The following is a 71,855-nucleotide window of genomic DNA, read 5'->3' as shown; positions in this document are numbered from 1 at the left end:
CTGCATATCCACTGAAAGAGGAAGCCTGAAGCCTTTAGAAATCTATCTAAACACTGGGACCTGTGATTATTACTTTTGTTTGTAGCAAAACTAATAATTTTTCCTTTATTTGTTTCCTTTATTAGCAAACTTATTGATTTGGCACTATATAATACTTTGACTGCTTTGTAGCTATAATCCTGGGTAGTAACTATATCCACAAGACTCTTGTCATTCTGCTCCATTCCTAAATGGAAGAGAATCACAACTATAAGCACTTCCTGTCTACAGGACATAGAGAATATGTTTATATACATTAAACTTGAAAGTTCTGTAACAAACACCTGATGCATTCCAGCAGTTTTACAGCTTTTAAATAGCTGCGTATATATTAAATATATGCAGCAGACCAATTCTTAAATCTTTCATCTGTTTATAGACCAAGTGACATTACTGTTCATTCCAGCCAAGTTTCTATTCCTGCCAAGATTCTACTAAAAAGTAGCAATAAGCAAAATTCAAGTTCATGATTGCTTATAAAATTATAACATTCCAGTATCTAAACAGCCAGAAAGCTAAAAGGATGCAGAATAATTTTTCATTTGTTTTCTAGTGTAAAAAAAAAAAAAAAAAAAAACCAACACCCACAAAAAAAACCAAATCACCACCAAAAAAAAAAAAAAAAAAAAAAAAAATCACACACACAAAACACTACATCTTGAACTTTATAATATGGGTCTATACTAAATACAAGTCCTCCTATTGCTTTGAACAAACCTACTCTAATACAGCAAGAGAGCAGGATCCAAATTCACAAGAGAAAACGTCACTTTCCCAAGACATAACAGTTTTCTCCTAATTTTCCACGACAGGCTATATTTTCTGCGGTTTATTATAAATTCCCCAAAGATATCTGGGGCTCATCAACCTCCTACAAACCATTAAAATAGGTCCTCCATTCCAAAAGAAACAGGAAAAGCAGTAGGAGACAGTACCAGTGATAGTCTGTTCATGACAAAGCTGTTCTTTTCATTCCTCCTATAGCATGACCAGACAGTCTAAAGCTGTCAGGGAGCTGGAGTGAAAACATAACAGTTGATGTGAAAATGAAAAATAAGTGTTGATGTCTCATGAGCTAAGAATTTGGATCAAAGAGAATCCAAAAGTATCAGCAAAGTTGTCTGTATATCATCAAGATTCCTATGAGCAGATCCTCGGCTGGAGATCTGCCCCTACACTTCATCCTGTGTATCAAGCAGATTTGTACAATGATTCTGTCTTTCCCTAAACCACAGTCTTCCCTACAGTCATATGGGGGTGTGGGGGGGAAAGGGGGGAAGGAGGGCAAACTCCAATCTAGGCAAAAAAAAACCTTCTGTCAAATCAAATGCCTTGCTATGTAAATGCCAGTCGAAACAGGACTGGTGTAACCAGGCATCCCAGTCCTAGTAACACAAAAGCAAGGAATTTAACAGTTTTTGGAGAACAGGAATACTTAAAGGCAGCTGAACAACTTGAACCACTTAGTTTGAAACAGGACAAGTCAGGAAAGTATTGGCATGTGGTATTAGTATGAGAGAACCTATTCTGTATGCACTAAGTGCCAAAGAGTGCTACATTCAAAAGGACTGCAAACAGTCATTTTTGAGACAAAAAATATCCAGAGGAATTAAAAAAATAGCAGTGGAATGTAATACTTCAAAACACAGTTTAAGTTTTGCCAGTTCAGTAATCATTTCCAGACTGAATCCTCTCACCTTCCCTCATTTCTCTAATGCCAGATACCCTTTAACAGGCATTTTACAAGGTTTCTGTCTTTGAGATCAACAGGACATTACTTCAGCTTTTCTTTTTTGAGCATACTTTTATAGTCAGAAAAGTGTGAGCTACATATTTTAAATATTTGTATTTTAGGAGAAAGTAATTATAAAATAAAATCACTCATAGCATCTCAGAAGAGCTATGGGAGATGATCATAATATACTTAAAACCGTCAATAATACTTCTCTTTCAGAGAGAAGCTTTTATCCAAAGTGATAAAAGGTGACGATTTTCAGTTATGCTGTGGTTGTAAAGTAAGCTAATTTTAACAAGAACAAAAGAAAAAAAAGTTTAATGCTAGCAAATGTGTTCACAAACTGCAACATAATAAAACCCTTTTATATTTTAGGTTTCTTAAACAGCTGAGAGAAAACCATGACAAAAAATCCTAAATTATTTTTTTAAGTACTTCTAGTTTAATTCAAAAGTTTTTTAAAGTACAGAAATATACAGGAAAACAGATATGAATAACCCTTCAGTCAACATATGCCCCCAGTAGGAAGGTTGTTAGGCAAACCCAAGGAAGCTACTGTGAACACTGAAAAGAACAAGAAACTCACAACCCTGTAAAATGAATTTGTTTATGGGGTATGTTATGAGGCTGACAAAAGATGTTTGTAAGGAACAGAACCACAGTTATTATTAAGCTACTGTTTATTCCACTGTGAGCCAAACACTAGGGAAAATAAAATCAGCAGGAAGTTAGCGGTGCAGTACAGAGATGATCCTCAAGTATGACAATGATGCCAGACATTGCCAGTATGCACCACGAGCAACATCCAAGTGAAAAATTGCTTGGTCGAAATAAGCATTTGCTACTATATCTGAATATTAAACCTCCACAGGTGGTTTAATAGTGAAAAATTCTGAAAGTGCAAAATTCTGAAAGTAAATATAGTAGCATTTTTTCCATTGCCTTTCCTTTCTTTTGGCATAATAGCTTTTTTGTAGGATCTAGCTCTGCCATTATATACAGGAAAAATATGCACAATATATTATTGTTCCAACAACTGTGTTAATATATATCTCTTGCTTCAGTTTCTAGCCTAGTCCACCAAAAAACATGGTGTTTTTTGTATGGTTTTTTGTATTGAAGCAATACCTTCATACTAAATTACATGCTTCATTTGAAAGTGTTTCCCAGGGGTTCTACGCACACATTAAGAAAGAAACACAAAAATACAAACCAACAATACCAAAAAAACTCTATCAACAGAAAAACTTTGGTCATGACAAGAGAACCACTTGCCCCAGTCAGGGGTTCTCAGAGACATGCTATGCCCAGTTACTCGGATCAATTCTTTCCCCATGTTGAGCACAGTAGAGTGAAGCGAACCAGGGATCAGCTCAGGTCTCTCTCCAAAGCAAAATTTAGAAGCAAAAAGATCTGAGAAAGATTCTGAAAGACTCTAAAGGACAAGAAGCGGAGCATACATATGTACACCACTTTGAAGGATTCCTGTAACTACTAAGATCCACTTTTATCTTTAAGCAGTTGTACACATGGACTACGACTGGCATCCAAGAAATAACATCCATGTCAGAATTATTTTAGGTAAGTCCTCAACATGAACAGAAGCTGCTGAACCACTTTTCCAAATACAAAACTATTTCCGTATATCTCTGCCATTACGATGAAAATGTGCATGACCTCCAGCAGGCTCTTCAGATGCAAAAAAACACACACAGATTTTCTTTGGTATTGTCAGTGACACAGCTTTATTTACTTGATTGCATTCTGATCACACAGCATCTTATGGTCTTATGAGAGATTTTGAGTCAATCATTAAATGAAAAAGACTGAGACCATCAGTGTTGAGGGTGCCTGACTGTCTGAACAGTCCTGCAGCAGGGCTCTCTCATACTGATTCTTGATGTTTCGTGTGAAATATAATGTCCAAATGAATTGAATTCAATAACTTCACAAAGTATCTTAGTTCTCCAAGGAGAGAATAATGTTTTCCTAATGTCTAGTAATGCTTCTAGTTCATTGTAAAGCTAAAAGCTCTCTAAAGTATCAAGTTAAAACCAAAGATGACAAACAGAATCCTGAAAATCAGCTTTATTCCCTCTCTGTGAAGCCAAAAATCATAATCTTGCACTTTAATTGTGCAAATTGAGGCACTATTTACATAAGCCCGCAATCAGCCATCTTCTTGGCATCACACAAGATGCCTGCTGAGGGACCAAAGAGCTAGCAGTGTAAAACATCAGCAACTCTGCTTTGGTTTTGCCTTCTTGAATCAAACAGACACCTTCACCAGTAAGTCAATAGAAACACACTGCCAAGCATAAACTGGTTCAAACCCCAGCAGGACAACTTAGAAAATGCTCCTGTAAGAATCTCTGGTCGTTTTAACAGCCAAGCACCAGCTCAGCTTTCAAACATATAGACATGGTAACCCAACTTATTCCTCACAAGAGGAGAAAGACTGAACAGGAAGGATCATAATCCTGGGATAGATACCAAATTGCTGATGAGAAACAAAAGTAATCCACATATGATCATCAGCAACTTGATATCCATATCATATAGGTGCCCATTTCCAATAATATTGTGTATAGATAGAAAAAAATTTGCTCACACTAGAAGACGTGTACACCTTCAAATAGCATCCTCCCATCAGCAATGACTGGACACCATTCAGAAGGAGAAATACAAAGAAATCGACAATGTTGTTCTCTCACTGAGAACACTCTTACCAGACAGAAAGTCCCTCCAATGAATGAGCACAGAGTCATCTCAAACTGCTGAGCACCAAATCCACAATGGTCACTCTTAAAGTAGGCTTTTGTGTCCTAAAGTAGGCTTTTTGTGTTGGATAAAAGAGTCAAGAGCCAATATAAACTGAACCTTTTGTCTTCAAAGAAAAGGTGATCTCTTCAAGAGCTGAAGTGAACTACTGCAGATCTAAGGTTTGGGTAGAAGTTAAGGTCTTACCTGCTCAATAGTAACTGCTAATTGGGTCTGTGCAATGACTCTCTTGCTTATCTTCAGAAAGTTCCAGGGCCCTACATTTTATCATCTTTGCTGGGTATGAAGGCCACTGTTACATGGTCATTTTCCATTATAAAACACTTGCCTCTCTCCCAGTTTTCCAACAGTTAACTTTTGCAGGACAATAATAAAAATGACAGTATTTCTTAAAAGACATGAAATCAAATTATGAAGTTCTGTCTACATAGCAACCATATTAAATATTAGAATAAAGACCAAAAAAACCTAAAAATACATTTTAACTGTCTTCACAACTGGAACATACCTCGTTCTAGAGATGACCTGAGTATCTTACAGATTACAGACTGATTGAAGACCCGTCAGCTTCTTAACACCATATTTCTGTGTTTGGAAGGAAAAATCAGGAAAGCCCCAGCCAAGGAGAATCACCCTGGCATCAGGCATATATCCTCATCATAAGAATGTGAAAAGAGAACTTCAAATGAATGGGATCACTCAGACATTTATAGCATTTTTTTGAGTTTACATGCCTAAAATGTGACAGGAAAAGCAGCTATATTTTCAAAAAAATTGAACAATGGAATAATATGAACTGGACAGTAGAAATGAAATGAGGTAGGACCAATATCTTCATGCACTGAATGAGAAGAAGAGTTATAGAGGAAAGAAACTGTGTCTTGAATGTGTGGGCAGGTATAGTTACAGTATGAATGCATAGGGGCAGATATTCAAATATATTCACATATAGAACTGCTTTTGAAGATTGAGAACTACCCACATCATTTACTATAAAAGGACAGTTGATCTAAGCTCTGTATTATTCAGTTTTCAAACTATTTAATAACAGAATCTGTTGCTAATGAAAAAGTGAATATGTTGCCATTTTGGTCAAATCTGTTAGTAATGTCTACGTAACACTCATAGAAAGAAAATAGAAGAATAGAAACTGTCTATAATGTTCTTCCCAGTAAGGATCCCATTTATTCAAACTTCACTTGTATGATGCAAAGGACAATTGTAATCATGACAGCATAAAAAATTCGAGTGACTGGAGTGCTTTTCATTACCACTCTGTGTGTGACTTACATATGTCAATAATAACAGCAGCATGATTTTAATATGGTGTGCTGTGCAAAGACATTTTAAGAGAAGATTTGAATGAGAACTGCTAGCATCTGTTCATAAGCAAAATTTTCATCTCGCTTATCTGGTTATAACTGACTGCACTGATGGATGCCTTGTCTGGTGCACGTGGTGTACGAGTGGTGAAAGATTAAGGGCAAGACATCAGAGAGGACAGGGAAAAAAGATGCTGAGCATCAAGCAGTCCATCTGCTTTGGCCATACAACATACTATCATGTAACTAGGAGGCCAAATTTTAGTCTGCTTCAGCAACTGGGTCATCTAAAAAGTGGCTTCAAATTCTACTCACCAATACACATTTAAGACTTCTGTGGCTATCTTTGGATATATTGTTTCACTTCAAACACAGCAAGACAAAAGCAGGGGTTCCAGTTTTTGTTTATGCACAGGCTTCTTAAGCATCGCATAAGATGGGGTGTGTTATTTTATTTTTGTATCTGACTTAAAGAATAAATGCTTTGCTGACTACGAATTTAATACTGTGTAATGTGTAGGGCTGTAATCCCATGAGTTTTAATTTCGTCTATTTAAAAATGTATATATAAATACACAAGCATGACAGCTAATATTAGTGCCTTTGTTTACTTTTATATCTTTCAGAGAGCACAAATACTCATTATTACACACAAGTCATCAGGAATCAAGGACAGCTGAAAAAGGACCCATGGCATATCCTTCAAGAAGCTTGCTGAGCAGCTTCTAAAAGTTCCTCCTTTAGAGCACACTGAAATACCTGAGTTTAAGTACTTCTACTGCATGGATTTCTACATATGATGAGATGTCATAATCAAGAAGATGCGCAATGGCTCATAAATGAGAAGCTACAAACTGCTTGGGATAAAGTTTTTTCTTTACATAGCACTCCATAAGATAGAAACTCTTGACATTAGCAGCAGCTATCTTGTTTTCAGGTGAAACACAGTTTCATCCTGTAAAAGTTACATATTTCTAGAAGAATTCCTATGCATTTTCACCTAGCTTGGTTTAAATACACAGGAACTTAACCAGATTATCAAGTTTTAACAAAAGAAAAAGTATTCTATATAGATTCCAGAAATCTCAGACCTTTAGTTTTGATTTAGTTTAAGGATTTTCAATATAATAATCAGGAAAAAAGTAAGTTAGCTGCAATTCACAATTCCAGTTAGCTTTGTGTAAAACTCCATGTAATCTTTTATTCAGAAAAATGTGTTATTCTGATATAATATCAATCAATATCCACTTACCAACTTCCTCAGACATCGTGAAAAAAATCTGTAGCAGAACAGGGAACTGAACCAGGCCCTACAACTTCCAGGTTACAGTACCAACCATTGGACAGTGCCACCCTCCCTGTGAAATTCCCTACAAAGATACACCTATAAAATGCTCTGTTAGCTTAGGACCACCCCGTAAGCAGCGAGGTAAGAATTCACACCTCCCCAGTCGCAACCTAATTTCTTTGTGTTTACCACTACGTTACATTTGCTAAGCTGGGCACTGTATCACACACGTGTGTTTGCAATTCACTTTTGTAGGAATTCATTAATCACCTACTAAAATCATACTAAAGGACCATTAAACTTGGAAAGCCAAGCACTAACAGTTTATATTGCTGTATATACCAAAGAAAGTCAGGATGCTTTACCTTTTAGAAGAGAATAAGGTAGGGCAATACAAACAGCCCAGAAAAATACAGCAGCATCACAGGACCACACCAGCACATAATGATACTGAGTGTTGCCTAACCACTCCGTTCAAGAGTGGTGCTATCATACAGAAACTAAAAGATGTTGAATTGTAATCATATCAGGATAGTTCCCAGCACAATTTTGTTCTAAACTTGTTCAAAAATTGGAGAAACCACCACATGGCATTTCAAATGTATAACTTGACAGTATAAAATGCAAATAAACAGCTATTAGGTAAGAATCTCATAGTTAAGTCATCAACTGCAATATTGTTTTCTTCCTTGCCACCAATGAACACTTCAGATTGTCAGTTGTTCACCTAATTATCATTTTTAAGGCAAAACTTCAATATTAAACATGGAGATAAGCAAGCACCAGCATCAGCAAAACACTTCAGGAATATATAGCACTTCACTTTCATTGAGGAAAGTCTTGCCACAAAATCCCATCCTTTGAGATTAAGAGAGTTCATTCTGAATGTAAACCTAAGGCATCAAGTATTCTGTAAAGTTATTAGCATTTCTCAGATCATTAAAGAGAATCTGATTTAACACACAAACAACTCCAAGCTATTGTTCAAAGTATGTAAGCCTGCCACCAGCACCAGTCTCAGAACTGCTGCTCCAGATTCCACCAATTCCATGTACAAGCAGTTAAAGTTATTAAATTATGAAGTTTGCAGTCCTTCATCCAGTTTCCAACTAAATAAATTATAATTACCTAAGTCAACAGTACATACTTTCTTCAATGTTTATAATATTCTGAATCATTACCCCAGTTTACAAAAAATTTGGAACACACCTAAAGTTTTCGATGAAAAATATACCTATTTGCATTTTTTTTTTTTTTTCAAAAAAAAAAAAGAGTTTATTGCTATCACTTAAAAACATCTTGACACTTCTCAGAAGCATTTTTCCACAGATCAAGCAGCTCAGTTACAGGTTAAAGGGCTGAATCCTGTAACTATTCAGTCCATAAGCCTATTTTCTGAATAAATGTATTGCTCCGTGTAAGTTTGAAGAACCTTGTCTGACATTCCTAGGTTTGAACTCTCTGGCGACAGTAAGCTCTTACCACTTCTAGCACACATATTGTCAATACTTATTTTGTATAAACAGTGTTCTCAGCCCAACATCCAATAGCCATTACATTTTTATGTCTTTCTTGAAGTTGGTACCCATAATTTATTTTTGGGAAACCATTTGCTAATACAAGCTTTTTCCCCCATCCAAGGTGATCTGTTAGTGTCAAATTTTCTACATTACTATTACACATTAACAAACCAGAAAGCAACCTGGCTTTTCAAATCGGATGTCTTCCTTTAAATAAACCATACAAAGAAAATTAATTTATTGCTTTTTCATTTAAATGTCTCCATAATCAATGGCTGATATTCCCCATGAACAATGTATGTGATGTCAGAAAGTATGTCTTTGACATAATTTAAAAATAGTGTTTGTTCACAGTTATTAGAATGGTAACATTTTACTAGTGACATTAAGCAAAGCCTTGAACTGGAAATTTGACAACAGGAGATCAGCAACACTGCAGGATTTCCTTCAGAATCTAGCCTTGTGGCTGTCAGCTCAGAAGAACGTTCTTTGGTCATGTTTGTCATTTGTAGTTGTTTAGTGACACTTAGAGAGCATCTCCATAGATACCAACGACATAACCAACTTGAGTATTTCAACGTGTACATTTTTCCTGCCTCCTGCATGAAAAACAGTGCTGCTGCTTCCACTTACCCATAGCACCCCACCGTTTACATTGAAAGGTTCCAAGAGAAGTCTACATTAGACTGAATTCAAGTACTTAAGTTGTACACTGAAACAATCATATTAGACACACAAAGCTCTATGATGGTGAGCCACATAATGCGAGATAAATACATTAATGACTATGTAGCACTCTGATAGCACAGCAACTGCTGTTATAAGAGAGAGGAAGCTTATTCTAGTTTCCTGTCAAGTACATTGCATTAATGTGTGCTGAGCCAACATAGTGCTTATGTAGTAGGCACTGAGAATAGAGCTCTGTTTAGGTACCTATAGTAGCTGAATTTCTATAATGAACAATAAACTCTTTAATTAAGTTGAGGCTCTGGAGACAAAAATGTTTCTCACGAAACTCCTGTGCACCTACACTGCCTGTAAGGATACAAACACAGCAGAGAACTGTTTCTGGGTTTAATTCATTGCACCCTATTGAGCCCTATACTGCCACAGCCAACCTGCTACTTGCACATACTTGGTCCAAGATTAAAACTAGTTTGAGTTTGTTTACGCTACACCTTTAATATTTCAAACATTTTTTAAAGATTGGAACAAGTGAGTTATCTGTTCACATAAAGTTCAGGAAGCTCCATTACAATCACAAAATGCAGACACGGCCAATTGGTGTTTCCTGACCCACATGAAGCAGTTCAAGTGAAGGTCTATAAATGGGGCTAAATCACTCAACTAGCACACAGCTGCCCTGAGCTACTGAATAATCCAAACCTACAGCTCTTAGCTATCATCCATAGATTAACTACACTATCCATCTCTCACCAGCTGATTAAAAGAAAATCAGCAAAGTTTTGATATCCCTGAATAATAGAATGCACGTTCAAAGTATTTTCATAATGTTACTTCATAACATTATTGAAAGAAAATATTTATTCTCTTCCATGACACTTTCTTTTCAAAGTATTCTTTCTATACATTTATAGAATTTCAGTGGGCTGTTTGAGGGCAGGGACCACTCCTAACCTCTTGTCCTGCCTCCATCTCCACACACTGCCTGACTACCAAACACTGCATTTTTCACTTCTGCAATTCTCCTAGCAGAAAATGCAGTTTCTCCTCTATGTCACTCACATTTTCTCCTACTTCTCAAATCTTTCCAGTGTCAACTTGGCAAAAATACCACAGCATACTGGAAAGAATCAGTCATCTTTAAACTACCTTTGAATACCTATATATCCAGAACACAAATATTTATCCGTTTGTTTCAGTCTGCTGTGTTAACTGACAGATATAAAACACAGACCAAAATTTGTCCAGAATGAAAAATACAATCAAAATACATTTAAGAAAAAATGGGAGCTATATCACCTGTAAAACTGGAACAAAGAAATAAGGAACAAAAAACTGGAACAAACAAATAAGCATTTCTTCAGAACATACATCGGTGTGGCAGCTAAAATATTTTAAGTCATAAGTTCAACTTTATGGGTATTTCATAATTGTTCCTCAATATTTCAACAATATCTATGGCTGTAGCTAAGAAAGAAACCACCGCAATTCTAACTTAGAGTTTCATTTTAAAAATTAGTATTGGAATACTCTGTATTACCTACATCTTAGCAGCAGCACCAGGGTTTTGCATAAGGAAATGCACACGCTTGAAAAAAGGATACTTATGCTCTTTAACTGAGATTAACTCTCATTTCAAACTGCTGTAATTACAACAAAGGCTTCCTGCTTTTCCCAGCAGATGTCACTGCAAGGCAGGTGCAGGGCACGTATGTTGAAAGAACCGTCAAGTGTAGCACAAGCCGCACAGGTTCACTTGCCCACACAAAAAGGCACTTTGTGGATCATTTGAATTCTGTTTAACTTTTTCAAAGATAACTTTAGCTTGACTGCCACAACAGCTACAAATTCTGATTTGTAAGAAAGGGTGAGACACCCCAAAATAAAACTTCTTTCCATATCCTTTTACAATGTACCTTTGATTTATCTTACTATTCTATTACACATTGTCCTCCCTACTGTAATTATATTTTTAAAATAAAGTTCTTTCAAGATTAAGCCACAAAAATAATAAAGAAAAAAACTCACTAAGTTATTCCACAGATCCTTTTTCAGTGCATATTAAGACAAACAAGTTGATCCCAAATTTGTTCTTTCCCAATTCTTGTAAAAGTATCTGTTACAATGTACAAAAGCATCATCCAAGCTGTCACTGTGAACAGGAAATGAGACGCAGAAACCCTGAACACGCTGCACTCTCCTGGTGAGGCACCAGCACGTCTCCAAGGTTAACACCCTGGAATCTATGCACTCTTGGTTCAGAAGGCTTGAACATGTCTAGCTCTGAGCTGCTAAATCATGCTATTTGGTCAAGCATTTTCACAAGGATGACTCTCCATCATTTCTAGAAGTCAACTATAGTTGGCATTTTTTAATACTGCTCTCTAATCTCTATTGTATGTTATTTTTATAGAAAACAACATGAGTAAAGATCTGGTTTACATTAGCCTCACTTAATGCAATGCATAATACAAAGCAGCATCAAAAATTGTTTCAATTACTCAAATATGTTCAATTTTAGAGGTGTATTTTTTTCAATCAATCATTAACAGTTATAAGGGAATTTAGAGCTGGGAGACTTACTCTATACCAAACCTGTGATGTAGTAAAACATAGACATGTACTCTTAACAGGCACTCTTGCAAATAGGTTGGTACCAGCCAGCTCTGTATTCCTCCCTCTCCCCTATTCAATGTCATTCTAGTAGGTGGATACTCTCACTTGGAGCACTGTGTGCAGTTCTGGTGTCCTCAGCATAAGAAGGACATGGAGTTGTTGGAGCAAGTCCAGAGGAGGGCCACAAGTTTGATCAGGGGGCTGGAGCACCTCCTGTACAAAGACAGGCAGAAAAAATTGGGGCTGTTCAGCCTGGAGAAGAGATGCTGCATGGAGACCTCATAGCAGCCTTCCAGTATCTGAAGGGGGCTTACAGGGATGCTGGAGAGAGACTCTTCATCGGGGACTGTAGCGATAGGACAAGAGGTAACAGGTTTAAACTTAAACAGGGGAAGCTCGGGTTACATAGAAGGAAGAAATTCTTCACTGTGGGGGTGCTGAGGCACTGGAACAGGCTGCCCCAAGAAGTGGTAAATGCTCCATCCCTGGCAGTGTTCAAGGCCAGGCTGGACAGAGCCCTGGGTGACAGGGTCTAGTGTGAGGTGTCCCTGCCCACGGCAGAGGGGGTTGGAACTAGATGATCTTAAGGGCCTTTCCAACCCTGACTATTCTATGATACCCTATGACTAATGGAGCAGGTCCTCAGCTCTTCTTTAAAACACAAGTATATGAAAATACTTTAATAACTTTAATCTCCCTGTTTCCACTTTTTTCAAGGTTATTTTCTTCTTTTGTAAACACAAAAGCAATATTTCAGATTAAAAAATTAAACCAACCAATAGAGGACAAAACATTTAAAGGAATTCTAAAGTAAAATCATGACTACTACTGACTTCACAAGATGGAAGTATTCTAGCTTTCCAATCTCATTCTAGAACAGAGCCTTTAGCAGGGCAAAAAGTTAAAAATGTATTCTTACAGTAGAAAATAATTTGATCAGAAAGCATGAGAGAAATACATGCATATAGGAATTTTTCAATGGGTACTTCCACAGTAGGACTCTATGAGCTTCACGCAAATATGCTTTGAATGGTTACATTCTGTTCTGTGCAAAAGCAGGCATTTTTCCTAGATTGGCTGCCAGGGCTCTGTCCAACTCCCAGTAAAGTTAGTAGGATTTTTCACATTATTTCTCTGGGAGATAACCAACATCCTACTGAACAGCTGCTTCTACTGTGAAAAAGAAGTTCTCTATAAGCAATGGAGCAAATGCAGTTCTATAAATTTGCACCTTAATTCTTAACCTCCTGCTGGGTAACACAGCAAATAGCTGGTTCAGATCTACATGCAAGCTATTGCTCAGCCTCCTATTTTAATTAAACTTGCAGAAAGCAACTATGGCTTATCCAGCTTAGAAATTCAATAAAGTGAATATAGAGCTTGGAAGAGGTATGGCAGAGTCTGATCTCCGGTTTTCTTAAGTGAAAACAAAAATCACAGCAAGAATATTACGATGTCAAACAGCTTTGAAAAGAAGTGAAGCAGCAAAGCCTTAAATGGGTAAAACACATCCACTGGATGTCTTAAGGAAAAGTGGTTCTCTTGAGATCTTTCATTTCATGAAAGAATGGAAAAACAAGAACAGAATCTTTAGTTTTATGAAAAGATTTGTTCAAGACCAGATCTACTTAGAATATTTAAAGAATTGATCTTAAGAAAAAGCTGATCCTCAGATCCATTTAATCAAAAGTCACTTTCAGTCTTTTCAATCAATGCAAGGGAACTATCACTTATGTCTCATGAGTGTAACTTTCTAGTCATTATTTACATGAACTAACATGCTTTAAGGATTCCTTACGGACATCTTCACTAAAAATTACTTTGCTGACAGTGTTCTCAGTCATGGGTGGTTACACCAACTTGCTTCACCAGATTACCACTCTGGACTCTAAACTGTGGTTCACCTGAATGCTAAGTTTAATGTAGAAGTTATTTATCTCAGAAGTTCTGATTTAGTAGAATTCCCTGAGGGCGATGGGGGTGAAGATTCCTTTGAGATTAATTTAGATGTAGTATAGAGTCTTTCTTTGAAAGGCAGAGACTGCCAAGCATTTCTTAGCTAAAGAACCCATTATATTCAGGAGAACAGATATGGATAGCAGAGAAAAGAATTTTTTTATTAATGCTTTGACAATTTTAATAGTTCTACTTCATGAAATGCTACACCTTCATGAAATAAAGAACCACAAGTTTTAACCAATTACATCCCAGAAAGGAATAAATTCATACTCTGCTAACCAAATCCAACAAGGACATTTGAAGTCATAATCAGATCTACTGGACTGGATGTAGCTCCACTAACCTCAACAGGTTAATTATTTCACTGATGTTGCTTCAGAGACCACAGTTCACCACACTAACAAACAGCTGTTTACCATTAGCAAGATTCTACTTGACAAGTGGATTTATTACTTTTTAATTATGCACTTTAATCTTCCACAAACTTTAATCAACATTTTCAATTACAATCAAAACTGTACTTGACAGGAACCCCCTTTGGGAGAGATTCTAGAAATACAACATTTCCTTCAGGCTACTGATGTTCACGATGCTTTTGTTGCGACAGCAATTTGGGTGATGTAAAAAGCCATGCCAAACTGATGATGTTAGCTTGATAGGTTGAAACACAAAAATCAGTCCCCTTCTCTGCTGTTAGGGGTTTTTTTGGGGTGCTAAACAAAGCACAGGCTGTACACATTGTCACTGCCAATGGCTGCTATAGCATGCATTCATCTAATATTAATTTGGAAATATATTCTTATGCTTCTGACCTTTACTTCAACGGAAATATTAACTGCACAAGAAGAGAGGCCTAAACGTTTAAGGAAAAAGGTATTTCTACTGCAAATACTTCCAGCCTTTTCTTTTTCAGTTCTGCTAAGTTATTCTCACTCTAATACATACTGGTTATATAATACATACAGTAACAAGACAAGGGGCAATGGCTTTAAGCTGAAAGAGGGTAGATTTAGATCAGACAGTAGGAAGAAATTTTGCACTGTGAGGGTGGTGAAACACTGGCGCAGGTTTCACCTGCCAGAGCTCAAAGAAGCTGTGGCTGCCCCATCGCTGAGTGTTCAAGGCCAGGTTGGACAGGGCTTTGAGCAACCTGGTGTAGTGGAAGGGGGGTTGGAACTAGATGATCTTTAAGGTCCCTTCCAACCCAAACCATTCTGTGATTAAGCTGAAATTTCGAAAACAAGATAGGTATCTGAATCAAAGCATTTTCTGTACAGGTATAGTTAGGCAAGTCCTTAAAGCACCTTTAAAGCACAAGGTAAGATCTTAAAACTGACACTATCAGTAGAATGTTGCTTAGTTACTTCAACAAAAAAGCTATTTAACTTAAGACCAAATTCTAATTATGATCTCTGCATCATAGCACTAAGTTAAACTCATTACAGACAGGATGAATTTGTAATTTTTCCATTGGGAAAATTCCCAATAAAAAAGGAACACTCCTTTGCAGGGGGAGAGGGGGAAGATCCTGGCAGCAATTTTTCAAAATACGGCACAGCTACAATACTTTCAAAAGAACAAGGTGGCCTCGGTAACCTTAAAACTGATGTAAACTCAAGGTAATTGCATAGTTGATCCTTTACAGTCATTAACATCTCTAAATCATTAATGCAGGTTGTAGTAACTCCTTTATTCTTGGAAATGTCTCTCTGCAAGTTCAGATTTACTCTCTCAAAGGCCAGAGAAAAATACACACACAGATTTCAGGTTATTCCAAATGTAGTGATAATGTTGATTTATAAACCTAAACATCTGTTTCCAAGCATGTGCTAGGCAAGAAATTCAATTCAGCAGCCCCAGCACTAGCTAAAAAAAACAAGGAACTAATTTTAAGCAACATACCCAACTACTGAAAACCTGGCAGACTTGGTACTCTTCTAAAGGGTATCAGCCATTGCTAAATAATACACTTAAGTATTTGGTTACATCTATTACTGATGCAATATCTAGAAATTCAATAATAACCAAGAATATTACATTAGATGTTATAATAGTTATTATATGTAATGCCACTATTTTGAAAAGTCTATTTTATGCTTTAGATACTGTTTTAAAGGAACAGTTTGAATCATCACCTCAAGCAACATAATGCAAATAAACAAGATGCTTGCTTTTAATGCATCCTGTCCATTGTACCGTATACTTGCAGCTGACAGAACTACAGCACTATGGACACAGATAAGAGAATGCCATTTTAAAAGAAAAAGATTATTCACAATACCATAGTGACATTAACTGACTGTGAAAGGAATAAAACCTAGGCTGAACCTAGGTTAGACCGGACTAGATTTGTCTGAAGCCCATCCACTGCTACCTTTCAGTTTAAGGTTACAATAGAAGACACTGAAGTACCTGCCCTACCCTAAAATCAAGTCAAGAGTAGGATGCTCATGAAATCAAATGATTGCTATGGGACAGGGTTTGCCAGGTTTCTTGAAGGATATTAAGTAGTAAGAATTCCTTGTGTGGCCTCAAGAATATCTAGAAATTCTGTCCCTTATATACTCATTGTAGGTGGTATGAACATCATCTCGAAATGACAGACTCTTGCATTCAGAAAAATAACTTATTTGTGAGAAAAGAAGTGCGTCTAACCAATACTCAGCTCTAACCACAAGTGACATACAATTCTAGCTAATTGCTCTATTTTGAAAAACAGACCAGTGCATCTGGACTTTTTATTCATAACTATGTTTAAGCTGTGCTGTCATCAACAAGTATCTGCCCAGTCCTCTCAGTTTTCACAGGGAAATTTTAACAAAGAAAATTGGGAATTTTATTCCTCTTGGTACTGCCAGTTCATCCCTTAAACACAGTTTATCCTTTTTTCAAACCAATACTGATACCAGACTGCCTCTAAGTAATCACACTCATATATACTAGCTGACTTTTGCTAGATGTAATGGTATTTCAAAAACTTCTGTTGTCACGTCCCTGAAGATTATAGAGGAGGAAACAGTACAGCAAGCAAGAGATGCTTTCATCAAAACAGAATAACATTAAAGACAAATGTAGTACCCAGCCTGAGAAAGCAAACATGATCAATTTTCATTAAGATACTGACAATTTAAATCAACTTTTAGAAGTGCAGTATACAGACGCTACTTCACCTGGTTCATTATTTTTCTGCAGTTTGAAAAACACATAAAACAATATTTTCTCAAATATCAACCAGAGACATTATATAACTGAACATGCTGCATCATGTCCCCAGAGCGGTACATTAAACAGTAGGATAGTTATAAACCACGATTTTCAATTTTCAGTTTAACTTGTTTTGTAGATTGTATCCCAGCCAGAAATTCAGCCCCTTGGAGCCCAAACAAGAACAAACATACAAAGTTTATAACTATTGAGAATGTTGGTTTATTTTTGAAAAGGAGGCATCCTATTAGGCAAGACAACGATGTTGTGACTTCATAGGAGTATTCAAATCCTAACTTTGGACATCAAGATCTGATGCTGGATTTTTCAAGTGATCTCTTGTTTCGGATCAAATCAAAGCTACAGAGAGAATATCCTGAGGTTTGGGTTATCTAGTTTGGTATCTTAGACTTGAAGCCTTTTCTGGTATTTGGATAATCATAGATCCATGCATCTCGGTGAATACTGGGGAATCATCACTATAATGAACCACTTCATATAAGCTCACAGTAGTTGTATTAAGACAGACTTATTATCTTGGCATCTGCCATTTTTCAAGCTTTAAAACCTTTACAGCAAGTATATTGTGATGGAGCAGCAACAATGCCCATGTGAAACACTAAGGAAACATAGCCAGCACAGATTCCAACAATTTCAGTAAGAAAAGCAAGTGGCAAAGATAAAAATTATCGCTATTTGGCATCTGACATGAAAGTGAAAAAGCAAATACTTCTCATCAAGGTAAAGTAAATATACCTTCACCTACAGAGCTGGATGCAAGTGCTAAAACCACAAATGAAGCAAAGATATTAAAGATGGAGCAGCATGAGCAATAATTTAACCACCTTCCATTCAGGCCCAATCTACTCAATTAACACCCAGAAATCTGGAAACACGTCTTATTTTTGTGTGAATCTTGAACCTCATCTTTTTTTAAAAAATCAAAAAAAAAAGATCTCCCAGCTTCCATACTTCCATCATCAGGCCTAGCAGAAGCCAAGCAAAGTCAGCCATCAAAAATTCTTCCTGTGGTCTTCTTTCATTACAGAACTTGGATGACATTCAAGTACTGGCAGTTAAGCGAAGTCAGTATGTTTTAAAAGAGTATCTAATTCTTTTAAATATTTTGCATTGTACTAATTTCTGAGGTATGGAACCCTTCTGACAATGCTGGAATCATTCCCAAGTCCTCTGTAAGTTGTAACTGTCTCACAACGCTAAGCTCAGTAATCAAAGGTTGGAGTGGGAAGTAGAAAAGGTGACTCAACTCATTCCAGAGCATTAAAAACTTTAAAACAGCAATAAAAGGAAATAAAGCAGCTTGAAAGACACAGTCACAGAAGTGAAAATTCATACAAGCCTAGGATAATTAATCTAATTTTAAAGGATGATGACAAGGGAAAAAATGTTGATATTCAGGCATGACTATGTTCCAAGATCTTTGTTCTAGCAAAAAGGAATGCTGAAGGCATAAGACTCCTCCCAAAAACAGAGGGTAAAACTATTATACTACTCAAAGACAATTGCTCCTACCAGCAGTTGGATTGACTGTCTCTCCAAAGAGTTCAAAAATTTTTCTTCAGCTAAACCACAAGAGATGTGCTTAAATGTGGATAAAACATACACAATTATTCTGATATATGCTGACCTGATAACATCTGTAGAATCATTCACATTCCCATAAATAACACATGCATCACTAAGGACAAAAAATTGCAGGTTTTTGTTCAAAGAACCCCTTTTTCCCCTCATACCGTCTTTCCTTCTTTATACTACTTATTCCAAGATTCCTGACCTTTCTTTGCTGTCTTGGTCCCTTTCTACTTTGACTGTTATTTGTTCCTCTTAAGGAACACAGATGACTTCTATTAATACCGTAATGTATTTGATGCCGGAAAGACAATTGGTATAGCAGAAAAAACAAATACATTGTACTCTGTTCAGAACACAATAGTTCAAGGGAATTCAAGATTTACCACTGCATGTGGTATATCTGTATCAAATTACTGGTACTAAGTTGAAGTCAGATTTTCCAACATGATCAGCATTTCCTAGGTAATGCCAAGACCTCAGCTGTTGAAGGAAGTTGAAGGTGCTCGTATACCTCCCACATTAGGCTGCCTGCTCAGATTTGGGGTTTTGTTGGTTTTTTGGATTTGGTTTTGTTTTCCTGTTTGTTCTTGGAGGGGGAAGGTTACTCTGTTTATTTCTAAGCAACATGCTTAATTCTCTTCCTGCAGTGAGCAACTGTGGCCTCACTTCCACGATAAGTATACATGGCAGCAACGCCAGCTTGATGAAGACTCATTTTCAATTCTTTCTATAATAGGCTACTGCTGTGAATTAATTTCACTACCTTTAATCAGCCATGCTTGTGACCAAGCATACTTAATACAAAAATACACATGTATGAAACTAAATAATAGTATTACCACTCCTAGAAACCTTATCCTCCTTTTACAAGAAAAGTGGAAAGCATATGAAGAAAGTTCTGCTTAATCCTACTCAGTTCAGGAGCATCCTAACAGATGTTTTAATATGTTCCTGTATAAACCACCAAAACAAGAATGAGGGAAGCAATTTTAACTAAATTTCCAGGCAATGACAGAATTTTTTTCCAGCAGTACATTTCTGTGATACAATGATCCTTAAATCAAACAACCCACATTAGCACTTTCAGCCAGCATATTCTTTTATAAAAGAAACCATCTTAACCACTTTTAACGCAAATATATATCAGCAACAAGATTAACTGCTTAGCCATCCAGTAATTGAAAAAGGAGACAGAGTATTTGTTCACTCTACAGAAATCACTCATGGGAAAGAACTTACCTAAAAATTTCTTCTCTACAAGGTATTAATGCATCGAGTTAGTTTTCACAGAAGGAGACAAGCCTGACAACCTGCAGAAGTAAAAAACAGACCTTTTAGAAAATTTCCTAAGTAATGGAATATAGCACCATTCTTCTGTTTCAGAATTTCAGACAATGAAATATATTCTTAAAAACGGTTCAGACACTAGGAACTACAAACTAAACTGACCTATGGTATTGAGACATGTAATCATCACTTTAATATTATTGATGTTTTGCTCTTGCTAAAATTTATTAGAAATTAACTATTTGGCAACAGCTAACTTTAAAGTGTAGATGAAACAATTTTGTAGAACTTCACATGCAGTCAAATTCAAAAACTAAAAAACACTGTTACACATGAGCACATAACTTGCCCTAGTACCAGAACTTGTACAGGCCAAAAGTATAATAAAGTAGTTCAAATAAAGAATTCTTAAAGAATAGTTCTATCTAGGGATTATGCCCCTCACACAATAACACTCCCTTCCAAGAAAATAATTCTTATATTAATGCTTTGTTTCTTGTACTTTTCCTAAACTTTTGTATAAAAGCACAAATAAAACACTAAAGAATTGCTATGACAATATTAACATGCTTTGTAAGGACACTGTACATTAGGGAAATGACACAAGTTTCAGTGCATCTCCAAAAATAGTAATAACAACCTTTAATAACAAGCAGCATTTAGAGTGTGTGTTTGTTTCCTTGTTTTAAAAATGGAATAAAATATTGTGCATTCCATTCTATAAGATAATTAAGCCAATTACTTTCAAGCAGAAACTACCATCCCTTTTCTGTCCAAAGCTGTTTCTCTGACAAGTACTACAAAAATAATACATAAGTAGTATTGAAGAGGCTACCTTTCCCCAAGTATGCAATCAAAATGTTGTAACAGCTCACTATTACAGTTCAAATACATTCATAAAATCACAGAATGGTTTGGGTTGGAAGGGACCTTAAAGACCATCTAGTTCCAACCCCCTCCCACTGGCAGGGACACCTTCCACTAGACCAGGTTGCTCCAAGCCCCATCCAACCTGGCCTTGAACACTGCCAGAGATGAAGCAGCCACAGCTTCTCTAAGCAAACTGTGCCAGTACCTCACCACTCTTGCAGTAAAGAATTTCTTCCTAATATCTAATCTAAATCTACCCTCTTTCAGTTTAAAGCCATTCCCCCTTGTCCTGTCACCACCTGCCCTTGTAAAAAGTCCCTCTCCTTTGTTGGAAGGAGACTTTGTCAGCCCCTCTACATACTTGAAGACTGCTCTAAGGTCTCCCCAGAGCCTTCTCTTCTCCAAGCTACACAAGCCCAGCTCTCTCTGCCTGTCTTCATAGAAAAGGAGCTCCAGCCCTCTGAGCATCTTTGTGGCCCTCCTCTAGGAGGCTTATCTTTTCTGAGATGGAATTTTTAATTTAATACTCTTAAGAAACTTGACTTTTTGTTTAATGTTATCCTTTTAACCTTCACACATTGCCACAAAACAGAGTTGTTATTCACCTACTCAACATGCTTCACTCAGTTCTACTTGCTTTCCCTTACTCTAAAAACTGAGCTATTAGAAAGGAAAAGGGAATAAATAAAAAAAAAGGGGGGGGGGGGGAAGAAAAGACAGACATTGAGGCTTCAGGTACTGTCTAATGAGTAGCTAAAGCCAGCCCAACAGCTCACTGCTACCAAACAGAGCAATTATGCTTTCCTCATCAGTAATCAAACTTCATATCAAGGCTGGCAAAGCACAGCTCACAAGCCTAAGCTCAGAGAACCTAAACAACTTAAGCCCAGGAAAAACAGCTACGACTCAAGATCCCCAAAGCAAGCCAGAAAATCAGTCCCATACCACAAGGTCCACAGCTAGCTCTGAAGAGACCTACAGTGTAAGAGAGGCCATCACAGAGTAAATGCCCAGGCCTGATGTTAAATAGAGCACCATGCTCACGGGCAGAGGTGTGGGTGGAGGCCCCAGGTGAGCCTCCTCAGGGTGATTAAGGCCTGTCAGTGCATTCTGAGCCATGACAGGTTTTGGGAACAAAACCAAAAGAAACAGAAGTAAACAAAACCAAACCCACCAAAGTCTTTCTAACATAATTAACCACTGAGCTTCCCTTCCTAACAGCAGATTGTTTCCCATGCCAACACAACTGGATTCATTGCTAATGCATTTATCTAATTCTACTGTCCCCCAAAAAAAAGGACTTTCATAAAAATACTTCAAATAAGGACAAAACATTGTTTTCCTTACAGCATGGAACCCAATTATAAAAAACAATTATCAGGAGCCAAAGGTTTACTGACTAGTGGATTCATCAAAGCAAGTACCTAAGTGCAGGTGATGCTAGCTAGGGTAATACAGGTGTTTCACATATAACTAACTCTCAATTAATTTGTCTTCTGATTCAGTACTTTGTCTTTGTGCTATCACTATATTACAAACATTTGTTTACAGATCAATGTCTTTTACTGATCTATCAATAAAAACTGTAAATTACATGATCTTATCTGAAGTTTTCAAGTTAAGACTCAGTGACATATATACTGCTCTAACATCAGTCTGACATGAATACTCTGTGAATGTGTGAAGAAGTGTTATAGTTTTTCTGAAGACAGCAATATGACCTATCAGAAAACCTGAAAAAGGAAAAAGAAAATTTATCTATTTGAACAAGGAGAAAGAAGAGAGAGAAAAACGTAACACAGAGCTGTGGCATGGAGGAAGCAAAGTCTAAGAAGTGTGAAACATTTTCCAAGCTAAATTCTGGGTGGGAAAAGAGATGTACTGAACAACTAGTTTCATATCCAAGTACTTTTGCTCCTGCTGAACCAGCTCGTCAAAGCAAGCATGGCAAGGGTTCCTAGATGGCTTGAGGAGAATCCTTAGATGATTCTGCGTGGATTCCTGGAATGTATGAATGTTCCTACAAATCACAGAGAGAATTCCTAGAAATTCTTCTTCTAAAAAGACTTTCTAGAAAGCACAGAGGGGATGCACCTGGAAAATTCCTAGAAGGCATGGGGATCATGCCAGCTCACCAGGAAAATTCCTAGGATACACTCAGAAAATCCCTAGAAAGCAGAAGAGAAAACAGAACATTCCTAGAACGCATTGGCAGAAATCCCTAAAAATCAAGGAAGGAAAACTTGATAGGAAAATTCCTATCAAGCCTAAGGAGAATTTTGAAAATTCTCTAAAAGCACAAGGGAAATTCCTAGAAACCACAGTGGGAATTCCTTGAATGCATTTGGGAAAATTCCTAGAAAGCTGCAAGACCATTCTACGTAAACTCTACGCTAATCTGTGTAACTGCTATGCTGGATTTTCTAAGAGGGAAAATGTGAACACAGAGCAGGTACCTAACATTTTGTATGCCTGAAACCAATTATTTTTATAAAATTCTTTGCACCATTTAAGAAATGAGCAGTGATGCTTTAAGAATGTGCCTTTAAAATGACAAAACTAAGAACAGTGGTCAGGAATAGAGTAAGTGTGTGGGACACTTCCCCTCTCATACACTCCTGGTTTCTAACAATTTCAGCTTGCAGAAGTTTCTGACACCAACAGGAGTGCGGCTCTTCAGCAATCCCCTCTGAGCTCTCTTCTCATGCAGACGTCCTCAATCCTGAGCACTCTCATGACCAGCATCCTTTTCTAAGTACCTGACCAGTCTTCCCTCACGTATACATACACTTTCACATCCATAGCATCCTTCAGTGAAGTTCTACAGATACAGTACTCATCATGTGACGGATTATCTCTTTTGTTTTGAAGGGAAGTCTGACTAGCATCAGTAGTTCTGGCATTGGAATAGACCCTTAGAACAGGCCTTCCTTACTCAAATTACGATTTTGTAAATCCCTTCATAGCCACCTCAAAGTTTTCTTTCTGTGTTGAGGAGACATAGCCTACTTTTAGTCATTCCTTGCTCTGAAGCAGTTTGATACCTTTGATTATTCTTGCTGCCTTCTCTGAACCTCTCCCAGTTCTACTACAGATTTCTGAGAAGTACACAAAATATCTAATGTATAGGTGAGCCACAGATTTACACAGTGGGATTGCAATGGTTTTTGTTCTGTTCTCTGTTCCTTTTTTAGTTAATGCTAACATTTTATTTGCTTTTTGCACATCAAGCACTGAGCTGACATTTTCGGGGAATCATCTATCTTGATGCTATAAAAAGGACCCTTCCCTTTGATTGCTCTTCTCTTTGTGCATCAGTCCACACTTATGTATAGTGAATTTCATCTGCCATTTTATTGCTAAATCCTTCAGTCTTGTATGGTCCTTCTGTAATTCTCCACAGTCTCCTCTCATTCCTATATTGAATACCACACAAGGATCTCACGATTCCATATCTAAAATAAGATCTAATGAACCACTGAATTATATATTATGTTGAAACAGATAAACAAGCATCCCTAAGCAGTAATAAAAAAGTGCTAAAGACAAATACGGACAAATTGATAAATGTGTCTTGTTAAATTACCTGACACTGCTCATTTCTCCCGTCTTGGAAAGGCTGCCACCCTAAAGAAGTTTCAAGAGAGAGCAGTGTGCAGTGGGGCCTCAAGTCACTCCCAAGAAAATGTAGTGTCTTAGCATAAAATCACTTCCTTGGCAACCTACGCAAACACAACTGAGTTTCACTGGAAGACTTCAGGTGTGGACACACTTTTTTTTCCTGGTGCTTCTTCAGTGACAGCAGTAACTTCCTGCAGAGATGCAGCAACTTCCTGCAGAGATGCAGCACGAATGTTAGCCAAGGTGCAGTAACTTCACAACAGCTTTCTGGCAGCAGAGAGAGATTTTCCGCACTCTTCTTTGAGAATTACAGGGCCTAACCTCATATGCCTCACACATCCAAATTTCCTGCTAACTACAATGGGAACTTTTTCCGTATAAAGATACAAGACTGGATATTCACTAGAAAATTAAGTAAACACATTGAGGGTGGCCCTCCCATAAAGACATGCAGACATACAAAAGTTCTTTCCACTCCTTTCCTAAGCACGTCTTTACAATTTATTTATGAAGTTCTGTTGTAACAGAGCCTGGTGTCTGAAATGTGCAATATTTAGCGTAAGTGTAATCCAGCATTTAGACTTAGTCACAGAACTTCCACAAATACTAAAATTCTGCCCTCAAGTATATACATGGCATCTACTCACTTTGAGCTATCTTTATCTGATTCACAATCGCAGCACATTTTCAAATCCATTCACCATTAAAAAGACTATGTTAAAGACTGTTAATTTGACAGTTTTAAATAAAAATTTCAGTTCTGATATTATGGTCAAACTTATTTAAGTATAATCAGCTTATTACCTTCATTACTTTGTTTGCAGGGAATTATTGCAACAAGACACTGTTGTTTCTATTTTGTAAGTTGTAATAATTGGGAATTTTGCCCATTATTTTATGCTAAAAAAACCCCAATATGTATATACAAAAGAAAACCAGAAATATTAGTCTTTATTTTTAGAATATTATTAGAGTGTTGTATGTTCTTCTTAAAAAGAAGTTAATCTGGCCCACTAAATATGAAAGCAAAGAATAAAGGAATATTCTTCCCCAGAAATAAACAGCAACAAACCCAACATAAAACAGTAATGAAGCTGAGAATTATCTGAACACTCACTGTGCTGGTTTTTCAGTTTCATATTAGAAACGGAGTGAAGACAATGCTGGACAATATTTGACTTCTCCAAGAACTGATGACTACTCCCTTCAAATTATCAGATCTGAAAGGAGAAATACAACCATTCTTGAAGATCAGCTGCCATCTAGCGAATAGTAAGAAAACTGTTTAAAACATTCTTTTAATTTCTTTTTTTTTTTGACAGTTTAAACTAGATTCTTGGTGGAATACCTTTTTGCCATTTTGTCACTGTCATTTTGGGGTCTGTAAATTATTCAGGAGCATGGCTATGAAAAGCTATGCATACCAAAGCAGAGTAAAGTCACTCAGCAAATTTTTCTATTAAAATATACAAATAAGGTCTTGATTCCACAGTTTGCTCCAAAAAAGCCAATCCTGCACTCTTTTGAAAAGTCCTTCATTATACAAAAGAGAGCTGAACTATCAGTGTCTTAATGTAACATATTCAGTATTACAACAATATACTACAGTCAAAAATCAAGAAGTTTAAGTTGAAAAATTCACTAAGATGTGTTCAGCAAGGAACAATATAATAATTTTTATGTTGGACACCGAGAGTGTTATTGTTAGATGTATGTTTTACACTTAGTAACTCACAGGTAACTAGAATAAAACTGAAAATATTAGCAGTGTACATCAACACTGTCAAATCAACTATTCTTATGTAAGACTACTGATTCATTAATTACTACTTCATTCCCATTTCATATTTTTCTGAAACAAGTATCCCTTTGTCTTGTTTTTCCCCTAAACCATCACCTGCATTTCCACAATCAATGCGATGACACAAGCTGGAACTGTGACCTCTCTTTGCTGTGACCAAAAGAGGTCACAGCCCTCCCTTCCCTCCCAGCCACCCATTTCAAGCCATTCTTTGCACTGACACAAGCATTTGCACGGCAGTGTAATGCAGAAGATCACAATTTATTGCCAGTTAACTAACTCATCATCTTTGCCATACTGATGCTTTTCTTATTATAAAGAAGGACAAGGATTATATAATGATGATAAACAGAAGGCAGAAAGGAAAATTGGCTAGGTTGCTGTACTTACCCAATTATATTTATGCAAATCAGTATCAACGTAAATTTTAAACTGGCAAAATAAATTAATTACTGCAAATCAGCTTTTCCATGCATATGTCATTAAAAAAAAGCTCAGGAAGAAGATCTAAACTTGTCCTCACTAAAGCCAACAGAAACTCAAATCAATAATTCTAACAGCTATTATTTGGAATTCTTTGTCACTCAAGATTAGACTTGCAGGTGTTTTCCTTCTCATAAGAAATCAGATTTTTCCAGATGTTACAGTAAGTCTGTTACAAAGAACAACTATATAGAGTATAAACCACAGAGCTCGTTTCAAATATGCACTTTTCCATATATTTCTTTCCTAAACACAACTTTTTAAAACCAAGCAGAGGGTCTACCACTTCCAGTTTGGAACTCTGAAACACAGATCTGCCATTTTAAACAGAGCACGTTTTTTGTTTAATCGAGTACGTACTCGAGGGCACTCGTGTTTATGAGAATCTTTGACAGAAAGAAATAAAACAAGAGAATGTGTTTATAAGACATTGGCTTGAAAATACATTCTCCTTCTTGGAAAACTCCTTATAATCTTTTGTCTGTACATTCTCTGGACAGACATTAGTCGGTCCCACACTAAATACCTAATAAGTCTGCATATTCCATATAAGCATTTGCATATATGTGCAGTATAAAAACGTGCTATGAAAAGAAACATTAAGTAGATACCCAGAAGAAAAGGAACAGAAAATAAACACTGAAAGGACAAAATCTGGCCATGAATTGAAAGGAAATATAACATAGGCCCTTTTGCACATAATTAGGCATAAGGAGGCAGCTTGCTGGTTTTCACACTGCTCAGTCCTACACCCTTCTTCTGAGTTCCTACTCATAATTTAAACTTTTTTAGCTGAACTAGCTCTGTTACCACTGCCTGCTTTTGTTCCTATGGCTTACTAAACCATTTTGTGTACAGCCCTTGATTCAGTAAGGAATGTGATTAGGCTGGACGCCATCAAAAAGACTTCATTATGCTTCCCCTCCAGGGGCCTTCAAAATACAAGCTGGACAGTTGGTAGCCATTGCTTTAAACCACCCTTTGTTTTCTGTGAACGTAACTGCATCTGACCAGTGTCACGTACGTGAGATCCCAATTCTTGTACCTGTATGGTCTCAAATGAAGTACACTTGTAACTGCCTGCAATGAAGCCACTTGCAATAAAAAAACCACGCACATGCTGAATTCTATCACTTTTTCTCTTGTACCCCACAATGCTGACAGATCTCCAGAATGGATTTTATAAAAAGTATTGCACAATTCATGGCACAGTTTAAGAAGATGGTGAACCAAAAAGTTATACAATTAATTTTTCTTAAATGCTGACTAAGCATTTGTCAGAAGAGCACACTACTAGAGTTTTACCAATTGCCAAATAAATATGTGTGTCCTGATTAATTCTATCAGCAGTTTTTCGCATCAGCTGCGTGGTTCCATGCATGTTTTTCTTAACCTGCGCCTACAGTTGACTCAGCCCCAAACGCTGGTGAAAATGGTGCTGCCCCACGTCAAGAGAAGCCCTGACCGGGGACACGGGAAAAGGGAAGGCCAACTTTAGGGAACATGTTTAAGAAGCACCAATCCGACAAGCGGCAAGCACTGAGGAGGCGAAACAGGGGAGGCGAGCAAGCCCCACCGAAGCCAGCTCCGCCGAGAACAAGCCAGGTGGCAGTGAGGAAGGGATCAATCATTTCGTCTATGGGAAGAGGGTATAAGAAGCCGAGAGAGGGCCTACAGCTGGTACCCGGTCACTAGGAGACAGCATTCACCTCACGCAGAGCGGCGTGACAGCGCCCCAAAGACAACCTGACGCAGCCACCTGAAGAGAAGCGGCTCCCTGAGGGGAAGTACCGCCCCACCCCACGCGCTCCCTCGCAGTGCGCGTGCTCCGCTATGGCGCATGCGCACGGGGCGCCCCGGCCGCCTGTCGGTGCAGCGGAGCGCGGCGCGGTCCCTACGCGGGAGCGGGCCCGGCTCGGGCGGTGAGCGGCGGCTTGGAGGGGGGGAGAGGGCGGCCGCGGCAGGCCTGGCGCTGGCGGAGCGTGAGGCCTGCGGGGTGAGTAAGGAGCTGGACTGGCCCGCGCAGAGCAGGAGTTTCCCTCTTTCGTGGGGGGAGCGGCGTGCAAGCCTGCGATGGAGGGGGCAGTCTTAAAGCTGCTCCTCCTGGACCCGGGAGATGAAGGCACCCAGAGGTGTAGGGTGGGACCCGCCACACTGTCCTTCCTGGGAGCCAGGATCGGCGCTCCGCTGAGGATCTCCCTGCCCACGGGCTGCTGCTTGTGCACGGTGTGGCCCAGGCACGACTTGGCGGACGGGTACCTGCAGGTTGATCTGACCTGCAGCACCGCCGGTGTGACAGCAAGGGGCGTGACGGGCCTCACGCTGAGTGTCCGCCAGCTGCAGCTTTTGGCGTACCGCCGGCTGACAAAGGCAGCTGTGAGAGTGGTCCTTAAGAGTGCTGCGCTGAAAAAGTCGACTCCCAGAGCAGTGTTGCAGGAGATAATCAGAGAACTGCTAAGAAATATTTATGTTTCACTTCATTATGTTGTAACTGTTGCCCCAAATCTCGAAAACCCTGTTATGTATATTGAAATACTGTCTGTAGACTCTTTAGTGGATGAAGCTGGTTTGATAACCCCCCAAACAAGCATAAAGATTAAGGAGGTGATCACTTACGAATGGTACAGACATTTATCAGAAGACACTGCAAAAACTTCAGTTGCAGGGCTAGATGATGTGGGAAAGTCTTTGAAAGAAATTATTGATCTGCCTTTCCGCTTTCCAAAGACTTTTAAGAAGCTAGGGCTTTCTGTTCCTAATGGAGTGCTGTTAATAGGGCCCCCGGGTGTAGGGAAAACCCTTATGGTGAAGGCAGTAGCCAAAGAACTGGGTGCGTATCTGTTGTGCATCAGTGGCCCAGCCCTCTATGGTTCAAGACCAGGAGAAAGTGAAGAGAATTTACGAAGAGTCTTTGAAAAGGCCAGAGAAATGGCACACGAAGGCCCAACCATTCTCTTTATTGATGAAATTGATTCTTTATGCCCAAAGCGAGGAAGTTCAAACAATGCTCCTGAAGATCGTATTGTTGCTCAGTTACTAACACTGCTGGATGGTGTTGGTAGTGAGGGTAAAATGGTCATTACAGCAGCAACAAACAGGCCTGATGCCTTAGACCCTGCACTGAGAAGACCTGGGAGATTTGACAGAGAGGTAAGCAAGCCCTGTGATTCATATGCTCCTTTTCTTCTTTCCTTTTTGAGGTTGCACAGGGGGAAGTTAATAAAGTAATTTTTAAGGTGGTTTTTTTTTGGTGTCTGCTGGTCAGGTTTCATAGTGGGATTCTACAGGCTTGATATGCCCTGTTTCTTTAGTTTGCTGCAGCTTGGGTAAGGCAGGGAGCACATTTTACTGAAACTGAGAGTTCCAAATACTTGAAAATGGACAAGGGGAATCTTTATACTTCTTTATCATAAAGACATGGACCCCTTCTTGACGGTTTCCTTTTGCTTACAGATGCTTAGCATTACAGATTTAGATTTTTCTCATTTAAATCCCAGATTGAAGATTTATGCATCTCTCCTTGAAAGTTAATCATGACAGAGAACTAGTAACCTGTTGTGTCAAAAAGTCTGTTCGGATTTCAGTAACAGAGGCTAGGTCTACTCTGGAAAACTTCTAGCCTAATGGTCCAGAGAAGAAAGAACACAGTTACACAATGCACAGTGCTTTTGCTTGTGGTGTTTATTTTGCTTGCTAAATGCACTCCTGGGTCATCCAGTTTAGTCGAGTTCTTTAATGCTTTCACAAGTATAATTTTCATTCTTGAGTTCTTAAGACATATTTTATGGTGGTATTTTACCAGGGTTCTAATGTATGAATGCTTATCTAATTGATTTTTTTTGTTGGATTTAATCTAATTCAGTTCTTGTGTTGCAAGGAAAATTATTTCAGTGTTATGTCTTACGATGAAATTGCCTTAAATTAAGACTTGATATACACTAGCTGACAGTGTCTTATGAACAACTGCTTATGCAAACACTGTTCACCTGGAAAGCAAGCGTAAATGAAGAGTATTTTAAGTATTTGTCATTTGTATAGTGCTGGTAATGTTTCCTGTAAAACTCTTTAGTTGCAGTGTAAGTATGTCTAAATCTTAAGTAAGCAGTGTAAAGCAGAGACCAAGCTGCTTGCTTAGGTCTATAAAATAAGAGGAATACAGTAAAATACCTACTTAAAATTTTTGTTTACTATATTTGATTTAGGTTGTTATTGGGACCCCAACACTTACACAAAGAAGATCCATCCTGCAGTTGCTTACATCTGGTATGCCAATTTCTACAGATGTTGATTTGGTGAAACTGGCAGAAATGACAACTGGGTATGTTGGAGCTGACCTTACAGCACTCTGCAGAGAAGCTGCTATGCAGGCTGTGTTCCGCAGCTCTTTGGTATGGTTGCAAATTAGTCAAGAAGAATGTCATTAATATCTCTACTAGCCTTTCCCCGTTAATACTCAGCCTTGCTTGAAAAGCTCAGCAAGTTGAAGAACTCAAATTAAAATACTGAAAATACCAGCTGTGTTATAAATGTAAATACACTGGTCCTTTCAGCTCTCAGCTGAAAATACTGTTTGCTCCTTTCTGGTTGAAAAGCCTTGCTGAAATTTTTTATTCTTATCTTTTTAGGATTGTGCAGAGATTTTAGTCCTTGGCAAACTAAACTATACGGTTCATCAAAGCTGTCTTGAAGCTATCAGTGATTTAGAGTTCTACTTCTTAATAATAACTACAAATTACAGTTAGGTTGACACATAAATATAACTGCTAGTGATAAAACCTATTATCATTTGTGTTGTAAAGCTGGGTATAACATTGTAGACACAAGGTATACAGCTGCCCAGTGTACGGAAATTTAATCTTTAGCAATTCTCCAATTCCATATCTATGTAAATGTCTTAATTTCTTTCTATCTAATCTGACTTTTACAAGAACTGAGATATACCACAGATACATGGTTTTTAATCTGGAATGGCTTGGTAGAAATTTAAAGCAGTATTTGCAAAATTACCAGAGTCAGAGCTTCTACAGAGAATTTTCCTGTCTTTGTCTTCACGCAGAGATAGGAAAAAAGAAAGCATCATATTTCTAAAACTTCCATCTCCTCCAGATAACTTACAAATACTGAAAATAATAAAATAATTTGAGCCTGATATCCCAGAAAGTAGGTGGACAAATGAAAATAATTAATAAGTAGATGGCCTATTTGCCTTGAGAACTGTAAGCACTCTTGTAAAATGCTGCTTAGTTCTGTTACTGCATCTGTTGTTTCGTAATGGTAATTTATAGCCTGTTTGAGATAATGCCTTATTTTCTGTGGTAAAAATGGATGTTAGAACATTTTTGTTTGTATTCAAGAGAGTCTAGGATTTCGTATGTAGTAACCCTGAAACTAGCAACCACTTGATTTAGCAGATCACTGTCTAATGGAGCTATAATTTAGGGAACAGTAGTTTTTTCTAAAGCATTAATTTCTGTTCAAATTGGTTTTTTCCTTTGTAAAAACTTGCCACTAAAGAGACTCCTTTGTGTTACAGCTTTGTGTCTGCAGTGCTTAAGCTTGTTAGGGCGGGAATTTGTTGTTTTATTAGTTGCATTTGGCCTTTTGTGAAGTATTTTTCATACTAATGCAGCATTGTAAGTTACTATGTAAAAATATTGTTAATATGCTTTATCTGTGTTTTTTCAGGATTCAGCTGAAACAGTGATTAACATGGCAGATTTCCAAGAAGCTTTTAAAAGAACTCAGCCATCCTCTTTTCGAAGTGCAATTGGACTAACAGAGTGTAAACCTGTCACTTGGGAGCAAATTGGTGGTCTTGAAGATGTGAAATTAAAGTTAAAACAGGTAACGGATAAAACAAATCCAACTAGTTTCTAATAACCATGTCCTCCAAGGTGTTCTGTGTGCTACGTCATGGAAATGAATTCTCTTGCAAATTACCTTGTATATTGTATTTCATAGAACCACAGAATGATTTGGGTTAGAAGGGACCTTAAATACCATCTAGTTCCAATCCCCTGCCATGGGCAGGGACACCTTCCACTAGACCACGTTGCTCAAAGCCCCGTCCAGCCTGGCTTTGAACACATCCACGGTTGGGGCAGCCACAACTTCCCTGGGCAACCTGTTCCAGTGCCTCACCACCCTCACAGTAAAGAAGATCTTCCTAACATCTAAACTAAATCTCCCGTCTTTTAGTTTAAAACCATTCCCCCTTGTGCTATCCCTACATGCCCTTGTAAAGAGTCCCTCTCCAGATTTCTTGCAGGCCCCGTTTAGGTATTGGAAGGCTGTTACAAGATCTCCCCTGAGCCTTCTCTTCTCCAGGCTGAACAAGTCCAACTCTCTCAGCCTGTCTGCACAGGAGACGTGCTCCAGCCCTTGGAGCATGTCAAGGCCTCCTCTGGACTCACTCACGCAGATCCATGTCCCTCTTTGTGCCGGGGGCCCCAGAGCTGAACACAGTACTCCAGGAGACTGGAGACCAGGAGAGGTCTCACAAGAGTGGAGTAGAGGGGGAGAATCACCTCCCTTGACCTGCTGGTCACACTCCTTTGGTGCAACCTGGTTGGTTTCTGGGCTGCGAGCACACGCTCATGTTGAGCTTCTTGTCAGCCAACACCCCCAACTCCTTCTCCTCAAGGCTGCTCTCAGTCCATTCTCTACTTAGCCTGTATTTGTGCTTGGGATTGCCCCGACCCATTTATTTCAAAACATTTTTTTATACTTCATTAAGATATTGCAGTGTTTGTTAGAACTCTTCTAACAAGATGTCACTACCAAGGGGAAAATAAGCATGGTTTCGAGTAGCTGCAAAACACTTGTCTTGCATCCAGAGAACTTGTCCATTCCTGAATGTGTAGCCAGAGACAGCTTTTGTATGTCATCTCTCAAGAATTGCCTTTTGTTCTGTTTGAGACTGAGAGGACACTTTAAGAAGGAAGCATTATATGAAGAAAGCCCAAGCTAGTATTCTTTGATTTCAAATTAATGTTTCTACCAAGGAAAGGAAATAATGTGCTCAGCGGTGTTATTGATTGCCTATGAATTCTAGTTCTGTTACTAAGAATTTCATCACTTTTTTCCTGTATTGACAGAGTATTGAGTGGCCTATGAAATTTCCTCAGGCATTTGCTAGGATGGGCCTGTCTCCTCCAAAGGGTATTCTTCTCTATGGGCCATCAGGGTGTGCCAAAACCACGCTGGTGAAGGCTCTGGCCACAAGTTGTCACTGTTCCTTTTTCTCTGTAAGTGGTGCTGACCTCTTCTCACCTTACGTTGGAGATTCAGAGAAGATTTTGTCTCAGGTACAGTTTTTAATTTGTGTAAGGCCTATAGATTATTTCTGCTTGATTTTTGTGATGGTCTAAATTTTCTTATTGAAAAGATGATAGTTAAAGCTCTCATCTGATAATTAAATAAGATAGCTTTCAGATTCAGCTGTATATAAACTGAGAATCTAGCCCTAAAATTATACCAGTTTTAAGCTTTGAATGTATTTCTACCCTTTTGTTTTCAGTTCATTTAAGAATCTAAATAAGACCTTGTCTATAGTAAATGTAAGCCAGAACAGTTCCTGCAAATCTTTGAGTGTATCTTTAAATTTAAGTGAAATACAGAGTATGTGCAAATAGGTGTTTTCTCCTTACCTGACAGAATGCATGCACTGATGCTTTGCTTTATTAATATTTTTAAAAAAGGTTTTTCGCCAAGCAAGAGCAAATACTCCAGCAATAATATTCCTAGATGAGATTGACTCTATCTTGGGGTGTCGGGCACACTGCAAAACTAGCCACGGTGTCTCAGAGCGGGTTCTTTCTGTTCTTCTCAATGAGTTGGATGGTATTGGGCTGAAAGTCACAGAAAGAAGAGGAAGCAAACTGCAGCTTGAGGGTCAATGTCATGAACAAAGTGATGAGGAAAGAAAGGTATTTATGTCCCCTTTTCCATATAGGATGATAAATGCTGTCCTGTTGTTCCAAAAATTTTAGTTGTTGAATCACACTTCTTAAACGTAAAATCCTCAGGCTTAAAAATATGCAAGATGCTCTTGTACTCTGTCATAATTTCTAAAAAGTACTGTATATAGGCTGCTAGCTTTTTACATACATTGTTCTTCAATGAGACTTTGAACAAAATACCCACACAGGCTAAAGAGCATTACTAATTGGTGTTCATTTTCTGTCACAAAAATCCTCTTGCTTGACAGTAAGGTAGTTTTGTAGACTAATTGTGTTTTTACTGTTGTACAGGTTCCTTCCTGAACTTACTTTTTACCCCTAGTTCATTTGCAGTGCTTTCTCATATGTACTTTATACAAAACTAACACATCTATTTCTTCTTTGTCACTTAATCTGGCCTGCACCAAGGCAGTTTTTACCTGAAGAAAAATAAAATACTAATATTGAAAGGAAAGTAACTACATGTAAAGAAACATCTTTTTGTTCTTCCCCTTTCCTCGTTAGTAATTAGATATTACCTAAAGATATTAGTTATCTTAACCATGTTGCACTGTGTTTATATAATTTCTTAGCTAGAGTTTCAGGAAACTTTGAACAAGGATTTCATGGTAGTTGCTGCAACAAATAGACCAGATATGTTGGATGATGCCTTACTGCGTCCTGGAAGATTAGACAAGGTCATCTATATTCCACCTCCGGATCTGAAGGTGATGTATTGCAAAGCCATACCTGGATTTAAATGGAGAGGTATTAATTGCCAGCATACTTTAAGAGCGAATGGGGACATATTCATGTAATATATTTAACAACTGATGGATGATTCACCAAACATAAGGTACAATGAAGAAGTTTAAAGAGGACTAATTGCATTTGTGATTTTAAACACCAGTAACATTTGAACTGGTGTCTGTAGCTATACTATCACATATAGAAGACAGACAAAATCTGGAATAATTCTGTATTTACAAAATCAAGCTACAGTTTATAAAGTACTGTAACAAGTTATATGTCCTTGCTTCAAATCATTCTTGTGCCCTGTTCCCAAGAGTAGTGTAGCTACTTGGAGCTTCTCCCCATAAAATAATGTTGACCCAAAGCAGGCCAAATATGGACTCTTCAGTCTAAAATACTGTGTTTTCATGGAGTAATGAGTAACTGCGAATAACAGACTTTAGTATGTGAGATAATACTCTTACAATTATGGTTATCTCCATTAATAGCATTTTATTCACTCTTCCATCAAAACCAAGTAGTTTTGGTACTCCTTATTTTCATTAGTTCTAATTTCTAATTTGGTACTGCTTTGGAGAGGGATTAATTCTTGGTTTGTTTGGTTTTGTTGTATAATATGCACCATCCTACAGGGAAGGCTTTCCATTTTGAAAATCTGCACAGAAAAAATTCCATTAGATCCTGATGTGTCATTACAAGATGTGGCAGTTCTAACAGACCTCTTCTCTGGAGCTGATATTGAAAATCTGTGCAAGGAGGTAAGAAGTACTCATGGTTGGATGAACCTGTGAAACAACTGAACATGAAACCTTTCAATGGAAAAAGAGCTAGTACATAGATGTTACCAACCTGTCTGTATATGGATTCATTCACAGTTTGTAATGAAAATACAAAGAGAATGATTAAAGCTGAAGAACATAACAAGGGTTAATTCTTTAAATAAAAAAGCCAAATAAGAATAAAGGCTTTCTGTGATAATTTCCTAGAAGTTAAGGACCTGTACTACCCTTTGTTTCACATGGCCCTTTCTAACCCAAGCTCACATCTAGATGAATTGCAATCTCTGTACTGCAAGCAACTGCAGCATTTGTAGCTGAAATTAGTATGTGCTGTCAAGGCTGGAGAGGAAAAAAATTGAGAAGATAAATCTGTAAGTATTTGAGATTAGTTGCATAAAAGACAGAAGACTGGGAGGAAAATCCAACTAAAGGGATCAAAGATATATTGTCTAATTCAGACAAAAAAGTGAATGAGAGTTGCAGTAATTTTACTTGATATTGTATCTGTCGTTAAATAACCATAAACTATATGATGCTGTTTTCAGATGCTTTACCTGAAATTGTTTCATGTAAAATATTTTAGAATACTTAATTTCTTTGCCGATTAAAACGTGATAAGCATTTTAAGTTGTTCCTTTTTTTTTTCTTTTAAAGGCTGCTTTGTTGACGTTGCAAGAGAATGGACTTGAAGCAACTGCTGTAAAACACGAGCATTTTGTAAAATCTTTGAGGACTGTAAAACCATCCTTAAACATGAAAGACTTGGAATTTTATGAAAAAATCTATAATCAAGAATTAGCCTCCTGAATCAAAAAGGAGTGATGTAGCATAGGTATTCTTGAATACATCACAAAGATTTTGCAATGCTTTCCTGCTTTTTAATACTGTACTTTTTTTTGTACCTTTATTTTTGTACTGTAGTTTTCAATGTGTAAAATTTCACTTGAGAAAAATCTGTTTCAATAATGGAGAATAAATGAAAATCTTGTTTCCTTTGGCTAGGTTTTCACCTAGAAAACAAGTAATTCAGATACTTAGATAAATCACTGTGGAACAGCTTAGTGTTACTGTAGATTTCCTAATTCTCAGTACAAACACTGGCATAATAAGAGTATTTAACTTAAAATATGTTGTGAAGATCCTAAAGGAAAATTAGAAAAGCTTTCAGACTGTTAAATAGGAGGAAGTAAGTCCCATACTCTAGAAAATGACAGGTGTTTTAATATGTGTGTATGTACAGTCTTGCTTTCTTGCAAGCAGATTCCAAAACATAGTGGTGGTGAAATGGCTGTCAGTGCTGAATACTTTGTTGTAGGTTTAGAGTCTGGGTTTTGGGGAATCATTTTAGATCAGTTACTGCTTGCTCTACAAGCAGTTGGATTGAGTAAGGAGATACTAAATCTGTAATTAAACTATAATAATTTCTTCTTTAGAGAAGAAGGTTTGCTTTAAAACAGTTTCTGCAGAATCCAATCCCCACCCAATCATTCTTTGTCAATATATTTTTGTAGGTCATCTTCTACAATACATATATCAAGGGAAATTGCTATTGTATGTATATAAGTGTGCATTTTGACTTACCAGGGTAGGAAGTTTTTTAATACTTTTTCCTTTTCCCCATGAAAATGTTTGTGAACAAAATACTCCATTGTCAAAGATAATTTCTTATTTCAGCTGAGGTTCTTAAGTAATTAACCCATTAACAAGTATTTCTCAAAACAGGGGCACTAGAGACTGCACTGCAGTGCAGTTTACAGTGAGATGGATCACAAAAGGAAGTTCCAAGGGAGTTAGTGACTGTGGAGGGCAAAAGGGAGTAGCAGAAGTCATTGTAACTTAGGAAAGGGTTCAGATATAAATGACTGTCCTACAGCTTGGTGGCTTCGATCACCATTTCCTGAGGAGGGACCATGCTGCTGTTTTATTGCTGATACCAAGTAGGCTAGTGCCAATGAGCTTCCCAAACACCCAAAGGTTTCTTAGCAGCAATGCTGGATATGAAAGTATGAAAACCTTCAAGGTAACTCTCTACTTTGCTTTAGAATAGCCAGCAAAATGCTGTCAGCTCCTGTCTTCCAGAGGTGCTGCTGCTTAACTTCTGTATTCACTGCCTAGAAGGACCAGTGGAGCAAACTGTGCCCTGCTGTGTCCCTTTCTTGCTATGGGGAGCCAGCAGAGTATGCAGTAAGGGCAACCTTTCCTTTCTCTTACTGCTTTACAGTGGGCAAGAGGGAGAGAAGCTGATTTACAGGAGCTGCCTGCAGGCACCATGCACCTCCAGCCTGCCCCTGGTGGGAGTTCTCAGCCAGGGGTAGTGGGAAGGTAGGAGCTGTGTAACACAACAGAGTGGTTGTACCCTTGCAGCAAAAGGGGCATCAGGCTCTTGTTCTGGTCGCCGAATGTCCCTTGCTAAGGCCTTGCCCGTGCCTTTGCCTCAATACGTTGTTTAGGCAGTCACCTGGATAAGGGGACAAACACGAAGGTAAAGAACGAACGGAGAAGCAACGTTGGGTAATGCCACAGCAGGGAGAGGAGGAGCTGCGGGAGGACATGGGGAAGAGCCCTTCCGCAGCTCCCTTGGGAGGCCCGGAACGCGCGCGGGCCGCTTCCCGCGCCGGCCGTTGGGGGGCGCCCTGCCTGCGCGGGCTGCGGGGCGCTGCGCGGCGCTGCGCGGCGGGCGTTGTCCCGCCCACGTCACCCGGGGCACGGCCCGCGCCCAACGGCGAGGCTGCGCGTATATAACGCGGGGCGCAGGGTTCGCGGGCGCTGTGCCCTTCGGCAGCGCCGCCGCTCCCTGCCCGCCTGCCAGGTAACGGGGGCGTCGTGCCCTCTCCCCCGTGTCCCGGCCCGGGGCGCGGTTACAGGGAACCGTTTGTTCCAGGTCCGCGGCCGCCGCGATGATGAATACGAACTTCTTCCACATACTCAAAACAAAAAGAGAAGTAAGTTTGTCATAGACGTTGGTTCTGAGATAACCCCCTTGGCTGAGGGGATGCAGCTGGTTCCAGCAGGTACACAGGGGTTGGCATTTAATAATTAGCAGCTTATAGAGGAGATGGGGATAAGCAGGGGTTGAGAGTCATGCCCTGGAGCTGAGGGGTGTGAGCGGTAATGTACAGCTCACACACCTGAACAGGTAATCCCATCTCATTGCCTGTAACCCTCACTCCCCCTACCCATGGCTCCATAGCCAGGACACTAGTTCAACTTTTGTCTCTGTTTTGTGTCTTTCAGCTCATTCCCCTGGCTGGAATAATATCCTTCGCAGCTTTTGGGGCTTTCTCTTTTTCCATCTATTCCCTATTCTGCAAATCCGATGTGATGTAAGCAAAAATTTACTGCTTGGAGTTCACCCTGACCTCCTTTTGTTCAACAGAGGTGTTTGACCATCATGTTTTGCACAAAAAAAAAAAAAAAGTCCCATATGGATGTTCCAGACTGCTGGTAGCAACTAAGATACTGCAGATTGTAAATACTGAAGAAATTCATTAATTTTGAGCATATTCTGAATTATTTCCTAAGTTTAGATTTAATAATTATATTTTTTCTTTGCTTTAGTTGTGATAGCTTTTAAATGTGCTTATAAAGAATTTCCAATAATCAGATAGGTGGATGGCATGCAGATATGTTGCAACCAGGCTATTGGCTTGTATATGAGGAACAGCGTTTGATAATATGAACTTCGAATAAGTTCATATTTAATGGCTTGGCTAATAATTGGAGCTAACTCTTATACTCTAAGCTTTTGGGAACTTCTATATTCAAAGTGATAGGAATAGGTGTTTTAGCTGTCAGGGTAAGAATCCCCTTTTTCTTCTCTGTGTCCTTGTTCAGTTTTGATTTTTTCATCTTGCTTCCCTTATGATAATACCTACTTGAACAATGTTGGCTTGTTTGGTGATTTGGAAGCCACAAATAAAGCAAGACATCATTCGTTTATATTAGAATATAAATGCCCAAACCTGTAAACTTGTTTTTCAGGGAACTACTTACTTACATGAATAGTTCTACTGACAATAGACAGCTCTTATAAGAAAAACATATGCAAGATCACTCCCTAAAACATAATAGCTGTTTTGCTTTATCTTCTCTTAAAGCATTAACAAGAGCAGCAATCCAGAACCATGGGAAACTGTTGATGCTACCAAGCCTCAGAAGGTAATTTGTACAAATAATATAGTCAATACAAATAGCATACATTATCAACACAATGAGTATCTTTAAATATGTAAGATCTAGCAAAATAAAATATATATAAAATATAAAAAATATAAATTAAAAAAGAAGAACCAAACAAATGTAAAGCTGATGTGTGTCTATTTAAAAGTAGAACTAACTGCTTAATTCATTACTTCACATAAATTATCTTCCCTGTATTACTTAATAAAGGGGATTCAGCTGTTACATTCTAGGTCTGATCCTGAATTTATGGTGTACTTCTGGTTGGTATCCTGCACCTCCTCCCTGCAACATCTATTTACTCAATTCCATTAATAACAATGGAAATTCAGAATATAGAGGAAATGCTCCTTAATGCCTTGTTACTGAATTACAAAATTGTGTAAGAATGTGTTGAGTACTGCAGCCTGAAGGAAAAAAATCTTATTTTAGAAAACCATCTAGGAAAAAGAAAAAACTATTTTAATTATTAGTTATTTAATACCCAAGTGATTTTGTTCAACAAATTGTTAAATAGATCATTAGTTGCTATTTCTGTTTGCTTCTGAAGGGAAAATGTAAAGCTACTACAAATCCTTCATGGATAAGTTGATGCATGATGGGTGGGAGTGGAGTAAATCTCACTGGGATTTTGCTAATTTTTTTCATGTTTTACTTTTAATTTCTTCCAGCTATTAACAATCCGTCAGAAATGGAAACCTATAGAAGAGCTGGAAAATGTCAAAAAGCTTATGAAGTGACACGTTTCTGTTGCCTCAAAAAGGTACCCTGTGAATCTAGTGGAATCACTTCTGCACAAACTTGGCTACTGAAATCAGTGTGCGGAAATGCTTCTGCTACATTTTTAGGGTCTCCCTACATTTTTTTGGAATCTGGATGAGGAGTTCCATATTGCTTTAGAAGCTGGCATACTACATACACACAGTCAAAAAATCTGTCTCACATAATTGATTTTCTGTGGGCATTTGATGTCAAATGTTGACTATTCAGATGTTAATTATAGATGGAAAAGCCTTCACACTTTTTGTAGAATATTGGGTTTTTTCAAAAACACTAATTTTGTAATTTTAAAATATATTTTATTTAAAACTTATACATCTTTACAACATTCCATGAAAATTCAATAAATGGAGATTACCCAAAAGCCCTTCTAAATTGGGATTCCTGATCTGCTCCCTCTCTACACTGTATTTCAGTGCTCTGTACTGACCAAACAGTCATCAGAACCAGAGGATGTCTTTGTACGGCATCATATGTGGTCATAAAGTATATTAGCATTTGTTTTCTATGTTACATGTGATGAGAATTTAAGTCAAAACTAATGTTCGACTGCTAATATTAAAACTTAGGCATGCACTCACCTTAATTTGTTGAGAGTCTAGTAGGTTATTTAAGGGAGTATTTGAGACTATAGGATTAGAACATCAGAATTAAGCATGGGTAAAAGGGAACTGGAAATGAGATAATTTCTGTTGTATTTAAATACTGTTCATGTTTAAATTTAGAAAAAGTTACTAGAGTTTGGTAATGTGCATTATCCAAAACTAATTACATAATGTTAATTCTCTTTGTGCAAGGTGGTTCATGTGGAAGCTTAAGTGTACTGTGCCATTAGCAAAGCTTCTAAGCATTTCTAGATACGTGCTATTCGGGACATCTGCTTTAACAAAGAGAAAATAACAGATTTAATTTCGGAATGGTTCTTTACAGAGCCAGTTCTTCTTTAAGCCTCTGTGTTTTCTTATGGGTTGGCCAGGGTAAGAATATCCTGGGCAGACCCCCAGTACATTAAAGAGGTAATATATACATCCAATGGTAGAACAGTCCTTTTGTGGATGTTTTCTGTATGTGTCTCTTTCCAAGCAGTTTCACAATATATTACACTGTTCCTTTTACAACAGATGTTCAGAATGCATATTCCTTTCTGTGAGGAAGAAAGCAAAAGTGAAACAACTACTAACTGGAAAAAGTTGCTGTAAGTGAGTAATAGGGAAGTGCTTTAGGTTACTCGGGTGCAGCAAAGACAACTTAGGTTAGTAAAGCTGTCTCCTGAATTTTAAGATAGCTTGGCTTCAGGAGCTTTAAGTTTATGTAAGATTTATTGATGCTGAGGAAAAAAAAATAAAATGTTATTTTATCCCATACGTGTGTGCAGATGCAGTGTAAATATTTATCAAGTAAGGATGACTCAGCAGCGTTTATGTTCTAGAGTAAGAGGAACTACAAGACTTCAGAATACATTCTTAGCTTTCGTCTTAAGGAATGACATTCCAAGATGATTGGATAGCATATAACCACAGAAATCCAGTGCTCTGAGGAATGCAAGTTTCAAGTATTTTAATAGAAATATTTTTAAATATTTTCTGTAAGTTATTCTGTATTTCTGATGGACTGTATCAAACAAAAAGTGCTGTGTTCTGAATTGATGCATGCATTAAAAAAGTTTGTTCTTCAATAAATGACTTGTATGGTCTGTAAATACTATGACCGAAGTATCTGTCAGCATTAGGGAAATAAGTGTGTTAGACAACCTAAGTACTTTTCATTGGATTATAAAGTGCTGAAAAAATTAATTGTTCTTGGGACAATTCTGTGTGTTCTCCTAAAAATAGTCTTGCTCCTGCATAGAGGAGTGTTTTTTCTTCTAAGTAGAGCACACTAAGGGCAATACTGTATCCCTCCCCTCAACTACTCAACATAAATCTATAAAGCAATATACAAATTATTTCCTTGTTCTACAACCATCAGTTAAGACATTAAAGACTTAATTGGCTGAATTTTATGAGCTTTTATGAGAACAATAAGACTTCCATGTCATATGTTACTCAAACCCATGACTTTTTATTCCATGGACAATTTAGAGGCCACTGAAATAATTTAACAACTTTTTTCCTTCTCTCTAATCTTTTCTCTCGATCTTTGTCTCCTGCTCCATTTTGTTCTTAGTTTTGTTTTGTTTATTAAACAATCACTATCTTTGCTCACCCTCTTCAGTACTTTTCCATGGAACTATACAACTTCTAACTTTATATTAATTAAAAAGTTAAAGTGCTCGCTGGCTTGTTACATTTTTCAAATATAGATTAGAAACCATTAGAAGTGCTTGTTCAATAGCTCTAATCACCATTAGAAATTCATCATTAATATCTATGCTTTTCTAATGCAGATGACTTTTAAGTAGTATATTTGTAAATAGCTTTCTGGAAGAATAGAAGGTTGCTTTCTGTAGTATACATGTAATTATTAATAAATTACTATTTTTTGTTATTACAATAGGACTTAAAGGCCTGAAACACAGAACTTGTGTTGTTGCAGTTAGCCAAGAGCTGTGTTGTTTTCCATTTGGTTTTCTTTGAACACGATAGCCCTGGTGTCAGCATTTCTGTCTGACGTCCCCTACCCCCTGCATTTTGCTGCTGCAGGATGCTATTAGTATAGTACTCTACTAACTATTTCATTGGCGTGTGTGGTTTCTCTTGAAAATAGTAACTTAGAGAGGGGCCTGATGCAGTCATTAAAGGAAATTGTTCATCCTGCGGTTGTCATGTCTCAGTGCAGAGGGTTGTTGTTTTAGGACTAGCTGTAGAAAACAAACACAAGTAATGGGAATGATTCATTGCGTATGACCAATATTTGGTGTTGGACATCTCCCAAAAAAGCTTTCAGATTAAACAAACATGGCCATGCTATTCAACACAGTTTTAATTCTCTGCCCATAGTCTTTGCTGTACAGCACATCCCTGCCATATAGGGAGCACACAAGATAACGAGATCACCTGAAGGTGTAACTAAAATGGAAATAGAAAAGTGTTAGCGATGAAGTGGACTCAGGGCACTGCAGATGGACTAAGTAACTATTGACCTTCAGGTCCTGATGTGAATAGAGAGTGGGCAGAGTGTTTGCTGAAAGCTATTTCCAATTGTAAAACAGCCATCACCACTAATTGCATGCTGGGCAATTGCACCTATGGGCCTCACCCCGATTGAAGATCACACACCTTTACCACACAGTTCATGGAGGACGTACCAAACCTATTTATGCTGTACCTTGACTTAATGACCAAAGTATCTGGGTGTAATTAGCTTATACTTTTAGATAACCTTGTTACCTGTGTGTTCCGGGTAGAGCTGTCCTGCGGGGCTCCCCAGGGCCCCCTCATACAACACGGACAGCCCGAGGCCTGTGGCAAGTTAAGCCATGATGAGTGAGGCGTGAGTGATGAGTGTCCTGGTGCCGTCACCCTCCGCACCCGCCACCGCCTCCCGCCTCACCGCGGCTGTGAGGGAGCGCGGCGCGGCCGGGCCGCTTTCCCGCCGCGGGGCGGGAAGGGAGCCTTTCCTTGGCGCCAAACCTCCGTTTCCCCCCGGGCCGCCGCAGAGGAGCGCGGTGAGGCGGCTTCTTCACGTCCCGGCAGCCGCGGGGGGCGAGCCAGCCCCGCGGGCATCGCTGTCAGGTCACCTGTGGGACCACCTGAAGCCTGTGAGCCTGCAGCAGCGCTGGTCACTGCAGCGGCGAGGAGGTCTGTCGCCAAAAATTCAGGTACCAGCAAAGCACATCTCTCACTGCGGGTTTTGTGTCAATGTCCTGTTTCCAGGTGTGTGGTTGGAGGAGTTGAGCTCCCTTCTGTGGTGGTGAGCTGCCTAGATACTGAACAGCGTGCCAGGTGAGGATTCGTTGTGTGGCAAATGAGGGAGCTGTAGGGAAACTAACTCGGGTGTTAGGGGATGGCAGAGCTTCAGTTGTGGAGCTGTGTTGGAAAGGAGAGTCCTAGAAATAATTTGTCTGGATTTCAGGATATAGGCCATATATTGGCAGAAGCTGCCAGTCTAGAACGTTCTGAAAAACCCTCATCAGTTGGCAACGGGAGCGTGCACAAAAGGTTTGGTTTGGGTTTGGTTTTCTCTGCATCTAAGACTTGCAAGGCAGGTCTCAGTGCGTCACATGGGTGCTGTAGGTCATGGTGTACCTTACCCACTTCTTTCAAAATACATCTTGTTTTGAGTAAGGGCTGTTCTGTTACTGAAAGTTGATTCATCTGGTTGTTTCCTTACAAGAAAATGGCAAAATAACTTGTTAATGTTTTGTAACTCCAAACTTGAAGTGGCCTGGCAGTTTTTAATACTAAACACTGAAAATCTCTGGGATTCCTGTAGCCTTGCAGACCATGATAGCGGCAGTCCAGGCAGCAGCTGTGAAATAGCTTTTTCATTTATGTATTTTATCTTTCTTTTTGAGTGAACTGGAAAATGTAATTTCTTTAAGCTCAAACTCACTTAGTCCTCACTCAGCCAGACTTGCTGACTTCACTGCCCCCAAGTGTTGCTGAAGCAGGGGCAGGAGATGATAGGTCTTAAACTTGGGAGTTATTGATTTTAAAACCAGAATTCCCTGCTGAAGTGAGTGGGAATTCTGCACAGACACTGTTGTTACCAGATGGTGGCAAATTGAAGATCTAAGGACTCGGGAGGAAAAGTCAGTAAGATACAGCACCAAAACCAGACTCTTGGGACCAGGGTTCTGGAGCAATCCAGTCAGCATTGCCTAAAGGAACATACATTAGATGACGCATTCACAACGCAGAGCTGCGGGCCATCCCACTTCATGGTTACAGGTGTTCTCTAGGACACTGGTTCAAGCCACTTCCTATCATTTTACTCTTCTCTATGGTATTTGGCATGAGACCAATCTATTCTGGTAGACCAGAGGTGCACTGCTAGTGACTTGTGGGCTCATTGGCCTTTTGCATGGAGCTGTGTTTCATCTTCACAAAGAACTGATGTGTGTTGTGAGGTGTGTGCGAGGGATGCCCACCTCATAGTTACATGGATTGTTAACAGCACAATGTTTGTGAAAAGCTAGGCTACTTTGTCTTCCTGTTGTAGAATATGTAGATTTTGAATTGCCAAATTCGTGTGGAGTCAACATAGTGCATTAACAGATGCAGTTTATTTCACCACAGTATTACATTGTGTGATATATAGAGGGCAAATAGGGCTACCTATAGGTGCAAACAGATGAGTTGAGAGGTCAGAAGGCCACACAAGTTTGAAAAACTGAAGTGTACATAAATGTGTTTAAGCTTTCAACTTCAGCAAAACTTTCTCTTGATTTCCTGTTGTGTGTCATTTATTTGATTGAAATAAATGTACTTACAGTAGGCAGATAACTAATTAGCACCATCCTGTATCAGACTTAATGCTGCTGCACAAACAAGGAAGTGAATGCAGAAAATCCAGATTAGTTGTAATTCCTGGTAGGAACAGAAAAATCTTATCAGTTTGCCAAAGAAAAGCAAAGTAATCTACTTGTAATAAATCACTGATTCACTACATCAAAACAAAGAGAAAGCTATTTTTTTCTATTAAAGCTGTAAAGAATGTTTCATTTAATGATGCATCTCTCTCTCCTGCCATATAACTTGTTTTATAATTCAGTAAAGCCAAAATACTTTTTAATTGACTGTTAGCATTATGCTGCCACTGCTGTTAGCAATTTTAAATATGTTAGCTTTATGCTGCCTTTGCTGTGTTTATTTTTTCTCTTGTGAAGTGCTTTGAATGAAATATGCTATGGTCAGAAGACAATTTGGCTTAAAAACTTGCTCCCAAAAGCAGAAATATACAGCAAAATCCTAGTCATAATGACCTACAGTGCTGTTCATAGCCTCATTGCCAAACTCCTAGCTATAATTTTAATGTTATACATCATACAAAGTAGATGTGAAAGAAGATGAGTTTGAAGTTATGGGAATGTGTTTATACTGATTTCATGGAGGCATGGAATTAATATAATAAAACTTGCAGTGGTTGTGTACTACTACATACTAGTAGTATGTACTAGTATGTGGTTTTTGCAAATTCTCTCTCGAGAAATAAGAGTATTCAAGAATCAGGCATGTCTTTGCTCAAGTTCCTGTATTAGTTCAAAGAGGAAGCTTTTGTAGTATGCAAAGCAAGGTAATACATGGAAGTTTCTGTTTGACGTACCTGTTGGGCGTATCACTTCTTGATCGGTGCAAAGGACAAAGGTATCCACCCTCTGTGGGTGCTTTAAATAAACAAAATTGCCACCAAAGTTATAGATGGATTCACTTGATAGGGAACCAAAGTCTTTGACTTTCCTGTTTTTAGAAATCCTCACAGTTGTCTGTTTGGCTGTACCCCAGATGTAGTGCACCTATTTTTACCTCCTGGACTTCTTTACCACAATGATAAAATATGGCAACCCAACAAAGAAGGGATATGGGGCAACTCTCCAATGTTGGGGTTTTTTTCTTTTTTTGTTTATGGTGGGGTTGTTTGTTGTTTGGTTTGTTTTTTTTTTTCCTTAGCACCAGCAGGGAATGTGTGTGGTGTGGGCTAGGTGGGTAAAACATACCTTGCTTAAGAGAAAAATGATTGTAAAACCAGTCGTCAGACATCCTAATTTAACTGTACAACAGATCAATTGAGGCTGCAGTCTGTAAATGAAATTGGTATTGACTTCATTTGCGACCACCACAATTTGGTCCAGAAATATTAGTATACTCTGTAGTTGACTTCATGGTCATGTCTTGGAGTCTGATGTTTCTCAGTTGCTATCTGCAGTATCCATGTGGTCTGGCTTTATCTGCTTTCTTTCCTCCCTTTTGTACACAAACACACCTTGTATCGACAAGAAAGTATGAACTCTTAAAGAAAAAAAAGAAATAATACTGCAGTGTGAAATCCCTTATTTAGCCATAGCAGTTGGTGGGCATACTAGTAAGATTTAATTTTGTTATTGCTCCTTATCTGTGAGCTGCTTCTTTCTAGCTGTGACAGCTAAAATTAGAGACTGCCTCTTTCCTCAATCCTTCCTCCAGAGCAACTTCAAATGTAGTAAGTTTGAGCGTGGAACAATATTCTGCTTTACAAGAGCGAACATAATGTGATACCCTGCATAGCCATCCACAAGTGAGTGTATCTAAAGCAGATCTTCATTCAAGCTCACTGCACATGGCCCTTTAACTTTTGATATGCAGAGATTTACCTTCTTTTAAATTTTCTATGATACGACTTGGCCTTTGCTCCATGGCAAGTCCAAGCAGCTAGGTTGCTTGAAAACCAGCGTAATTCTTGCAACTAGGTTATATTAAAGGAAATACCCAAGCAGGAAGAAACCAGTGTGTGTAACTGGTTGGGCAATTCCCATTTCCAGTTGAAGGTGTGTGTCTGCTGCAGAAGCTTAGAAAATACAGAATTGTGTAATAGCTTGAAGAAATGAAAGAAGACTTACTGGAAGGAAGTTGTGGTTCTCAGTTCTTCAGCCTGTGTCGTCTGCATTTTCTCTCTGTGAAGCCTGTTAAACTAGATCCAAACACAACATTATACCAGCAATTGCAGCAGTGTAGACACAAATCCTACATTTATAATTTTATTTGCCTATTTTGAAACAAAATGGCTTCCCTCAATTTATGGTTTTGATTGAAAGTGTCATCAGATCCTTTAGAAAAAAGCAGACATCAAAGATGTTTCAGATGGAAGTATATGTTGTCCTGGAAATATTAATTTAGCACCTGAAGAAGCAGTTCTTACTTTCATAGAAACAAAGCGCTTGCATGATGGCTTACATTGTTTACATTAGTGAATATAATATGTTGAAGTTGCATTTCAGATACCCATAGCCACAGCTAATTTCCACTCATACAATTTTTTGTTACATACTTAGAAGTGGAGGAGGCATTTGAGCATGTATTCCATAATATTTACCTGTATATGCCTTTAAGAAGTATCTTAAGCCCTTCCCAGTAATTGATTAGCAAATCTGTGCTAGGTTTCTGCTGTTCCTTATTGCATCGGTGATTAAGATAAATCCCCTATGTTATGCTTTGGGTTTTTTTACTTACTAATAAGACATTTTAAAAATTTGTGACAAAATCTATTCCTTCGACATACAGAAGTCTCTACAGTTACCCTCGGTACAAAACTCCTTAGTAAAGCTGGGGCTAGTCCGCCATCTTCTGGTAAACGCGGGAACGGCCTCGGAGGTTGGCAGTTCAGAGGGGAAAGAGTATTTGTGCTAGTCTGTGTCAGACTTGTTCTTACAGTGGGCTTGGAAAAAATATTTCATTTTATTATGAAATCTATAAAAACTCAAGAATACTTGTGTGCTAGGCTCAAATATGTAGCATCATCTGATCTCTGAAAATGTTTATGGTGGTTTTCTCAAAAATTCCATTTGAATTTAAAAGGCACTCAGTTACTAGACTTGACATGTAAATGTATAAAAATAGCTGTTTATCAGTTTATTCAGGGATTTATCAGGTAATTTGTGTGTATTTTGGGAAAAAGAAATAGGAAGAGTGCAGGGACTTGGGTGCTCTTAATGCACTTGAGACAAAAGCAAATGTTTTGCCTGCCATCTGGCTGCTTTCATGTATTCATCAGCTGAACTAAAAATCATGTATATATCAGCACCGAGTTTAATGTAAAACACACTCAGGACAGATGGCATTAACTGGTTTCATGTACCTTTGTGTACCGGCTAGTCACATTCGTGGAAAAACAACTTATCTTTTGACCAGGTATCATAGTAAGGAAATCATAAAGCAGTCATCATATGCATAAAATTATGCTTGTGTTTATGAAACGGTGCTTTTTTTCCCTACAGAAATTGATGCCATAAATGGTTTAAATGCTTCATAACTGTAACAAAAGCAATTATTTTGTCCTATACATTTAGCCATGGTAGTTTTCAAACTGTGTGATAGTGAGAGAAAAAAAACAGAACACAATGGAGAAAAGGAAAATAGAGATAAAAGAGCAAAAATATTGATTTGGATATTGTTATTTTACAGCTGTACATGTAGAAGGCAGTTACACATGCACTGTAAGAGCAGGTTGCTGTGGTAGCTGGATACCAGTAAACAGAAAGGATTTATTCTGGTAGCTTCCAGAGTTGTGGTGAGTATTTCATAGAATGAAAGAACATGGCTAGTCCTTCCTAGAGCATTCAGCCATGGAAAATGGAATGAGAAAAGAAGAGAAGAGGATTTGCCAGCTCCAGAGCACACAGACTGTCAGTTAGTGCCCAGCATGATTTTTACAAAGAGGGGGAGAATGGGATGAAGCTGGAAAGGGGATTAAGAGTGGGGAAGGTGGAGGATGTTTGGTTTGTTTTTTTAAGGTAAAAAGAGAATCTAAAGGCTTTCAGATTAGGTCTTCCTTGTGAGTTAGCAACTTGATGGCTGTATTTTTGTTCATCAAAGAGGAAATGGACTGTGGACAAGCATGTACTTGAATAGAGCAGACCTTAAAAGTGGTTTGGGGGCTGATGAAACATGACATTTTTGTTAGGAGTGTTACCTCCTGGAACAACTGTGGTTGGAGCAACCAGCAGATGAAAGATCTTGGCAATGCCATTTTGGATGGATAGAGGAAAATGAGCTGGGTATTGACAGTGGATTGTCCTGTCCCCTTGAGATCTCAAGAGAACTTCCCTGGTAATGGACTAGGAAGCTGCTGCAGTATGTATCATGTCTAATTACCCAAAAACCTGTCTTCACTGATGATATTCTTGTAGCATCTGGAGAGAGAAATAATACTTAACAGCCCTGCTCTATGCAGCATCAGTGCAGTGTCCTCATGAGATTCTGCCAAAATACCTGAACAAAAGATTTGTCACTCATTAGTTGGTGAGCGTCTTTTGGCTTTTTGATTTTATGTCAGAAAATTACTTTTAAATGGCAGCCTACTGGTTTTCTTAGTCATTCTGCCAGTTGCAAGTAATTCTGCAAGAAACAGCAGCTATGTACAGTAGTAAAATAATTGAAGACCAGATTCACGTATGACATTTTAAATGGTAATTCTGCTGGCGTAGAAAGAAATGCTGGTGGTATTGAAAAGACTAAATGTCAACACATTAAAAAAAAAAAAAAGTACCCCACAGAACTAAACAAGGAAAACATTCAGAACAAAATAGGTTTCTGTTAATTTTCTTCTTCGGATAAGAACATTTCAGAATAGAAGAGTGGGATGCACAGTTTTTCAGTCTACTCGATATTAAAGAGCTTTATTGACTCATGTGAGTAGGTTGTCATCAAGGATGTATCCATGCTTCAGAAAAGGATGGGTGACAATCACAGATTAAGAAAGCAAGAATCTGTTCCCAGTGTAGACTGTTAGAGGCGGTAGAATTTTCATGGAATTTCAGCTGTTCAGTCAGCAAAAGCATGGCAGCACAGCTCTGGAAAGCAGGGATACTAGTTGTGGAAACCTGCTCGAATCTTATGAGTCCCTTGGTTAGCAAAAAATCCAGTTAAGTAAATGCATTTTCATTTCAAGCAGAGGATTTTGTAGAAGGAAAAGAATAGTGCAATAGTGTGTAAATTATCTTAGCCACAGGAAAAAATCTGGATGTGCTGGATTGCTGCTTGGAAAGACATCTGACCTATCAGTCAGATACTAAGACCCCTTTTCTAAGCCGATACTGAAAATCACTTTGCAATGTCTATAAATATAACTTGTCATTTTTCTATAGGCACTTATGCTTCCAGAGTACTGTTATTGTGTATTAGATCATAAATTCCTGGTAGTTTGCTTGCAAATCGGTGTTATTTTCTGACTATTTCTCTATCCTTTCAAGCAGGTATACTAATTATTTCTACGTGGTTATTTTTATAGTTCTGCTGAGCTCATTTATTCCATCAGTTGGAGTATTATAAGTGATAATATGCATATTCCTTTTGATGTTGTTTAATAGCAGATCTGCTACTGGATTCTTACATTAAACATAGCAGTGCCAGACAACCTGTGCTCTGAATAATTCATAAAGAGTAAGACAAGGATTAGAGGCAGGCCACACAGATACAAATTTCCATGTGAGTTTAGTTAGACCTTACAGCAGGGAATGTACGCTTCAGAGTCTCCCTGAGCATTGATTCTTTGATTCTTTATTCTCATTTCATCTTCTGTTGCTTTTTCTCTGAACTCCTTCCAGTCCACCTTGATTACAAGGGCTCCTCAAGGCTGAATGTAGGGTTTCAGGAATGTTTTGCCAGTTGCTTTATGGCTAATTCTTCACCATACTTGGTCAGCTTGTGTTTTATAAAGTGCAATTAGTGGACGGGAAGTAACAAGACTTAAATTGTTCTGACTGAAGAGGGAGACATAATTCATTCTGTATATAGCATCTCCAAACTGAGTAAAGCTTTTCAACATTTGAAAAGATGGTAAGAGACAGTAATACAAATAAGTATAAGACAACAATGTGAAGTTTAATAATTGATTTAATAAAACCCACAATAAAGCAACACACTTTTTTTATAATTAAACAAACGTGTAGTAAATTATTAAAAAACTCCAAATACAATACATATCTACTGTACTTCAACTTCTAATTACATCGACTGTAAACCCCAATTTAATTAAAACCTATTTGAATATTAGTATGTGCAAAATACCTGTTGTTTGTCTGTGGTATTTTTTTTTTCCAGTAAGTTTGTAAGGATGGGATGCACATTCTTCATAAACTGTGATATGGCTTAATGAATGATGGTGTTTGTACTGAAGCATTAACTTCCCAAGTACGGGTGGTACTTGGCCTCTGAGCTGTATGTGCTCCCATGCTGTACTCAAATGTTCCCATTTCTTGCCAGAACAGATATAAACATAATCCAGTGTTACATGCACTTTGTCCAAATTAATACTGTGCTGTCAGTTTTCACCCATAAAAAGTCATCGTGTGACCCCTACCTCAAATAAGGAAAGACAAGAAGCCAGGACTGTTACTCCAAATTGCAGGTACAGATCAGCCTGATGAGTATGTGAAACCCTAGCAAGTTTCAAAACAGACAATAGCTTAAGTATTCACAGCTGAATATCACAATATCCATCACTGGGCAAAAATTTTCCTTTCTGATCCACACAGAGAACTACTTTTGATGTCAGTGGAAGTTCTGCATAAAGACCAAAGTACAGAATAAGCAAAAAATCTCTGAAGCCAAGTTCCTCCCATCTTCTGAACTTTGCAGGTCGTATTCTTGTTGCCCTTAGCTTCTTCAACATAAATGACTTCAGAAGCAGGCGCAGATCTGCGTTTCAACGTGTATGATAGCATGGTGTCAGGTTTGGTTATCCTATGTACATTTGGAGTACAGGGATTCCACCGTGAGGTGAAGAAATTCAGTTTTGCAGATTTTGAGGTGTCCGGATGAATAAATAGTCTTCAAATTGCCTCATTCTTCTGTAAATAAGAAAAGGCCTTTCTACCTCTGTTGGTTGTTATGATATTTTTGTCCAACACCATTAGGTTACTGAGCTTGCTTGGATTTTGCTTTATGAATAAAGCTAAGTAGTGGGGACTGTTATTGCAGTGGCATTCCTGTCAGGATACTGCCATAGTGTGCTCAAAGCAAAGTTGAAAAGGTCAGAGATATCTGTGACTGAGGGAATAGTACATATCTAAAACTTCTGCTCTCGCTTTCCTGTTAGATGTATTTTGCATGTCTGTTGATTGTGTTTTAGCGTATCTCCATGTCAAGCATAGTTTCTGTCATTTGACTTTTCTTTCAAAATGATCTTGGAAAAATAATCGATTACAGGACATTTATTAATTATAATAGAAGGTATGCTAATCAACTGGCCTTTTAATGTCAATCAAATGTTGGTTTAGACATTCAAGATCATTAATAACAAATTCATCTTACAAGTCAAAACTCTGTAAAATAAATAACCTGTTTCTAATGTATAAACCCTATTCTAAAATACATTAAAGATAACTGATCACTTAAAACACTTTGGGTCCAGTGTTGGGTCTCTAGTTAAATACCAGAAGTCTGGGCAAGGATCTTTCTGTCTGGATCTCTGAATGCCCAGATTAAAGCTAACTTTCTGGTCTGGATACAGTAAATGCTGTATTTTGCAGTGTCTCCAAAGAGACAGTTTCCAAAAGAATTCAACTAACACTGTATGCATTATAGTCTTAAGATACTGTATGAAAATTACTATTGCAAAAATACTGTATAATGATTTCAGGGATCATGACATATGGAGTCCTGGCATGATCAGCATTAGAGACTTGAACTGAAATACTGAATACTCGATGCTCCATTTGGAGTGCAGGTACTTTGTGGTACATAGTTATTCAAGGACAATATGGGACTGTAATTTGTGAGGTATCTGCAGAGCCATGTTGCAGTTTGTAAACAATAATCTGAAAACAGCTTTGTCTCCAAATCATCATAACTTGAATAAACAGTACAAGGGAGAGAGTGAAATACATGTTCTGTAGGGCAACCACTGCACTTTCTGCAGCACCAGTTCTCCCTGCTGCATGTTACATGGTACAAATCCACATATTAATGGTGTCTATTTCATCATTTTCGTTTTGCATTTATTGCTCTCAGTCTTTGACTACAAGATAAAGAATAAGGCAGCAGTTCCCAAAACATATGAAATTAGGCACTGGAACTCTGACAACTTGCACAGGTTTTGCTCATTTCCTGTTTGTAACTCTGAAGCTGGACAGAGCACTTGTACATTCCAAATGTGTTCAGCAGCAGTTGTCGAGCCTTGGACTGAACTTCCTCCCATTTAGATGAACTACCAGGAACTGGAAAATCAAGACAATAATTAATAGAATTCACTCCTCAAGAAACCTGGACAATCCAGTGTTAGACACCACCACTCCCCCTCAAAAAAAAAAAAAGCTTTCTTACTAAGAATTAATATTCATGAGAGTAAGGTGTCTAAATCAGCACATTTTGGCAAAACGTGTTTATTTTTCCTGTTAGATTGTTCTACATTAGAGCTTCACCCTGTCTTTCCCTGGACAAGTAAGGGAATTTCTGAAGAAAAATTTTACACACACATCCCCAGGAATCTGTATTGGATGTTTCAGTATGAATGTATTTCTTTGCAGAGTTTTCATTTACATTGTCTTTCTGGGCAAATGGGTTTTTTAACTTACTGTACAAAACCATAGTTAGCAAACTCTCCACCCCGCCCCCACCCCGCTTCCACCCCCCTCCCCAAATGATATTTCCTGGTTCATCTTAAATAACAATATGAAGAGAAAATGTTGGATTACTTTTTTTTGTTACATTTCATTTAGAACCATTATGTTCAGACTTATGCTATACAGCAGCTTACCTAGTTGCAAGTGGACTATGGCAGTTGTTTTTCCAGCAGTGAGAGACCAAACATTTAAGTCTTCTATAGAATAAACGTCTTCAATTTTCATCAAGTCTTCTTTAATGCGATCCACATTTAAATGCCTTGGAACTCCTGTGATACCAAACATGAGATAGAATTAATTCTGTCTTCTGCAAACTCTTAGTGGCCTTTAAAATGTCATGACAGATCTCAAAAGAGTTTATAATTTGTGCTGGTGAAGTGATCAGTAACTTCTAAGTTATCAATAGAGAAGAATATGCAAATTGGCATATTGTCAAATATGGATACAGAAGTTGGACAGTAACTGCAGTATTGTCTTAAACATAATTTGTCCTGTGCAGAACTTCTGGCAATAGCCAGCATTAGATCCTTTGGTGCGATGTACTTATGTAGACAATATTACTGCAGCTTCTAACCCCTCGTAACTGCTTAGACCAGACTCTAAGGTCAGAATCTAGAAAACCAACATGCTAGGGCCTGTGTCCTGAAACTTCTCTCTTCAGGTACCTGGTATCATTTTCAAACGCTCATAGTAATCCATCTGCAGTGGTTAACACATACGACTTTCGTCTTACAGTGTGGCATCTTTGCACATCAATGATTGCACTGACCAAGTCCTTCTGGATGTAGTAGTTTCAGCAGCTACAGCACCTCTATAACTTCCCTCCTCCACCCTTCATCTGTACAAAGGGCAGAATCAAAATTTCAAATGATTGACATGGGTCAAAAACTAGTACAAAAGTACTGAATAAACTCTTCTTTCCAAATAGTTTTGTTTCTATCTTATCTTTTACTGCTTATCTTCCAGTTTTATGGAGTTTGATTATATATGCCATGAGGTGTTCAGCCACTTGCTTCTCAATTTCCTTCAGAATTTCTGAAGTGACTCCTCTCTGAACTTGCTACTTCACTGTTTTTAAATCATGATAGTTCCAGTATCATCTCTTTTGAAAATTCAGCATCTTCAGACTTTCATGCTGCCTTATAAATATATATTAAAAGCTAGAATCTTGTTGCTTTTATTAGATAATCATTTAAGTTTTTAATTTAGCATTCCTAGTATAATGATGAAACTTAAAATTAATACTGAAAGCTGATACAAGTGCAAGGACCTTGATGTTGTAGTAGCAGTCTCCAATAAATGCAAGTCTCTTCTCTGGAAATCCTGAATTTGAGTTGAAAAAATTCCCTAGCATACATACAGCCTACCTACCATCGCTTTTAATAACATCATTAATTTGAAGATCTTATGACAACCGGCATACCTATGCAAACAGCTACAACTGACAACATCTGGAATTTGACACACTATTATTTTGTCTTATCTGTTTTCTTCACATAAATCTTAGCTATTGCCTTGGAGCTCACTGAGGTTTCTTAAGCAAATTTCACCATTTAGCTTGGTTAGATTGTTGTGGGTTTGGTTTTTTTTTTTCCCTCCTACATGACACCAAAAGCACTCGACAGTGAAGATTTTGAGGTTCTTGGTTAAACCTTGTAACATAATAAAAGTCAAGTCAATAATAGCTCACATGAGACAGCTAGGAAGAGGCAACTGAAACCGAGGATTTTTCTCCCATCCCTAACACCTTCACTTTCATAAGGTAAAAGTACTAGATCAAGCAGTAGTAGTTGGCATGTTAGCTGTGATAATGCAAATAATGCTGGCATCTTTCCTTCTAAGTCACCACATGAGACAACATGCTTTAGCTTGTGTTCAGCTTTTTCTTCCCTTTTTTTCCTTATTCCTCTTTACACCACTCTTTTACCTGTAGCTTCACCTACGGCAACAGTAGAAGCACACAAGTAATACAACAGTACCTGTGAAAAGGGGAAGACAAGACAGACATGAACCACCTGTCCAGCCATTTGTCTTATTCTTGCTTTCTCCTTTTATATGCTTTCATATTCACTTTAACTTTACAAGTAATTAAAGGGAAAGTGTAGAACTGAGCCAGGGCAAATGTTCACCTAGTTTAGCTGACAGCCACTGCAGACAAACCAGAAAGTTCCATATGTTTCACTTCACCATCTCCAAATGGTGAAAAGCTATGACTTGTGTCATTCTGACAGAGGTCAAAGGCACCTTAAGACTGCTGTGACTTAAATGAGCCATCAAGAACCAAGAGACTAAAGAAGCAAGAGGATAAACAGGTTTCCAGACACAATCCACTTTGTTAGAGATGGTGATCAAGATGTCAAAAAAGTGCCAGTGCTCACTGGTACTTGACATGTAAAGTACTGCAGACTGTGCACAGATCTTACCTTCCAGAATAATAACTCCTGTGTCACACAGAATTCGAACTGTTGTCAAAACCACCAGTATGGAGAATACATATGTACATATAGGATCAGCAATCTTGTATTCTGGCTGCAAGGGAAGTTCCAAAGTGTTAAAGCATGTATGAAAATAAGTGAGCTTACTTAAAAAATGTGACTTCGAAAATGCAGTTACTTCTAGCTCTAACTTTGATGAATATTTCTTCTTGTTTGAAGAGTTACAAAATACATAATATAGCTTGCTTATTTTGCATGAATGTATGAAGCTTATAATAAAATATCACAATGTATTTGTTTAATAAATTACAAAACCAAGTCCCTTTAATCACCAGAATTGAAATTAAAACAATTCCCCCTGCTTCAAAGGCTAGCCATTCCTTACCTTAAAGCGAATGATGTATGCAGCCACGAGCACACCAATGCTTTGTACCAGGTCCCCAAGGGCATGTACAAACGCTGCTCTCACGGCAAGGCTGCTGTGCCCGTGGCTGCTGCTGTGGGCTGTGTTAGGAGAGTTCGACTGAGGTACGTGAGAGTGAGGGTGGGAATGGGAGTGGGAGTGAAGGTGGCCAGACTGATTCAGCAAAAAACCCATTCTGAAAGTGAAAGAAGAAAAATAGGCTTTAGGGTTGCTTTTTTTGACAAAGTAATACTCAGTATCATTTCTTGTCTTATGAAAATGAAGAGGTCCAGCGAAATTACATTCCATGAGAAAGATACAGGTCATGAATGAATTAGCAGCTTATTCAGAAATACATTTACGAGTGTTAATGGAGAGAAAGGGAGATCTTACATTAAGTTAACTGCAACACCAACGGCTGCTGTAATCAGCATGATATCGCCATTTATTTCATAGTCCATATGGATAGTTCTTTGAACGGCTTCATACAAGAGGAATGCCATAAGGATATAGACCAGCAATACACTAATGATGGCAGACAATACTTCTGCAAACAGAAAGGAAACAACATTACAAAAGTGAGTCTAAGCTTCTTGACATATGTGTACATACACATTAGCTACTGCAGATTTCAGCTATGAACGACTGCTTAATGTGTTTCTGTATAGCTGTAATATGCTGTTTTAACATTATCTTCATTTATCTTGTTTACTGAATACTCGTATTTCACAAAAGAGTGTTATAACCAACATTTTGGTGTAGGAATTTTATCTGATCAGCAGGGACTTGCAAAAGGGCACATATATCTAAGCGAAAACTAAAAAAAACCCCCTCCTATTATTTCATTGGCCTGCACCTTCTACTGCCATTTACATCTGTGGGAAGTGGTTACAGCTCTCCACAAGGTTCCTGCTGTTCTGATGTGAGGTAAATAGGCCTGAATATTTTATGGGTCGGGACCTTAGTGCTGTCTGCCTCACTACCCAAATCATGAAATTGGGCTGGTAATAGCGTACATAAACCTGAGGACAATGAGTCCACACTACAGTTTTAAGGTTTTACTATAAAGAATATAGGTATTTCCAAATGGGTCACTAGATTCCTTTTAACATGAACATACTTTTAACTTCTAGCTTTGTAATCTGAAAATGATTGCCCTGTTGCAACCGAAACTTACAAAGAAACAAACGAACAAAAAAGGCAAAATACCTGATAGAGAAAACATTGGCCCAGTTAAGACTGTCTTGGTTATAAGCAAGTTAATACACGGTTTTACAAAAAGCACAGGGGAAAGCCTTAATGCCAGCTCCACTGTATTGCATGTGAATTCATAGGCATGCCTGAGTAATCTGTAATCATTACGCGTAACACTCATTACCGTCACTTGCCAGATGGATCACCAAGATCTCAGCTTTCCTGTGTGAATTCAAAGATCAGAGTTGGAATTAATTTACTTGGAATCTTAATAGTTGCTCTTCTCCCTTGTTCCACACAAGTTGCCCTGATTTATTCTCCAGTAAGGGCAAAATTCTGCTCTTGGCTTTACCATAGTTCTAAGAATACTGATCTGTGAAGTTCCTCACTTCTGCCTCTGCTTTGGATCTGTCAGTGTGTAGTACAACTTCGGTTACTGCTGAAGGTGTCATTTCTAACACAGAACTGTCTTAACTGTATTTATTGAATATTACAGTAAAAAACATGCTGCTATATAAGCATTTTAATATCGCCCAAATCACTTGATCCATATAAGGAATTCTTAACATCGTTATGGGAGAAGAAACTCTCACCCACACGTTCAGCTGTTCGGCAGTGTGTCAGTGCCTGGACCACTACCAGCATTACCAGGCAGTAACAAGGCTCTGGAAGGCAACTGTCACAATCTGGATGATTTCAGAGCAACATGAAAATCCTGGAAATATCTGTGCAAGTGGCAGTGTTCTGTACAAAGCAGGCAGATTATTCAGGGCAACAGCCTTAAGAAACCTCAGTACATTCCTTAACAGGTTTTCCAGACTGCTTTTTAAAAAATTTGTGAAGCACATTAGCATTTACCAGAGAAATTACATATTGTGGTTTTACAATGGAAAACTATGTTTTCTGAAATGGAATCCAGTGTTTCCCTTGCAGTTTCTTTCACAGGCCCACTGTCATGTCAGCACTGTAGATTTGTGCAGAAATCTTTCACTTCTCATGAAATGAACTGTACACTGTCTCAGTGGACTGACTGATTCTGTCATTACTAACATTGTGCCTGCAGCACTGGAAAAATGCCAGGTCCCATATCTATGCTTAAATCTGCTCAGTGCCTTACTGAGAAGGAGGTATCTCCACTTGGTGGTGAAACACAACTATTTTGGCTTCAAGAATATAATCCTTTTTAGACATGACTGCAATTTCCATTATTTTGTCTTCACTTTTCTAACCCATTTCTGAATCTGTCAGCTTCCTTTTCACCACTGAAAATGGAATAAAACTGAAGATGGAGTATACATATTATGTACTCAAAGAGAATTCAAATAAATGAGAACTAGTGTGAATTCCCTTCTGGAATTTGACTAGACAGCTTAATATGCCTGTTGTCTTTACAATGCAGTGTTTATGGGCACGAGTTTGAAAATTCATTGTTCTGCAAACAAAAGACATAATGAGCACCAGAAACATTGCTCTTTAGAATGTCTTCATGCTTACTGTATGTATGGATTATCTTAAAACTTAATGCAGAGCAGGTCAGCAATGAGAGAGTTCTTGCACGTATTCTCAGCTTCCAACAAATGCTCCACATTTTTTCTCTGACAGATACTCAATCTGTACCCTATTTTTAACATTCTTTCAGGTTTTAACATCTCTTTCATGAAATTCAAGCTATTGTTGAGCCTATATTATTTGTTGACAAGCTTCTTACATATGGAGTATTTGGAAAGATGCAGTACAGCAAGGATATACCCTCAAAGCAGCTTTCTTCCATTGCCAGCATTCGCTGATGTGTGAAACTGGGCCCTCAGGCCATGGCATTCAGACTGGGTGCCTAAAATCAGGCAAATCAGTTTCACAGATGTGACTTTAAAAAGAAACCTGTGTATAGTAATTTTGAACCATCCCGTTCTTCTGTACTTGCAGAACCTAGGTCAAGGTTTGGGGGTCTCTTACAGCGCCTTTACCCACTTCCCTTCCCTCACTGCAGCCACAGAAACTCTTCCCCCCACCTGCAGGCTCTACTCCTCCTCCTTCAGAGAGGGCTGCACTGTTGCTACTCACACAGAATGGTTGAGGTAGAAGGGAACCGCTGGAAACTGTACAGTCCTGCTCAAAGCAGGGTCACCTGCAGCAGGTTGCTCAGGCCTCTGCCCACTTGGGTTTTGAGTATTTCCAACTGTGGAGACTCGACAACTTGTTCTAGTGTTTGACTACCTCCTGGCACTGGGCAGCAGAAAAGGGGAAGTACCTGCTGCAGAACTGAGAAGCTGCTCCCAAGGAGAAGATAGTGGGCAATACGGACTAATGCTATGGACCACACTGGCAGGAATCCTCAGGGATTTTTGTTTGCCAAGTGCAATGGAGCCCTCAAACTAATTTAAAACTCAGTGAAAATTTACAGAACTGAGTATAAGATTTTAATGGTTGTTTCTTTTATTTTACTGAAGATCAGCTCCTGGTTTTAAGCTAGGCCATGGGATGTTCAATGCATGTACTGTTTGGCTTTAGAGAATTTACAAAGATACATAAACTACTCATGATTTCTAAATAGGGTTAAAGTACGCATGAATGCTAGCAAACATCCTTCTGAAGAGTATGAACAACTGCCAGGGGGTACCTGCAAGGTCAGGTTTCAGTATTAGGGCAGCTCCTATTGCAAAATTAAAACTTCTTGAAAGAAAAGTTTGCAATGGGAAATGCTGGCAGTGTTAATGCTTTTTGCTAAAGCCCCGAAGATCTTTGCTAGTGTACAGAGTTATGCATTCATGCACTAGTGACTAACTGATGACAAATGACTAGGAGAGATGGAGTTGTTGAATTCTGCTGCTGTTCTAGCAGCCAAAATATGAATTGCAAATGATGACTACACAAGACTTTGAAATTCCTTGAAAAATATACTGTAGAATGTATAGAGCAGAGGTGGCAAACTGTGACACTAAAAATTATCTATTTTATGAAATACAAAGCTTTGAAGCTTTTGATTAAATGTCTGCAAGACCTGCAGCTGTATATTATGAACTATTATATCCAGTTAGCAACCCCATGAGAATGCCCTTTATCATCATTACATTTCCAAATGTGAAGTAATGAATCCTGAAAAAAACCCTCCAAGGTTTAGCACATAATTCTGTTTATAATTCTCTTTACAGACACCTAAAAGGGGCAGAGGTTAAGTAACTTACTGTATTGCAAACCATGGGACATCTTGATCTCTGCTTTGTGTGGTTTGGGGAGTGCAAGAGGAATACTGATTTATGTGGCTTCTGGCAGAGCAGAGCCCTCTAACAATATGCTCCACAGAACTTTTTAGTTCTGGATTAAGATGTCATTTTTCCTATTGAATCGGACCTTCTTCCAGTGTCATAATTCTACTGAAGTCAATGGGAGTTGATAAATCCTGGGCACTGGCAATAATCTGTTGTGAATAACAAATAACTGACATGTACAGCTCCTGCACCAAGCAGTTCCTCAGCGTGTCCCACAAGCAGTAACAGTGGTACAGCAGTGAGTGACCAAAGAATGTGTCCCTCTCACTCAACAGCTTCAGTTCCAAAGCACAAAGGTGCACAAGGGCCTGACATAATGCAACAGCCCAGTAACTATGGATGGGCTATGAAACAGAGCTGCATATCCACCCTTGTTCTTGCTGGAGACAACTTCCCTCCTCTGAACCCTTCTTAAAATTTCTAGGCCATGGTTCATTTGTAGGAAGTCTCATTTACAATGACATCCTGTGTTCAATTCCCCAACCTTCCTCTTTAAGTTGGTAGATGAATCAAGCATTCAAAACTTAACTCTGAATCTGCTAAGTCCTAGTTTCACAGAGATGGAGAGGCTCATCCAGCTTCCCACGACTGAAACTGCCATCAAACTTCACTTCTGGCTGAGGTTTACACTTTAAAAATGTATCTTTTTTATTATTTATTCCCTTGTCACAATACAACCTATGTAGTGGATCCACAGTGGCCAGTGAAAGGACATTAGTGTCAGGGTGTTAAACATAAAGTGACTCTTGGGTTTGTTGCTGCTTTCTTTCTAGTTACTTATACTTCTAGAATTAGGTTATCTCTACAGTTGCTTAAAATGCTCTGTTAATAGCAAAAGCTGATACCTACATACCTAAGCGATGAAATCCAAAAGTGAACCTCTTTGTGGGAGATTTTGCAGACAGCCAGAGGGCAAGCAGGGTCAAAATAATACCGCTAAGGTCAGTTAACATATGAAGTGCATCTGTCATAATTGCTAGACTGTTAGCAACATATCCACCTGAAAAGAAAGTTGAAAAAGTCAGGACGTATGACATTAATGATTGTAGGTAATATTCTTTTGGCACGGCTTAGAGTTATTTATTTTCAGAACAGTGCATTAAGTGCATGAGAGCTGCTCTTATAATCACTAAACGGGGGGTTTTGCCATTGCAATCAAAATGCCATCCTATAATTTAAAGCTGCCATAGTTACAAGTGCAGTGAAGTGTGCCTTCTGTTAAGAGTAATATAGAACGGATTCACTCCTGTCATTCTCACAGACTACTTGCATCCTAACATTTGCAAGATCAGGACCAAAACAGTTTTGTTTCTTTTCTCTGTATGTTAGTGTGTATGTGTTTAATCAGTTGATCCTTTTATTAAACTACATCTGTTAAATATCGTGACATTACGGAACAGGGACAGAAATCCAGTGACTCAGTGGCAAGGAAATTTACCCTGCCCCCTTATTACTGTTACATTATCTTGTAACCTTCATTATTCCCTGTCCTGGCAGGGCTAAGTTCTGCCAATACATACTGCAGGCAGTGACTTCCACTTGCACAGCATTTTTCTGTTATTTATTACTGTAATTTTTTCTCCTAATTATGAGCTGTATTGAGACAAATAACCTCAGATCAAAGGTTAGTATCTTTGTTCCAACTCAACTGCTAATGCTACTGTTGTATGGGCAAGAGATTTAAACAATGTGCCTCTCTTAAGCACCCCTTATCCAAAGGGGAATCAAGGACAGGCTTCCTTGTCTTCCATATGCATGAAGTTAAGCCCATTTTCTCAGAAAAGATCACATCTTTAGTGTCAGCTCAGCTATGATTTAGTTTCTCTTTTTACCTTGAGATTGACATTCAGCCTGTAAATTCTCCTGAGCAAAGCATGCAGCTGGCATGCCATTTGGCAGGATTGAGGCTCCAACTAACATTTCAAGTAAAGGTATCTTCATCTACAATTAAAACTGTCTTGGTGAGGAGGCTGACCATGAGGAAATAGCAAAGGGACATTCACAACTGGCTGATTGCTTTCAAGACTAGTCATAAAACCTCTGTGTGTATGGCTGTCAGTATGCACACACCAGCAGACTGAGCTACTCTCCCCAGCCAAACACAAGCAGCATGGCTGATACTGTAGTATTGCTTGTACTGTGCTTGTACACACTTCAACTAATTCCTTTCCTCCATTGCCCCCTTCTTCAGTTGTTCCTAAGTTTCTAAGTCAAATTCACCTGAAGCTGAAATTTTCCAAAGGCCATGAGAGCTCAAAAGCAGTGAGTTTTTAAGATTTAGCAATTCAGCAGCTTTTTGAGTTATGCCCTCCCATTCTGAATTAGGTTCTGTTCTCATGTAATTTTAAAATATTACTTAGAAATATGCAACTCAGCCTCTTCTACAGTCAACACAGAAGAAACAATAATTTGTATCTAAGGCATTCAAATCAGTAGCTTACATGTATGATCATGTAAAGTACGTATGTTAATTCCCATGTATTTTGAGAATCACTTCAGTCTGAGATGAGTCAGTTCATTTCAGCTAGCCTCGCACTTTGACAGACTTTGGAAATAAAATGATAAAGAAGTAATTCAGATACTGAAGCAATTGTAATGCAGCATGTGGACTAAGAAAACATAATTGAAATTTATGAAATTCTGAAATCAAAGGTTCTCTGTTTCCACATGTATTGGTTCATCGCTTGGTTAAAGGTACTGAGTCCTGAGGGTTGTTAAACACAATTGGCAGCTTGGAAAAAAAAGACATCTACAACCTGTACAAATAGACAGTTCGATGGCTCAGCACTGTCTTCAGTGACCTGTGAAGGACAGCAGTCCTCCTCATGGACGATCAATTAGAAATCTCTATACATAGCTGAAAACATCAAAACCCTGCCAGAAAAGCTAACTAGGACATGCTATATGTTTTTCATTTCATGATGCAAAATGGTTCCTACAAAGTATAAGTTGTTATCTGACTTTTACAATGACTGTTCATCAAATTAAACAACACACACTGAGGTGGGCTGGGGTAATGAGCTTGGCTGTGCTCTGGAAAACAATATGCCAATCACAATTTCACAAGAAAGCTGCTGAAACAAGATATCCTGCATCTTGACATCGGTAACAGACAGCAGGAAGATTTTTACTGAATAACTGAATCATCTGATAGGGTCTTCTGCCTTTTTTTCAGAAGCTAAAAAGAAAAAACTGTCAAAGATCACAGAAAAAAGTCAGTTAAAATGTCCTATAGGATTAAACAAAGTTTCCCACATACCTGCGCTTCAGATCAATGAAAAAAGTTCCAAAATTTAAAACCAAGCAGACAGAACACAATACAGGGCTGGAATGAAACAGTTAAACAGGTATAGAGGGCACTGACCCAGGACTGAAGGGCTCCATCTTTAATTGCTTGTTCTGCTTCTGAGTACTTGCCCTATGACAAGTCATTCAGGTCAAGACCCACACAAGTACAGAGATACCCAAGGCCTCTATTTATTCTTTGTGGAAGTTGGACACAAAGTATTTTATAGGTCTGGCCTTTAGTGCTGTCTGCCTCAGTGCCCAAAACATGAAATAGGGCTGGTGATACATACACCTCATGATACTATCAACACTGTACAGACAAATCCACCACCCTGAGCTGAGCCTGCAGAACTCCTCCTGGCTGTACAGGAGAAATGACAGATGATGTGACAGTGATAAGAGAGGATTTTTACTCTCAACACCTATTATTTCTAGAGCTCTCCCTGCACTAGCTATGGAGGGGTCTCCAACAGTGTGAATCGGACCCAAAGTCCCTGACAGATACACCCCAGTGACTTCAGCATCAAGCTGCCAGCAGCTCCAAGGTATTATTCAGTAAGGGGCTCTTTGGTTGAACTAAATTCAGTATTTATCAGAACTCTGTTATGAATACAATCAGATGAAATCACTCTCATGTTAAAGGATGTCTATGTCTGAGATACAACACTATGTTCCTTATCGAATTTACCTGAGTTTATGCTGAACCAAAATCTTAGCCAGAGAAAAAAAATAAGAGACAGGGCATAAATGGAGAGCACAGTTCAGCATATGCCCACAACAGGTTTGATGGAATTGCCTTATCCATGGATGGAAAAGCTTATCCATGATAAGCTGATGCACTGTGGCACTGTCATTAATGGCTAACTACACACTGAGGTATCGAAGGACAAGCCCACTTTTTTCCACTAACCCACATTCCTAGGCCTCCCAGTAAAACTGGTGCAGATATAGACAGTATTCTGATCTCTCTCTGAAAAACGGACTGGATTTTTGTCTACATATGTGAGACAAACTGTATTATTTATCCTTGAGCAATGATTTTGCTCCCTATCATCTTGTAGAAGTTTCTGTCTTAAAGATGCAATTCACAGGTGTCCTACAACAAGTGATCCATGATCACAAGCTCCCTTCACACAAGCAAATGTCAGATCTTCAGTCATTACTGACCAAATTTGCATAGGTGCAGAGGAGGATGTAGGTCCTGGGCCACTATGCCTGAGGCATCTCTGTTCTTCACTTCCAGAAAGTTTTTGTGACTTGACTTCTTTTCACCCTAATGAATTATGGCCAATAATTCATCTGATTAGCTCTAATTTAGACGTGTATGCTAAAATGAAAGCAATTTAAAAGCAATTAATTGTTATAGTTTCTACAGAGACCTGGCTCAGCATATACATCAATGTCCTGGCACTGTGTAATGCTCCCCATGGCTTCAAATCTGTGGGTGAGAAAATTTAAGCATTCTTCAGGAGGCTGCACAGCACTAAGCAGACATGTGCACTGAACCGCATGGACATATCCAAAGGACAGATTGTAACAGGATGCTGATACTGGTAAGTGAACCGAGATTAAAAGATAAATACTATCCTTTGTAAAAATTACTAGCTAATGGCAAAGGAGTAACATCTAATAGCTCATCTGTGCATCCAGGGCATCTTCAAATTTCTTTCAAGCCTATGCTGCTGTAGCCTATAAAATAATGCACAGTCGTTCCATACAAGCTGCTGTAGAGCGCACAGGTTATCTTTTACCTGCATAGCAAACAGTAGTGTGACTTTAGCAGGGAACAGTAAAAGCTGAACTTGATCACCAGATTAATTCTTCTGACCAACAACCACCACATACCTATATAGGACCAGATTTCCAGGTAAAAACCCACCATGCTTCTGCCAAGTACTTAACGAACAAAACCCACAAAGAATTTAATCAACCCCCTTGGTATTCTTCCATGTTGTAATGGGAAGTCTTCAAATACCTATTAGTTTAATTGACTTTCCGCATATGATGTACGCCTGGATGGAGCACACACTGGTCCCGGGTGCAAGAGGACACCAGGTAGCTGTCAGGAGGGTGGAATCTCACTGCAACCGCACTGGTAGCTCAGGGTTTGGCTTTTTGGTTATAAGAAACAGAGGGCATTGCTGGTGAATGAGGGCAACACACCCCGCACCCCCCCCCCCAGCATTAGTTTTGATATTATGGTACATGTTGCAGGTCTGTATTTCCCTCATTTTTCCTTGTTGCAAACACGGCGAGATTTTATGGCAGTAGTTAATACTGAGGATGAAATTGTTCATCTTTTTTTTCTGTCTGTAATAAAATGCTGCTTCTCCCTTGCTAATAACACCTTACAAACTTGCAAGAGAAACTTGCACGGAGAACTAAAAAGCTATTAGACATGCAAAAAATGCTTATTTATGCCGTCTGGGGGGACTGATGATATTCAGATAAGGGAAGTTGCAAATTCCTCTTTCTTTTCTTGCATGGAAAATACAGGTGGACTTTGTTCCTGCTCACTCTCTGAACTTGCAGCTAATCTCTCTGATCTTTCTACATGACAGACGGTTTCTCTTAATAACTACTGAAAGCCAGGGCCGTAGAGGCGTGACAGGCTGCGCGGCACCGGCCGGAGAGACGGCCGACAGAGCCCCCGACTCACCTACGAGCTCCCCGGTCATGAAGAGGAGGTAGAGGAGGGCAGCGAGCGTCAGCCGCTTCTTCACCGTCCTCTGCCTGGAGCGCTCCCGCCGGCTGCTGCAGCCGCCGCAGGGGGCCGGCCGGCCGGGGCGGGCTCCGGCCCGCTCCAGCAGGGACTCGTCGTCGGAGGGCAGGCCTAGGGGCGCCCCGGCCACCGGCGTCTCCGGGGCCGCCTCCGAGGCGTCGTCTGACACCACCACCCGCAGCTTGTTAAACCGAGGGAAGTCCTCGTCCCCCGCCTCGTCCGAGAAGTCAAAGGCACTGGAGTCGTTCAGGAACAAGGGGTCCTCGCTTCTCCGCAGCAGGGACTTGATGCTCGTCCAGAGCCCGGGCCCAGCCATCGCGGCGGAGCCCGGGGGCCTCGCCGGCTGCTGCCGATCCGCCCGCGGGCGGCTCCGCTGGCGCTGCTCCCCCTCGTAGGCGGCGCCCGTCCGTTCGCCGTCCCGTCAGGGCATGTCCCCTACATCGCCGTGCCGTGCCGTGCCCTGCGCAGCGCGCTCCGGCGCTACCGATCCGCCTCCGCGCCGCGCACCGCGGGCGTTGCCACCCCCGGAGCGCCGGGCCGCCCGCGGAGCCCGTGTCCCCGCCGCGCGGAGCCGGCACAGCGCCGGTCAGGGCGCAGGGCCGCCTCCCCGCCGGCGCAGGGGGAGCGCCGCCGCCGCGCGCGTCACACCCATCGGCGTCGCGCTGCGGGCGGGGACCGCGCCCGAACCCCTGCGCGCTCCCGCGACCGGCGCTGCCCCCCGTGCTGTCCCCGCGGAGACGCCGAGCCAACAGGCGGGAGTCGGCGTCCCCTGCGCGCCCGCGGACCGCCGCGGCCCCCGCCGGCACTGCGCCTGCGCCGCCCGCGCGGGACGGCCGCCGGTTCGAGTCCAGTAGGCGCCGCCTCGCCGCGTCCTGCACCGAGCGCGGAGGTGGCGGGGCCGCGAAGCGCGGAGGGGGGTCGCCCGGTGCGGTGGCGGTCATCCCGAGAGCAGCCCGAGAGGCTGTTCCCGTCCCTACGTGCCTTTGTGTTCGGTGGATGTATGTCATGTGAGGTACACACTTTCAACTGGAAAAGCCATGAAATCCAAGTACAATCTGTTGGTAGACAAGCAGCTGTTTTCACGTACGCTGGAAGCTGAACTGCAGAGTTCCGTGCTTCGGCTTCAAATTTTAAGAGTCACAAGTTTGCATTGTGTAGCGTAGCTTCTTTCTCTCCCTGTCAAAGGCATGGCACTTCACACCATTTGCAGCAGCTCTCATCAGTGAGGGCAGCGTCGTGTCATAGGGAGAAACAAATCTCGGAGGCCCTGCTGTCATGTAATTCCTTTCATAACCGTGCTCTAACTTAAGAATAATTAGATTTTTGGCTTTATCAATTCTGTTGAGAGGTTATTCCCCCTCCTCTCTGGTCTCCATACTAGAAATTTTCTCCTCATTTCCAACCTACACATACTCAGTGCCAGTTTGTACCTATGGCCAAATTCTGTCCTGCGTCAGTCAGTTCCCTAAGTCGTAAATATTTCTGGAAAATCATGCCTGCCTGAGGAAAAGTACATGTCCTGGGTTTCGACCTGGTTGAAGGAAGTTACCAAGTGAAGACCAGAGAGTTGCATAGAGCTGCAAGATTTTGGAGAAGGGCACTCCCTTTCTGGCCAAGGGCTGATAGCAGATTCTGGCACACATTGGGGCAGTGCTGCAGGACATGGAGTGAGCCCCTTCTTGGAACGGGCCCTGCAGGAGGGGAGTCGTGTGTGGTAAATTTATTCTTGTTGTAATGATGTCCAGAAATAAGCAGTATCGCACTTTGTCTGAGCTCCCTTGCTGCTTTACAAGGTGGCGGTTTTCCTGAACATGTAATCCCAAGTTCTTCCTCAGGTTGGATAAAGGTGCCATCCCTGGTCCTTTTGCCCACCTCGTAATTCCCCCAGCAGGGTTGCCAGCACAATTGTTTTGGGGCCAGATGATGAACTGTGTTCCTGAAATGGGGCAGAATTTTAAAAATGCATTTTGGAGGGGTTTGGGATATATTTGTATGTGTGACTGAGATGGCTTCTGCGATCACAAGTTGCACAGACACGCATATGGCAGCTGAGGGGGCAGCGAGCAGTGTGGGAGTCAGCCTGAGCAGCGAGGCTGTGCCCTGTGCAGCCAGCCTTGCTGCTCCGACTGTGTTCCAGTTCAGCCATTCTTAATGGTTTTGTTTGCCTCGCTGGGGGTTTAACTGTGTGCCACCACTTGTACCGGCACAAGTGCATGAGGATGCACAGGCATAAGCAACCAGCCAGGCAGGAGCTTGCCAAACTACTGCTTGTAAAACTTATTGGGGGGTTGCGCAATTACATGCTCTATCCTGCTGCTGCTTCTGCAGGATCAGAAACTTCTCGCACTGAGGAAGGGCAGCAAGTTGGGGGACTTAACACCCTAAACCAGCACACCAAGGTTTGACAGCCTGCCTTTTACTGAATAACTAAGACCAGATTTTTCTGAAGAACCAGAACCACAAGAACCACGTCATGCGTTGTCAAGATGAACCACTACTGAACAGTGCCTTTTGCAACAGCCTGTTACAGTCCATTTCCTCACATGCTGCCCATGGATGTGTAGAAGAGCCATCAGCTGAAGAGTCTGGATTCTTCAGTCTCCTTGGGGTAGCTCTGTTACTGTGTAGGAAATATAAATCCCTTCAGCTCATTATACAGAGATGTCCTTAGCATGGTTTTCTTTCTGAGTAATTAAAGCTTTTTCCATTGTATGGCTCCATGGATTATGGAGTTTGTTGTTGCATGGTAACTTATTTTTAGATAACAATGGTAATGTTAGTACTGATTTTTGCACAACTCCTTGAAATCAAGTATTTAGACCAGCAGGTAACTGTGCTTTTTGTTAGTTTGACCAGATATTTGTGTTCCTTATTACAGGGTTCACTTAACTTCCTTTTCAAACATCTTTTTCTCTTAGAATAAAACCTTACCTAATCCTTCACAGGATAATGAACTTGAGAATGCACTTGGGAAATAGTTACTGTGAAATGGAGAACATTTTGTGGAGGAAAAGGAACAAGAGATGCTTTCTATCCATCTCTTTTTGGAGCATTTGGGTTGATAACTAGTTAAATTTTAACTTGTCTAGAAAAACAGATGCCAATTTTATATTCCA

The 71,855-nt window shown here is 39.3% G+C and overlaps 3 protein-coding genes across 5 annotated transcripts; 2 read left to right on the top strand and 1 right to left on the bottom strand.

Moving 5' to 3' along the window:
* Positions 1-28,654: 28,654 nt before the first annotated feature.
* On the top strand, positions 28,655-37,368 carry SPATA5L1 (spermatogenesis associated 5 like 1). 2 transcript variants are annotated; one of them, XM_030498167.1, is made up of 8 exons: positions 28,655-29,953; positions 31,006-31,191; positions 32,489-32,647; positions 33,901-34,110; positions 34,504-34,731; positions 35,337-35,471; positions 36,129-36,254; positions 36,930-37,368. In XM_030498167.1, the coding sequence occupies exons 1-8, from the start codon at positions 28,877-28,879 to the stop codon at positions 37,080-37,082; spliced, it is 2,274 nt and encodes a 757-aa protein (XP_030354027.1). In that variant the 5' UTR covers positions 28,655-28,876; the 3' UTR covers positions 37,083-37,368. The 2 variants fall into 2 exon arrangements, with proteins under 2 accessions (XP_030354027.1, XP_030354028.1); XM_030498168.1 differs by having other exon boundaries at positions 28,769-29,953; positions 33,901-34,050.
* A 1,176-nt stretch (positions 37,369-38,544) lies between these two features.
* On the top strand, positions 38,545-42,908 carry LOC115613045. The gene is made up of 5 exons (XM_030498064.1): positions 38,545-38,597; positions 38,799-39,217; positions 40,373-40,433; positions 40,688-40,717; positions 41,126-42,908. Exons 1-5 carry the CDS (start codon positions 38,545-38,547, stop codon positions 41,130-41,132), a joined length of 570 nt encoding a protein of 189 aa, XP_030353924.1. The 3' UTR covers positions 41,133-42,908.
* A 10,007-nt stretch (positions 42,909-52,915) lies between these two features.
* SLC30A4 (solute carrier family 30 member 4) lies at positions 52,916-69,546 on the bottom strand. 2 transcript variants are annotated; one of them, XR_003993278.2, is made up of 7 exons: positions 68,677-69,528; positions 63,583-63,729; positions 58,663-58,816; positions 58,252-58,465; positions 57,855-57,960; positions 55,566-57,410; positions 52,916-55,026 (listed from the first exon to the last, which is right to left on the bottom strand). XR_003993278.2 is itself a non-coding variant. In XM_030498161.1 (7 exons), the coding sequence occupies exons 1-7, from the start codon at positions 69,053-69,055 to the stop codon at positions 54,872-54,874; spliced, it is 1,290 nt and encodes a 429-aa protein (XP_030354021.1). In that variant the 5' UTR covers positions 69,056-69,546; the 3' UTR covers positions 52,916-54,871. The 2 variants fall into 2 exon arrangements, 1 of the variants encoding a protein (XP_030354021.1); XM_030498161.1 differs by having other exon boundaries at positions 55,566-55,700; positions 68,677-69,546.
* Between the last annotated feature and the right edge of the window lie 2,309 nt (positions 69,547-71,855).

The sequence above is a fragment of the Strigops habroptila genome, chromosome 9, assembly GCF_004027225.2.
Source record: "Strigops habroptila isolate Jane chromosome 9, bStrHab1.2.pri, whole genome shotgun sequence".
NCBI lineage: Eukaryota > Metazoa > Chordata > Aves > Psittaciformes > Psittacidae > Strigops > Strigops habroptila.
Note: the sequence above shows the minus strand (reverse complement) of the source record. Positions and strands in the feature narration are given on the sequence as shown.

Coding starts and splice junctions, on each gene's coding strand:
- SPATA5L1 (XM_030498167.1), top strand. CDS start 28,877: ATGGAGGGGGCAGTCTTAAAGCTGCTCCTCCTGGACCCGGGAGATGAA. Junction 29,954..31,005: donor CTGGGAGATTTGACAGAGAG/GTAAGCAAGCCC, acceptor TATTTGATTTAG/GTTGTTATTGGGACCCCAAC. Junction 34,111..34,503: donor CAGAGAAGATTTTGTCTCAG/GTACAGTTTTTA, acceptor TTTTTAAAAAAG/GTTTTTCGCCAAGCAAGAGC.
- LOC115613045 (XM_030498064.1), top strand. CDS start 38,545: ATGCACCTCCAGCCTGCCCCTGGTGGGAGTTCTCAGCCAGGGGTAGTG. Junction 39,218..40,372: donor TACTCAAAACAAAAAGAGAA/GTAAGTTTGTCA, acceptor CTTCTCTTAAAG/CATTAACAAGAGCAGCAATC. Junction 40,434..40,687: donor ATGCTACCAAGCCTCAGAAG/GTAATTTGTACA, acceptor GTTACATTCTAG/GTCTGATCCTGAATTTATGG.
- SLC30A4 (XM_030498161.1), bottom strand. CDS start 69,055: ATGGCTGGGCCCGGGCTCTGGACGAGCATCAAGTCCCTGCTGCGGAGA. Junction 55,701..57,854: donor AGGAGTTATTATTCTGGAAG/GTAAGATCTGTG, acceptor TTGGTATCACAG/GAGTTCCAAGGCATTTAAAT. Junction 55,027..55,565: donor CATAGTCCACTTGCAACTAG/GTAAGCTGCTGT, acceptor TTGATTTTCCAG/TTCCTGGTAGTTCATCTAAA.